This window comes from Pelophylax lessonae (assembly GCF_965119305.1).
Source record: "Pelophylax lessonae genome assembly, chromosome: 2".
Taxonomy (NCBI): domain Eukaryota; kingdom Metazoa; phylum Chordata; class Amphibia; order Anura; family Ranidae; genus Pelophylax; species Pelophylax lessonae.
Genome location: NC_138769.1, coordinates 333015575 through 333087663, shown reverse-complemented (window position 1 = coordinate 333087663; position 72089 = coordinate 333015575). Strand labels below are relative to the sequence as shown.

The following is a 72089-nucleotide window of genomic DNA, read 5'->3' as shown; positions in this document are numbered from 1 at the left end:
CCAATCAAAATACGCTTATTGTGATTTTTTTTTTTTTTTTTACCAAACATATGTAGCAGAAAACAAATTGGCCAAAAATTAAAAAAAATTAGATTTTTACATTTTTTTGGGGGGGAATTTCATATAAAAAAAATGTTAAAAATATTTTTATTTTTTCAAAATAAACGCTATTTTTTTGTTTATAGCGCAAAAAGTAAAAATCGCACAGGTGATCAAATGCCACCAAAAGAAAGCTCTGTTTGTGGGGGGAAAAAGGACATAAATTTCGTTTGGGTACAGCGTCGCACGACCGCGCAATTGTCAGTTAAAGTCGCACAGCACCGAATCGCAAAATGTGGCCTGGACGTAAGACAGCAAAATCCTCCGGTGGTAAAGTGGTTAATGTGAAGCGCCTTATGCTTACCTGCACCCCATCTCAGGCCAGTGAGGTGCACAAGAGCCGAGCCTCTCTGCTCTCTCCCTCCTCCTTGGCTCAGAGACAGCAGCGGGGGCTATTAGAGCCCCCTGCTGTCAAAGGAAGCTGCTTGCTATGGGGGTACTGGGGGGGGGGTTGGCAGGAATGCTGGTGGGAATCCCAAGAAGAGGATCAGGGTTGCTCATTGAAAAACCCTTGAACAGAGCAGGTTATTATAACATGTTAATATATAAAAAAAAAAATGATTGGTTCAGATGGAATTATTGTGAATTTTTTATTTTTTTTTCCTTTTTTAAATAAGCAGGACTGTGGCTGAAATCTAGTATAGGTGGACCCTGTTCTGGTTCTAGACTGCTGCCTCTCTGACAAAGGAAATGATCGCCAGGTGCTGAGTTCTTGCATGTGTGCTGAGAAGCTCCTGGTACTGAAGTTCATTCAGGACAGAATGCACTAGGGAATTTGTATTCAAGTGATTGTAAAGCCTCATGTTTAAAAAATGGGGGTATTGCTGCGCTAAAAAATGTCAACATAAGATATGATCACAATCGTATAAAAAGTCACAAGAACTGTATTAATACACAATATGTATAAAATACTAAAAGGTCACAGTAACCACATAATATCGTATACAGCTGCCAACACCTGATCCTATATTAGAGTATAAGGTCATAGATAACATGTAACAAAATATGGTGTAGCGCTCGTATTAGTAATACATTGAACTCCACAGTCCAAATAAAATCAATTGGTTGTAAAAGGACAAGTCCATCAAAGAGGAAGAAATATGTGCTCCCTGTAATGCATGTCACACTTTCACCATCCTGAAGTCCAGTGCATAAAGACCACCACCAATTAGAGAGAAATGGCCCCTTACCGCAATACAATGATCCCCACCACAGAGATCATTAACCGCTTGTATTGGAAATCGGATGAACCATGTAGATGACAGCCCAATTCACTAGGATGACCACATCAACTCCACTCGATATGAGTGCATGAATAAAGAGAAGGGACAACTCCCATAGTGAAGTACAGTCACATATTTATTAAAGCACGGACTAAAAAATGGCAACTCACATTTAGAAGGAGATATTAGAGCATATATCTCAAGGGAGCGATCCCAGGACCTGGTTCTTAACCAAGAAAATGGCCGCCGCGTCCCCTCGTGTATCTCAGCGTGGCGTGCCGCAGGCTCCTCCTACGTGTTTTGTCAGCCAATGACGTCGTCAGGGGGTGTGGCTTGCGGTAAACCATCAGTACTTATATGCTGAGCGAGGCGGAAGGGGCGGGTTATCTCATTAACGACCCGGATCACGGAAGCCGTGCAATTGCGCTCCAACTACCAGAAATGACAGGCCGGAATTAGCATAATCCGGGACAGGAAGCCAGTATCTTGCATACCAGCACCCCTGATACCGGAATCAACACGGTCCGGAACCGGAAACCAGCAATTTGCGTGCCAGCATCCCGGAAGTCAAACCATTGTTGTCAATATGTCAATTGAAACTTAATCAATTACACATATAGGAACTCCAAGATCGCTGATTACCAGCATATCTCGATGATCCCATACAAGTGAGATTCAAATCCATATTGCAGGACCGTTGATTTTATAAATCATAGTATTATCTCACCGGAAGGACGCTAATGGTCCTATAGTGCATAAATACACTCAGGTGGCACCACCACTCGGGACACACAACAGGACACAGCGCCATCCCCCGGTCAGGAACAGGTCCCAATGGAAAACTCCTCCCACAAATGCGAAATTACAACTCCATTCATAAAACATAACACATGTACATTTAAAACGAAAAAAAGTTTGAACATATCCTATATTGCAAGAGATATAATAAAACCCCATAATAGATATATAAAACCTAGGGCGAAAATACAAAGCATAATGGCAAACCTTCTAAATATTGGGACATCAAAACACTCCATTTAAGCATTGTTAATGAAGGAATTGATGTCCCAATCTATGTTTAACCCATAGGGGGCATATGTTTTTAACCGATATATCCAGCTGGTCTCCAACTGGGAGACCCCCTGGTACGGTTACTACCCCTCCAGCTCCCTGAAAATTTCCCGGGTGGGTAAATACATTGATTTCTTCCTACAGCCCTTGGTGACAAAAACACCCTCATTTTTGAGGGACTCTATGCAGGTAATTAATCTCCTTAAGGACATAGAGTGGAAGGACAGCTATATTCTAGCCACTGCTGATGTTTCGTCACTTTATAAGGTGATTTCACATCAGCATGGAAGGGAGGCTGTCGAGTACTTTTTGGGACAAAGTACCATGCTTAGTTTTCAGAGTCGTTTCATCTTGACTTTGTTGGATTTTGCCATGGCCCATAACTTCTTTTGGTTTGGGGGCACGTATTACAGACAAAACAAGGGCGTGGCCATGGGCGCCAAATTTGCGCCAAGTATGGCCAATTTATTCATGGCAAAGTGGGAGGAGGATGTCATCGGTGACGTTCCGAGACCAGAGGTTGTCCTCTGGCGGAGGTACATCGATGACATCATCCTCCTGTGGGATGGAGATGTGGAGTCTCTTGACTCATTCATCTCGGTACTTAACAACAACGACAGGGGCATCAGGCTCACCCACGAAAGCAGTAGGTCTGAGATACACTTTTTGGATCTTAAGATCAAAGTAGTTGGTAGTGCCCTGGAAACCTCCACGTTTTTCAAAGACTGACAGGAACGGATTTATTGACACATCCAGCTGCCACCATGTGGCGTGGCTTAAATCCGTTCCTGTCAGTCAGTTCCTCAGACTGAAAAGGAATTGTTCTAACAGATCTGATTTCCTGCTGGAGGCTAGTGCCCTAAAAACCAAATTTTTGGAAAAAGGCTATAATGAAAAGGAGCTGGAAAATAGAGATTTTGAACATGCCTTTTTTTCCTCGTACTCTATCCAGCACTTTTCGGTCAAGAAAATTATTCGCAAACACTGGCACATCCTGAAAAGTGATAGTCTATTGGGGCCGGTGTTGCCGGCGGCCCCTAAGATCATTTTTAGGGGAGTGCCTCCATTGAGGCTACAAGTAGCCCCTAACATTCTAGACGCGCCTAATACCGTCTCGTTTTTCCAGCAAAGAGGGGGTTTTTACCGATGCAGACGCTGTGCTGTTTGTAAAATCAATGCTTGCAAAGAGAGGCGAGTTGAGTCGTTCACCTCCAATGCCACTCAACAAAATTTCAAGATTAAGCCGTTTATTACTTGCACCACCAGACCTGTTGTCTATTTGTTACGTTGCCCTTGTGGCCGTGAATATGTGGGCCGTACAATCCGTATGCTACATGTGCGCCTACAAGAGCATGTGGCAAACATTATCAAACTGTTCCCGAAACATAGTGTCTCACGGCATTATGATCTTTGCCATGGGGGAGACCCTAAGGGCACGGTCTTCCTCGGCATAGACAAATTTTCAGGGAGCTGGAGGGGTAGTAACCGTACCAGGGGGGTCTCCCAGTTGGAGACCAGCTGGATATATCGGTTAAAAACATATGCCCCCTATGGGTTAAACATAGATTGGGACATCAATTCCTTCATTAACAATGCTTAAATGGAGTGGTCATTTGATGTCCCAATATTTAGAAGGTTTGCCATTATGCTTTGTATTTTCGCCCTAGGTTTTATATATCTCTTGCAATATAGGATATGTTCAATCAAACTTTTTTCGTTTTAAATGTACATGTGTTATGTTTTATGAATTGAGTTGTAATTTCGCATTTGTGGGAGGAGTTTTCCATTGGGACCTGTTCCTGACCGGGGGATGGCGCTATGTCCTGTTGTGTGTCCCGAGTGGTGGTGCCACCTGAGTGTATTTATGCACTATAGGATCATTAGCGTCCTTCCGGTGAGATAATACTATGATTTATAAAATCAACGGTCCTGCAATATGGATTTGAATCTCACTTGTATGGGATCATCGAGATATGCTGGTAATCAGCGATCTAGGAGTTCTATATGTGTAATTGATTAAGTTTCAATTGACATATTGACAACAATGGTTTGACTTCCGGGGTGCTGGCACGCAAATTGCTGGTTTCCTGTTCCGCACCGTGTTGATTCCGGTATCAGGGGTGCTGGTATGCAAGATACTGGCTTCCTGTTCCGGATTATGCTAATTCCGGCCTGTCCTTTCTGGTAGTTGGAGCGCAATTGCACAGCTTCCGTGATCCGGGTCGTTAATGAGATATCCCGCCCCTTCCGCCTCGCTCAGCATATAAGTACTGATGGTTTACCGCAGGCCACACCCCCTGACGACGTCATTGGCTGACGAAACACGTAGGAGGAGCCTGCGGCACGTCACGCTGAGATACACGAGGGGACGCGGCGGCCATTTTCTTGGTTAGGAACCAGGTCCTGGGATCGCTTCCTTGAGATATATGCTCTAATATCTCCTTCTAAATGTGAGTTGCCATTTTTTAGTCCGTGCTTTAATAAATATGTGACTGTACTTCACTATGGGAGTTGTCCCTTCTCTTTATTCATGCACTCATATCGAGCGGAGTTGATGTGGTCATCCTAGTGAATTGGGCTGTCATCTACATGGTTCATCCGATTTCCAATACAAGCGGTTAATGATCTCTGTGGTGGGGATCATTGTATTGCGGTAAGGGGCCATTTCTCTCTAATTGGTGGTGGTCTTTATGCACTGGACTTCAGGATGGTGAAAGTGTGACATGCATTACGGGGAGCACATATTTCTTCCTCTTTGATGGACTTGTCCTTTCCAACCAATTGATTTTATTTGGACTGTTGAGTTCAATGTATTACTAATACGAGCGCTACACCATATTTTGTTTACAAAGCCTCATGTTTGTTTAAAAAAAAAAAAAAAAAAAAAAAACGCGTTTTACTTGCTACCTCTTGTGCAGTTGGTTTTGCACAGAGCAACCCGGGTCCCTCTTTGGAGCTCCTAGCCCCTCCCTCCTATTAAGCTCCCCCACAGCAAGCAGCTTGCTATGGGGGCACCCAAGCCGAGCTGCAGCTCTGTGTGCATTCAGACACTGAGCTGCCATTCCATCCCCCCCTCTCTCCTGATTGGCTGACTGATTGACAGCAGCGGGAGCTATTGGTGCTGCTGCTGTGTTTCAGTCAATCAGGAGGGAGAGTTCCAGGCGGCTGAGGGACTCGTGGACATTGCTTGAGAGAGATGGGGCTCAGGTATCCATTAGGGGGTGCTGGGGAGGCTGCTACACACAGAAGGCTTTTTATCTTCATGCATTAGCATAAAAAAAAACTTCTGCCTTTACAACTCCTTTAAGGCTTGATGAAGACTAACATTAGTCAGCTGGTGGAAACCTAGGTTGTAACTTTTTTTTTTTTAATGACCAGTTACCTTTTGCGTATACACCTGGCCTTTTAACCACGTCAGCCCCTCACAGGCAAACTAACGTAGGGCTACGTTGCTTGCTTGTGAGGGTCTAGGGAGCGAGCGCGCGCCCCTGCGTGGTCACGGACCCCCCCCCCCCCCCCGCGCGTGTGACCAGCGGACCCGATGTCCGCCGGTCACTCGGCGATCGGCGGGGGAGAGGGAGAATGTCAGGCAGCGTGTGTAAACAAGCTGCCTGTCATTCTCCTCGCTGCAAAGACACTGATCACATGGATCTGCTATGTAGATCCGTTGATCAGTGTCCCTACAGCTGAAGCCACAGCCAATCACAGTAGAAAGCACGCCCCTAGGGACACACACAGCCCCTCCCTCCCAAATAAAGTTAACCCCTTCACTACCAGTGTATTTTTACAGTAACAGTGCATATATATAGCACTGATTACTGTAGTAATGTCACTGGTAACCCCAAAAGTGTCAAAAATGTCAGTCAAGGGTCCGATCTGTCCGCCGCAATGTCGCAGTACCGCAAAAAAAATCGCAGATCGCCGCCATTACGCGTTAAAAAAAAACAACAAAAATGACAAAAATCTTTCCCTTTGTTAGTAAACGCGATAACTTTTGCGCAAACCAATCAAAATACGCTTTTTGCGATTTTTTTTTTTTTTTTTTTTTTTTTCCCAAACATAGGTAGCATAAAACAAATTGGCTGAAAATGTTGAAAAATTTTGATTTTTACATTTTTTTGGGGGGGAATTTCATATAAAAAAAATGTGAAAAATATTGTTATTTTTGCAAAATTGACGCTCTTTTTTTTTTTTTTTTTTTTTTTTTGTTTATAGCGCGTGATCAAAAAATCGCACAGGTGATCAAATACCACCAAAAGAAAGCTCTGTTTGTGGGAAAAAAAGGACGCCAAATTCGTTTAGGTACAGCGTCGCACGACCGCGCAATTGTCCGTTAAAGTCACGCAGTGCCGAATCGCAAAATACCCCCTGGTCGGAATGGGGGTAAAATCTTCCGGGGCTTAAGTGGTTAAAGTGGTTCTAAAGACTGAAGGTGTTTTACCTTCCATGCATTCTATGCATGAAGGTTAAAAAAAAAAACCTGTGTACAGCAGTCCCATCACAGCTAGTGAGCCAATGAGCGGGGCTCAGCCACAGCTCTGTGTCCTATGGACGTATAAGCAGCGACTAGGGAGTGAGCGCACAGCGATTGTCCCCAGGGCAAGCAGAGTTCTTTGGGTGCACTGCTTGAGGGGGAGGAGCCAGGAGCGCCAGCGAGGTCCCAAAAAGAGGATCAGAGCTGATCTGTGCAAAACCACTGCACAGAGCTGGTAAGTATAACATGGTGTATTTTGCTTTTTTTTAAGTTCAACTGCATCTTAGCACAACAAACAAAAAAATGTTATTTTAATTAATTTTTAATATTCAAAACAAACTCCCCCCCCCCCCCCCCCCCCCATCCGTCCATGTCTCCATGCTTTATTTTGCTGAGAAATCATTTTGAAAAACACCCCCTGGCATTTCTGGCATTCCTGGAACCCATTTGCCCTTAGCTCAGGGATATGCTGAGCTTTGGAACCCTCCTGAAGACTGCTGGGATGTATGACATAATTTGCCTAGGCATGGAAACCAGGAAGTAACTAAAGAAATGAAATGAAATGTAAAAAAACGTAGGCTAAGGATTAAAAAATAGTCCATGTTGACTGAGAGTAGTATTGTATTTTGTCTATTTTCTGTTATTTGATCGTGAGCATGGACATGGGATAGATACTGTTAGCCGCAGGACCTCTAGTTGAAGTTTAGCTTTTGTTGTGCATCATGTTTCATTCATGAACTATGCCAAGGGTAGGCCAACTTTTTGAGAGTTAGAGATCTACCAGAATAACATGGAAAAGATTTTGGGGTGTGTGTGTGTTAGAAAAAGAAATGACCTCGCAAGCCCCCAATAAATAGTAGGGGTGGCATTAAGAAAACTTCTAAAATATAAGACAAACCTCACTGTAAAAGTGTGTAATAATAAATATATATATGACACACGCTTTTACAGTGAGGTTTGTCTGGATCATGTTTTTAGAAGTTTTCTTCATGCCACCCCTACTATTTATTGAGGGCTTGCTAGTTCATTTCTTTTTCTAACACACACACACACACACACCCCGAAATCCCAAGATCTTTGCTCTTTTCCATGTTATTCTGGTAGATCACTACCTCTCAAAAATTTGCCTACCCTTGGTATAGTTCATATATGAAACATGATGCACAACAAAACTAAACTCTAACTAGAGGTCCTGCGGCTAACAGTATTCCATGTGCATGCTCATGATCAAATACAAGAGGAGTGAGAAAATCAGCATTCACATTTATTTTATTTTTTCCCATGTTTGGAGTTTTTAGTTGGGTCACTCCCCACGAGGCTGATACAGGAGTCCATAATGAAGGCAGAAAAAGTGCTACTGCAAGCTGACTTGCTCAACTAGTTTCTGGCCTGGCTCCAGGATGTAGGGCAGAGTACAGAGGTCAATAGTATGTAAGGCAGTGTACAGAGGTCCACAGTTTGTAGGCCATACTATAGGGGTCAGTATGGCAATGGGCAGTGGATGGGCTCAGGAGAGTAGAGATTTGCATGTACAGCGGTCACAGCAAGGCAGAAACTTCCCCCACACATATAGAACAGGGAATGCTGGCTTCACACGATTACTCACACTTGTGGTGCACTGATCCACCACCTCACTTGTCCATCCCCCTGTGATATCTCACACCAAGTGCCTGGGATGGACTTGAGAGGAGGGGCAGGTATTATCGATGCACGTTAGGTATGGTCTCTGCATATGTGGGAGTAGCAGTAAAGACTAGATGTCGGCAAGACGGGGACGTGATCTACCCATCTGGGCACAATTGTCAGGTTGCTGACCCCCAACCTACACTATTTGACTCTATATATGTGATATTTCTAAGGGTCTGCTTTTTAACATAAGCCTCATTGGCATTCATGGAGGTTTTGCCTATATGAATACATACACCTTTAACCGGTTGCCGACCGCCGCAAGTACATATACTGCGGCAGTCAGCCCCGGCCAGGCAAAGTGACGTATGGGTACGTCACTTACCTGTCACTTGCTTGTGAGCCAATAGCGGGCCAGCGCCCGCCCCGGCTCGTTCACTAGGAAGTCCGTGCATGTGACCGGCGGACCCGATGTCCGCCGGTCACTCGGCGATCGTCGGTGGAGAGGGAGAAAGGCAGGTGGCTAATGTAAACAAGCCGCCTGTCATTCTCCCCTGTGTAGGAATAGTGATCATACGGTTCTACTATGTAGGACAGTTGATCACTGTTCCTACACCAGTAGCCATGTCCAATCACAGTTAGAAGCACGCCCCTAGGGACACACTTAACCCCTCCTTCCCCTATAAAGTTAACCCCTTCCCTGACAGTGTAATTTTGCAGTAACAGTGCATATATATAGCACTGATTACTGCAGTAATGTCACTGGTAACCCCAAAAATGTCAGTCAAGGGTCCGATCTGTCCGCCGCAATGTCGCAGTACCGCAAAAAAAATCGCAGATCGCCGCCATTACGCGTAAAAAAAAAAAACGCCAAAAATGACAAATCTTTCCCTTAGTTAACGCAATAACTTTTGCGCAAACCAATCAAAATACGTTTTTTTTTTAATCCAAACATATGTAGCATAAAACAAATTGGCCTAAAATGTTAAATTTAGCTTTTTACATTTTTTTTTTTTTTTTTTTTTGGGAATTTCATAAAAAAATGTGAAATTGTTTTTTGCTAAATTTATGCTCCTTTTTTTTTTTTTTTTTGTTTATAGCGCAAAAAGTAAAAATCGCACAGGTGATCAAATACCACCAAAAGAAAGCTCTGTTTGTGGGGAAAAAAGGACGTTAAATTCGTTTAGGTACAGCGTCGCACAACCACACAATTGTCCGTTAAAGTCATGCAGTGCCGAATCACAAAAAAAACCCTGGTCGGAATGGGGGTAAAATCTTCTGGGGCTTAAGTGGTTAAAGTCGAACTAAACTCTCCTCAACTCCAGTGATTTGATGTCCTGGAACTCCTTGCTTGCCACTGTCATCTTCGAGCGTCAAGTATCGAATGCCAGTCACCTTCATTGGCTGGGTAGGGATGACATCACTCCTGCGCATGAATGGGTGTTCTGTCAGCTTTGGGATTGTCGAATTTGTACAGTGAGCTGCACACGCTGAGGCTTCATCCAGCAGAAAACCAAATTCCCCTTCTTTTGTAGTAATTTAGTAGTTCTTCCTACAGTGGAGGTCTGCTTCATGTTATAGCACAATGCATGAAACCATATAGACTACAACACTAGGCCCTCTACGTAGGGTTGTGTGGTCACTATAGTCTTTCGTATGGTCTATACAATAATCTAAACCAGGCCAGGTTGCTGCAGGAGCAGACTGGTCATTCAGGAGATACTTACCCCTGCATTAAATGTTACAGGAAGTATTGCTGACCTGTAGAAGTAGTACCATTACTTGCTATCACGCTGAACCTTATATCTGACTTGGTATACCAAGATACAACATTTTTAAACTCTACGTATCTTTTTATATGGTCTTTGTAACCAAACATGAGGTAGCATGTCAGTATAAATATTTATTCTGTTACTGCTGCAGGCTCAGTCGCTCGAAGTAGTGATCGGCATCACAATACATCCCATAGTCCTGGAGTGGAGTCAGACATCAAACATTGGGCAGGGCACCTGACATTTGTAAAACAGTCAATTTATTTAACCAGCTCCTTTCTGCCTAAGGCCCCTTTCACACAGGGAGTCCGTCAGGCGGACTCAGTTTTTCTCTGCGGGGGATCGATCCGCCGATCTCCCACTGAGCAGGCGGATGGCAGCTCTGTCTCCACGCCGTGTGCAGAGCCAGAGCTGTCCGGTCCCCATTCTTCTCTATGGGGGAATCTGATAAGAACGGACCGCCTGTCCGTTCTTATCCGATCCCATCCGCCAGACGGATGGAAAATGGGGGATTTGATGGATCGGATGTCAGCGGACATGTCTCCGCTGACATCCGATGCCCCATAGAGATGCATGGGGCATCCGTTAAGATCCGCCTGAAAAACAGATGGGCGGATCTGAACAGACTACCTGTGTGAAAGGGACCTTTTTGGGAGCTTGAAGGAGTTGTAAAGGCATCAGGGTATTTTATCAATTTTTTTTTTTTAAATCTTAATGCATTCTATGCATTAAAGTGATTGTGAAGTCTCTGATGGTTTATTTTATTTTTAAGTTATACTTGCGTCCTGTGCAGTGGTTTTGCACAGGGTAGCCCAGAGCCTCCTCTCTTCGGTACCCTGGAGCTCGTGCCCCCAGACTTTGACAGCTGCAGGAGTCAATGGCGATGTCCCAGGACTGCCTCCTGATTGGCTGAGACACAACAGCAGCGCCATTGGCTCCCACAGCTGTCAATTAGCCTATCAGGAGAGAGGGGGTGGGGCCCAATGGCAGCTAGGCTTGAGTGTCCCATAGCAAACTGCTTGCTGTAGGGCAGGGATCCTCAAACTACGGCCCTCCAGCTATTGCAGAACTACACATCCCATGAGACATTGTAAAACTCTGACATTCAGACATGACTAGGCATGATGGGAATTGTAGTTCCTGAACAACTGGGCGGCCATAGTTTGAAGACCCCTGCTGTAGGGGAACTTGACAGGAGGGAGTGGCTAGGAGCAGGGAAGAGGATCCAGGCTGCTCTGTGCAAAACCACTGCACAGAGGAGGTCAGTTTAACATGTGTGTTTGGTTTTGTTGTGTTTTTTTTTTTTAAGTATACAGGCCAATTGTATAGCTACCATACCGACATTAAGATGTTGGGAAAATCATGGGTATGTGTGGCATTAGGGGCAAAGGTGTGTCCTAGGTGAATACTAGAGCCTATTGTCCAGGTGTCCATAAGTATTGCTCCTACGTAGATTTAGTATGTGAGTTATCGCTGTATCTGGCTGGGCAATGAGATTGTGTGCATATGCAAGAGTATACCATCTGCTTGTCCTTTCTAATATTGCTCCAAGGCAGTTTATTTCATTTTAACTATGCATTGATATTACAGAGCTGTAATTTTAACTCTCCATATTTTCAGTATTTACTGTCTAATACTAACCTGGGTGCTTAAAAAAAACTAGACTCCTTTCCCCAAAGAAAAAGATGGAGACTGTATCTTTAGTGATCTACTTGCCCTTTTAATTTCCTTTACTCACCCTTTTGTACACTGACAAAGATGTTTGTTTTTAAAGCGCTAGTGGTTGTAAAGGCAGAAGTGTGTGTGTGTGTTTTTATTTATTTATTTTTTTTCCCTTTTGCGTAAGGATAAGAAGCCCACTTAATACTTGCCTGAGTCCCCCACCGCCCCCCCCCCCTGTCGACCCAGCAATGTCCACAAATGCCTGTCGTTGGGGGCTCTCCCTCCTGATTGGCTGAGAAGCAGCAGTGCTTTTGGCTCCTGCTGCTGTTAAACTGTTAGCCAATGAGGAGAGAGAAGGGGGGGGGCAGGCCTGAAGTGCGGCTCCATGTCTGAATGGGTACACAGAGCCTTGGCTTGGTTACCCCCGTAGCTTGCTGTTGGGACACTCCACAGGAGTGTGGGGCCAGGGACGCGAGGAGAGGAGGATCAGGGCTTCCCTGTACAAAAGCATTACATAGAGCAGGTAATTTTAACATGTTTGTTATTTTAATAGAAAAAAGACATTACAATAACTTTAACCACTTGCCTACTGGACACTTGGGCTCTGCTCACTTATTGCAATCTCAGATCTGTGATTCTGCCCACGATCCTGAATCATTACAAATTGCGGAATGCACGTGCGGTTCCCGTGACTTGCAATGGCACCCCAAATGCAGCGCAATTTTCCAGCGATGGTCACGTGCCAAATCGCGCAAACAGAATTGCTTGGAAGTTTTCATACTTTTTTTTGGGCGACAGGCGCCCCACGATTGCTATGAATCGTGGCAAAATTGAGCTGCGTTTGGGAGTGCCATTGCAAGTCATGGAAAGTGAATGGGCGTCCCGCAATTTTTCAATGATTCGGGATCGCAAGCAGAATCTCAGCGATTCTGCCCACGATCTGAGATGCCAATATATGAACGTAGCCTTATACGCCCTTCCTGACAGGCCAATTTTTCAACTTTAAGAGTGCTCACACTTAAGACAATTACAACGTGCAAGTGTCACACAAAACTGTACCCATATGACCTTTTTGTGTGCTGCTCCCCCTCCCCTCGCCCCCACACACACACAAATCAAGCTTTCTTTTGGGGGTATTTAATCACCACTGGGATTTTTTATTTTTTGCGCTATTAAAAAAAAAAAAAAAGCATTTTTATTCTTTTGTTATTTTTGCAAATTTAGTAATTTCTCCTCATAAATTTTGGCCACAATTTATACTACTGCATATCTTTTAATTAAAATGACCCTAATCAGTTTATAGACTCTGTAACCTTCACAAAGGCCAAATATTGTACACTATGGTGCCAATCGCTAAAAGTTGACCATACCTAATATACTGACAAGCCTATCAGATGTCTATTGAAATTGCCCCTGAAGTCACCAAAAATAGTGCAGGAACTACTTTTGGAAATTGCTGGCGTTGCACCAAATTGGATGGTGCCATTGCTGGCAACAGGCTGCGATTTGATATGTCAAAATGCCCCGAAATGTTTTTTTTGGCTTCTTGAGACTAACAAGCCAAGACAGTAAAAATTCCACCCCCCCCCCCCCCCCAAAAAAAAGAACATGTAGGGAGAACTGTCAGGTGTTCTAGGAGCCTAAATTACACCTAATTTCCTGACTACCTATTACATTTTTAAAGGCCCTGGGACACCAGGACAATGGAAATACCCACCAAATGACCCCATTTTGGAAAGCGCAAACGCCCTAATGTATATGCTATAAGGCATAATGAGTCTTTTGAACGCTCCCCCCCCCCCCCCCCCCCAACAACAATGTGGTGGCACTGTTGGGCACACAGGATCAAGCCAACACGCTGCTGTGATGTTTCTCTTTCCTCTCCTCACACGCTGTACTAGTGTGAAGAGAGAGAAACACTGCAGCAGCATAAGCTGAACTGGGCATGATCCCAGTTTGTTGACAGTGATTGCTCCATCATTGGACAGAGGAATCGCATGGTAAAAGGCCCCTGTTATTGGCCCTTTACCCCGATCCGTGATGTGCTTGGTCCTGCGGACCCACCGATCGCTAGCAGTTTCAGGTGCGTGGGAGGCTGTCATATGACGTCCTCCCAAGAACTAGCCAGTCACGCTCTAGTCGTCGTCCAGCTATAGCTCCGGTCAGCAAGTGTTTAAACCCAAAATCAAAAATGTATTTCATTGCAGCTAACTAACTCTTGAATGCGGTAGCTACATTTTAATTTTGAATCCCTTTTTTCATTTTGTACCTATTGGTCCTGCCAGTAAGTCTGTTATTCTTCAACGTCCTTAAAAAAAAAAAAAAAAAAAGTAGCAATGTTGTACATGTACATAACAAGGAATACATTGTGTATTGTTCCGGCACATGGTATACAGTTGATCTAACATGAGCACCTAATGGGAGTATCAGCAATAAAATGAGTCAATTGTGAACCACTGAAGTTCTCCTCCTAAAACTTACAATAGTAGCATGTACTATAAGATATTTTAATATACGAACATCCAACACCCATAAGAAGGGGGGGTGGTGAAAGGGGTTTTGGTAGGGGTGGGAGAGAAGCATATCCCAACTCATAAAAGGAGTCAAGGCAGCAACTACATTCAGCATGGGTTAAGGTTCCGAGCCTTAACCCATGCTGACCAGATCAAACTTTTGGGGCAATTGCGACCCATATACGTAACCCGATGGAGAGCAAGCACCGCATTTACTATAGCTCTCCAGGCAGCCACCGTTGGGGCATCCGCAATCTTCTATTTGGAAAGTACAGTTTTCCTAGCACTGTAGGCAGTGTAAAGGCCCGTACACGTGATCCGAGAATTGGATGGAAAATTCCGCTTTCTAAGCGATCCTACGATAATCGGATCATTAGTACAGAGCTTTCAAAAGCCGATCATGTTTTGCCATCGGACAAGCATGAAAATTTTTCTGGTAGGATTTTTGTTTAATCCGTGCAGTTGTTCAAAAATACAATACACTCCTCCATATTTCACCACTTCCAAATTTTTATTCTGCTGTGCAAGAATTTTCGTAACTTTAGTAATCTCTTCATTTCTGGTATGCGACTAGCATGCAAGAAAAAAAAAATGCTTATCTGTCGTCCAATTTTTGGATCGTGTGTACGGGGGCTTTAAATTACAAAGCGTTTCTGATGCTTAGAGGCAGTAATGTTTTACCCAGCAAAATAACCAGAGGGTCAAGGGTTATATGTACTGTACATATTGCATTTGTCAGCAACCACTGCCAGCCAGAAGTTTTGAATGAACGAGCAGGCCCAGACCATGTGAATTAAGTTCCCTACCTCAGTGTGACACATTGGGGCAGTTACCTGAGCAGTGGGATAGATACTTGACAGGCTGAGGAGTATAATAAATCCTGTGAAGGAATTTGAGTTGGACTAGGTGATCCCTAGCGGATATCATCAAGGGGAGATATTGTTAAACTCCTTTATCCCAATATGATCTAGTTAAAATGGATACGTCCCGGTGCCAAACTTGAATTAACTAGGTACTCTTGGCTTCACCACTCAATAACTTAAATAGACCAGGGAGAATAAATGTAGTGTTTTATAGTCGTTCCTCATAATTGAGGTCCTTCAGTCCCCATATTCATTTTGTTGCCCTTCTCTGGACTCTATCCAGCTCCAGCACATCCTTTCTGAGGACTGGTGACCAGCACTGGACAGAATACTCCCGATGTGGCCAAAACAGGGTTTTATAAAGTGTCCGAATTATAGTTTTATCTCTGGAGTATATTCCCTCCTGCAAGCTAATAGTCTGCTGGCTTTGCTTGCTGCAGCTTGACATTGCATTCTATTGCTCTGTCTGTCTTCTACTAGGACCCCCAGATCTTTTTCCATCCTAGATTTCCCCAGAGGTCACCCCCCCCCCCCCCCAAGTAAGTCACCAGCTCAGGAAGCTCGGAGAACAGAGCGATCAGCGGATTTTATCACGCGGTTCTCCGTGTTGGAGCCGGTGGGGGACAGATGCAGCATCGGACCAATGTTGCATCCACCTTAAGTATGAATCTGCAAAAGAGGTGTAAAAAAAAAAAGTCCATACTAATTTTAAATGCTATGCTATATGGCTGCTTGTCTATTCTCTCTCTCCCCTCTTTCTCCAGGCATACAGACTGGAAAACTTTGGTTTTTCCTGTAAGATTACTAATTACTTCCTTCCAAAGAACATAAAAAAAAAAAAAAAGGCAGTAGCCGTTTACCCTCTACTTCTGGTGTAATCTCAAAAAGGTATTGTGCTAGTCCCTGACTTGAGCAAAGGTCCGGGATTATAATCCCATATATCCTATACAGGGAGGCAGAAAGATCTTATAAGAGTTTAAGCTTTGCCTTTTTGGTTCTTTTTATTCATTACTGAGGCGGTTCAATAGATGCCACTTTATTTGGATGTGATTCTTGTGTTTCCTGTTTTAGAGCCACTTGTGCACTACTGGACGATATTTGCAAATTATGTCTTTTACTTTTTTTTCGCCACTCAAGTGGATAAGCCTTCATGGGTGTCAAGCAATTTTTAAAGGTTTTTTTTTTCCATACTTTAGGTTGTTTGCATAATGACGGCAAGATCGGGACCCTCTGCAGATGAAAACCCTGTGCGTTTTGCCTTGGAAAAATGTTTGGAAGTTCTTCAATCTGCAAATGGTGACAGTGAGCAGTTTGCTGCACTTCTAATGGTAAGACCTATTAGTATTTGTTATATACAGGTGCATCTCAGAAAATTAGAATATCATCTAAAAGTTAATTTATTTCAAGAATTCATTTCAAAGTGAAAGTCCATGTTTTCTATAGATGCGTTACACACAGAGTGATATAGTTCAAGCATTTCTTTTAATTTTGATAATTATGGCTTACAGCTAGTGAAAACCCAAAATTTAGTATCTCAGAAAATGTGAATATTTCAGAAGATCAATAAAAAGGATCTTTAATATGAAAAAGTTGGCTTACTGAAAAGTATGTACAGTATAGAATGCACTCAATACTTGGTCGGGCTTCTTTTGCATGTATTTCTTCATCAATACGGTGTGGCATGGAGGCGATCAGCCTGTGTTATGGAAGCCCAGGTTTCTTTGATTGCGGCCTTCAGCTTGTCTGCGTTGTTGGATCTGGTGTCTCTTAGGTCAGGCGAGTTTGCTGGCCAATCAAGCGCAGCGATGCCATGATCATTAAATCAGGTATTGGTACTTTTTGACATTCTAACTTTGAGATGCACCTGTATGTATAGGAATGTCATGCACTGTGGGGGACTTGTCCGATGTTAGGATGGCCTTATGATTGCTTGTCTTTAATTTTGTATAATAGAAATGTTCACTCCCTATGAAAAGCACTCTAAAAGATTCTTTAAAGTGTTACCCTAAAAAAAGAAAAGGGATCCTGTTTCCTTATCGCAGGTTAACCCAGCTGCCTTAGTTATACAGCAGCAAGTCGGCAGGTTCCCGCGAATTGCCGTACCTGTATGGCGGTTCGCGGGAGCGATCGTGTGGGCACGCGAGGCCGGCGCCCATTTGCCAGCAGGGAAGCCAAGGTGCAGGGCTGGCGGGCGTGATTGCTGCCAGGCGCCCACGATCGCTCCCCATGAAGAGAGAATAGCGGTCTGCTGTTGTAAACACAGAAAACACCCCCTAGGCTCACACCTTACCCACGACAATCCTGGCTAATGAGTTTTGTGCAGGATGGGAGCTTAACCACTTGCCAACCAGCTGTAGTAGTCTTACTGTGGCAGGTCAGTTCTGTCCCACGTAACAATGTACCTCGCTTAGGGGGGTCGTGTGTGCCAATTGGCCACAGGGGGGAGCCGATCAGCAGGTCTGGCACCCACGATCGCTCCCTGTGGAGCCAAAACAGCGATCTGCCATTGTAAACACAGCAGACCGCTGTTCTGTCAGATATGAACACAGGGATCCTGGGTTCCCTTTTTTTTTTTTTTTTGGATCACAGGTCTCCGTGTTTAATGCAGCAAGCCCATCCCCCTACAGTTAGAAAGCACCCCCTAGGGACATATTTAACCCTTTGATCGCCTCTGGTGTTAACCCCTTACCTGCCAGTGTCAGTACAGTAACAGTGCATATTTTTATCACTGATTATTGTAGTAATGTCACTGGTCCCACCCCAAAAGTGTCAAAAAATGTCAGGTGTCTAATCTGTCCGGCAATGTCGCAGTCCTGCTAAAAATCGCTTATTGCTGCCATTACTAGTTAAAAATAAATGAAAATGACATAAATCTTTCACCTGGTTTGTAGACTTGAAAACTTTTGTGCAAACCAATCAATATACGTTTATTGGGATTTTTTTTTTTTTTTTTTTTGCCAAATAAAAAATACAAATTGGCCTAAAATAATGAAAACCTTTTTTTATTCATTTTTTTTTTTTTTTTTTGGAGTGTTATATAGCAGAAGGTAAAAAATATTCCTTTCTCTTTCTTTCATTGACGGCACAGCGCCATAGCTTCTTGACTCTTGGGTTTATGCTGCCTCCTACAGGAGTAGGACACTAGGAAGAAACAAGTTAGACTAAGCCCATAGGGCAGTCCCAGGGGGTATATTCCCACTCTTGCTATAGGTCTTCAGTTTGTTTTTTCTACTTTTAAATGGAATTTCTTTTGCTGCTTTTATTTTCGGTTCCTGTAAGAACTACAATCCACTGCTGGAGTGGGTGACGGACTGGATATCCTAAATCCTTTACGGTCTCCCCATTCCAGGCCAGCAAGTGCGACCCAACCTCAGCTCCGCGTCTGCTCGGTCGCCACATAGCCCCACTGGACGGGGGCTGGCCGGCAAGGACGCATAGCCCTGGTCACCACCCGAGTCGCAGCATACCTCTGGCCCGCAGCACCCCCATTTCCAAGGTGGTGCCCAGTTCCAAGGTGTGGTGAGTAGTGTCGTTGCCCCCCCGGTTGTTTTTCGGGCTGGTCGTGGACCACCCGAGTACCTTTCCCTCCCACATAGTGCTCCCCCCTCACCATTGGGGACCCTCTGTGGACCCCCCCCCTCCCGTGGTGGCAACGCCTCGGGAGTCCCTGTGGGTGCAAAACGGCTTCCTCTTTTGGCTATAGCGTTATCTTGGTGCGCTGGGACCTGTGGTGCCACTGGTGCAGTGGTGGGGGGAACTTTAACAGCATTTTTCCTATTTCTTGTTGGCGGTCCCCAGGTTAACCCATAGAGTCCCTGGAACACGTCACCAACTGATCCTCTCAGAGGCTGCAGGGCCCTCTGGGTCCCAGTCTGCTTTGTTTGCAATGACGGCGGTCCTGCAGTCGCTAGTGTCCAAGGTAGATATGGCCCTCCAAAATAGGACGACCAAAAAGCGTCCCCTGCCTTCACCTGCATCCTGTCTCCTCAGATTCTAAGGTTGATTTGGCCGCCGTGGACGTGAGTCAACAATGTTGCAAGTCAGTGGGGTTCCCTAGTTCTCTAGAAGGTATCCTTTTTGAAGAGTCCCTCTTAAAGAAACTTGACAGTACAACCTGTGGTGGACTCTCAGATTTCTAGGTTAAATGAAGCCACCCTTCTCCTGGTAGAGGGCTCTCTGACCTTTTAAGGACCCTTTGACAAGAGCTGAATCTCTGGTCCGATACCTTTTTTACCATGGCTGGTGTTTGCCATAACCTTGGTTTCCTAGACCTTAACGGAATGGGCAAAGCTTCTGCAACATGATTTGGAAGGGGGGCAGCCTCCTCCTGACCTGGCAGAGTTGGCGGACCAGTTGGTCCAGGTGTTGCAGTATATTTGTGATGCCTCTCTGGATGCGGCCCCCTTAGCCTGCTGTGACCCTTCGCTGCATGATTTGGCTGAAATGATGGTCTGCGGACCAGGCTTCCAAGAAGGTTGACTGACCTCCCCTTTGTAGGGGATCACCTGTTCAGAGTTTCTGAAGGAGGAGATAGTTAAGGGTCTTACAGGAGGTAAGAGTACTCTGCTTATGCAGCCTACCAAGAGCAAAAGTATCATCCCAAATGTGCCCCTTTCTTCTCGGCCCAGAAGCAGCCTTTTCACCCCTCGGGATCTCAGGACAAGGGATCGAAACCACGCAAGAGGTTTCAAGCCCTACCCTGGTAAGCCGAGAGTGGGTTCCTCCGAACCCGCACACAAGCCCACTTCTTGCCTGAAGGGACGCCCTCACCTGTATGTGGAGTGGGGGGACGTCCATCGCTTCTTTCTAGATCCGTGGACCTTCTTGATTCAAGACAAATGGGTTGACGAGTTGATTCGGTCCAGTTACAAAATCAAGTTTCGGACCTTGCCTCCAGCAAGGTTCTTCCCTTCCATCGTGTGTTTGTCCCCAGATCACCTGCAATGATCTTCTCGGGCGGTACAAGATCTGCTTTTCACAAGGGGTCATTGTACCGGTTCTAGAATGGGATTGCTTTCAGGGGTTTTATTCAAACCTATTTACTGTTTCCAGGAAGGAAGGCAATGTCTGTCCAAACCTGGAACTCAAGGCCTTGAACCACTTTGTGCGGGTTCCGAAATTTTGGATTGAGTCCATCGCATGGCAGTGGCGTCCCTTCATAAAGGGTATTTTCTAGCCTCCATCAATATCAAGGACGCTTGCCTTCATATACCAATATGTCGGGCATCAGCGTTTCCTTCACTTTGCCAACGGCGAGGAGAACTATCCATTCATGGCGTTACCTTTGGTCTCATATCAGCTCCTGGGGTTTACAAACGTTTTGGCCCGGTGTTAGCATTGCTACGGCAGAAGGGGATTGCAGTACTGGGGTACCTGGACACCTTCTGCGAGCAGATTCTCTGCATGCCTTAAAAGTCAATCTGGACATTTCTGTGCGAACTTGCAAGCGTTTGTATGGAAACTGAATTTCCAAAAATCTGTTCTGGTCCAGTCCACCAAACTGGACTACCTAAGCGTGACCCTGGACTCTGCCTTAGCCCGGGTGTTTCTTCTGGAGGTGAAACTCCAGAAGTTGCAGAATGCGATTTGGCTCCTGTTGTTCAACAGGAGGTCATCTCTCAGGACTTGCTGGGCTTGATGGTCTCCACCTCCGAGGCGGTTCCGTTTGCTCAGTTCCATACCAAACCTCTGCGGTTCCGTTTGCTCAGTTCCATACCAAACCTCTGCGGTTCCGTTTGCTCAGTTCCATACCAAACCTCTGCAAAGATTCTTGCCAAATGGCACAAGAATCCATTCTCTAGACAATCTTATCCTGTTGAGCCAGGGTACAGGGTGGTCCCTGATCTGGTGGCTCAGTTCTCTGGTGCTTTGCAAGGGAAAATCCTTCTCCCCGCCCCCCCGTATTGGATGGTGGTCACCACTGATGCCAGCCTGTCCAGGTGGGGAGGTGTGGTGGGCACGGAATGTGCTCCGGGCGGTTAGACTTTGGAGGAGTCCAGTCTGCCGATAAATATCCTGGAAATTCGGGCGATCGGGCTTTGCTTGTCTCAATGGATAGATCGTCTGCAGGGACGCCCGGTAAGGATTCAATCGGACAATGTCATGGCCATGGCATGTGTCAATCATCAAGGGGGCACCAAAAGTGTCACAGTAGCTGGCATTCTAAAGGTGAGAATAACTTTGTTCCAGCCCTCCCTGCTGTGCATTTTCTAGGGGTTGAAAATTGGCAGGCGCACTACCTCAGTCGGCAGTCGTTGGATAAGGGAGAATAGTCTCTTCACCCGAACATGTTTCAGCAACTGTCTCTCCGGTGGGGGGACTCCTGATGTGGACCTGTTGGCCTGTCATCTGAACAGGAAGGTTTGTACCAAGGTCTTGGGATCCTCTGGCCGACACCCTTGGGGGCAGTCGTCTGATATATGCTTTTCCTCCGATAACACTTCAGGCGAGACTCCCCTAAAGAATCAAGGCAGAAGGCATTCTGGTCATTCTAGAGGCCCCAGACTAGCCTCGCTGGTCTTGGTATGCAGATCTAGTACGGCTGGTCACCGATGTCCCTTGGAGACTCCCTCTCAGAGAAGATCTTTTAGCTCAAGGGCCGATCTTCCATCCTGCTTTAGTCGTTTGGCTTTAATGGTTCGGCTATTAACCGGTTGCCGACTGCGCACAGTATATTTACTGCGGCAGTCGGCCCCGGCCAGGCAGAGTGACGTAGGTCTACGTCGCTCGCCTGTCACTCCTTCTAGAGCCAATAGCGGGCGGGCGCGCGCCCGCTGAGGCGCGCGCCCGCCTCGGCTCGTTCACGGAGGAGTGCGGGAGTGTGACTGGCGGACCCGATGTCCGCCAGTCACACTACGATCGCCGGTACAGCGGGAGAAAGACAGAGCGGCTTATGTAAACAAGCCGCCTGTCAGTTCTCCCTGTGTAAAAGTGAAGATCAGACAGTTCTACTATGTAGAACTGTTGATCTTTGTTTTTACACTAGTAGACCTGTCCCTGCACAGTTAGAATCACGCCCCTAGGACACACTTAACCCCTCCCTGTCCAATACTGTTAACCCCTTCCCTGACAGTGTCATTTTTGCAGTAACAGTGCATATATATAGCACTGATTACTGCAGTAATGTCACTGGTACCCCCAAAAGTGTCAAAAATGTCAGTCAAGGGTCCGATCTGTCCGCCGCAATGTCGCAGTACCGCAAAAAAAATCGCAGATCGCCGCCATTACTCGTTAAAAAAAAAAAACACCAAAAATGACAAATCTTTCCCTTTGTTAGTAAACGCGATAACTTTTGCGCAAACCAATCAAAATACGCTTTTTGCGTTTTTTTTTTTTTTTTTTTTTTTTTTTTTTTTCACCAAACATAGGTAGCGTAAAACAAATTGGCCGAAAATTTTAAAAAATTTTGATTTTTACATTTTTTTTTTTTTGGGGGGGAATTTTATATAAAAAAAAAAGTGAAAAATATTGTTGTTTTTGCAAAAATTACGCTCTTTTTTTGTTTATAGCGCGTGATCAAAAAATCGCACAGGTGATCAAATACCACCAAAAGAAAGCTCTGTTTGTGGGGAAAAAAAGGACGTGAAATTCGTTTAGGTACAGCGTCGCACGACCGCGCAATTGTCCGTTAAAGTTACGCAGTAAAAAATCGCAAAAAAACCCCTGGTCTTTTAGCAGGAAAATCCTCCGGTGGTAAAGTGGTTAAAAGCCAGGTGCTGAAGGATAGAGGGGTGTCTGAATCAGTGATTCCTATGCTGCTAAAAGCGAGAAAAATCTACTTCTAGGAAGATTTATCGAGTATGGAGGGCGTACATTGCTTCGGTTGAGCCCCCCCCTTTCGGTGACTCGTGTCTTGGAGGTGTAGATTAGCGTTTGGCCTTGGGAACCATCAAAAGGCCAGATTTTGGCCCTGGTGGTGGTGTTTTTTTTTTTTTTTTTTTTTTTTTTTTTTGCCTGTTGGCCACAAATTCCTTGGTTCACACCTTTGTTCAGGGGGTCCGCCACCTGGCTCTCAGGTGAGGTTTCCATTGCCTCCGTGGGACCTCAATTTGGTGCTATCGGTTCTTCAGGAATCGCGTTTTGAAATTTTTTATTGTGAGCTTCCTCTGCTTACTTTGTCACAGAAGGTAGCCTTCTTGGTGGCTATTAATTCTGCATGCAGGGTGATGGGAGTTTGCTTCGTTGTGTTGTCATTCACCTTACCTGGTGGTTCACGGAGACGGTGGTGCTTCATCCCTGCCGGTCGTTATTTTCTAAGGCCGTCTCTGGTTTCCATTGAAATTAAGATATGTTGTTGCCTTCCTTGTGCCCTAAGCACCCTAAAGAGATTGCCCAAACCACATCCAAAGAATGTAAGGCAATCGGGGTACCTGGCGGCGACTGAGCCGTTCCGAAAATCAGTTTCCCTGTTTGCACGGATGGATACTCGTAAGGGGCTGGCCGGGTCTGCTGCGACCATTTTCCAGATGGATCAGGCAGATGGTGGGTCAGGCGCTTAGTGCCTCTTGGGCCTTTTGCCATCAGGTGTCAGTGGTGCAGGTTTGCAAGGCGGCCACCTGGTCATCCGTGCACACTTTCGCAACATTTTATAAGGTGGATGTGTTGGCATCTGCAGATGCAGCCTTTTGGCCTCAAGGTTTTGCAAGCCACTGTTGGAAAGGATTAGTCCTCTTTGAGGGTATATTTTTGTCAGGTGAGCTCCAGTTGGTTCCTGGTTGAGCTCTTGTTGTTTTCCCTGGTTGGCTAGGTTTATTGCTGTGTTCTTCCCACTCCTCATGTTAACACTGCTTTTGAGACGTCCCAAGGGTCAAGAGGACATGGAGCTGTGTCCATGTCCATCAATGAACGAGAGGGAACTGGATTTTTGTCTTACCGTAAAAATCCTTTTCTCTGATATTCATTGACGGACACAGCACCCACCCCTCCTATTGAGTTGGGTTATGTTCTGACACTGCTTGTTACAAAACTGAAGACCTTAAAGTGGGAGTATAACCCCCCCTGTGACTGCCCTATGGGCGTAGTCTAACTTTTTTCCGCCTAGTGTCCTACTCCTGTAGGGGGCAGCATAAACCCAAAGGTCAAGATATGGAGCGGTTTCTGTCAACCAACATCAGAGAAAAGTATTTTACGGTAAGGCAAAAATCCCTTGTGGGGTGTTTTTTAGTATTGCCAAAACTGGCCTGGTCATTAAGGGGGGTAAAACCTTCCGGTCCAGAAGTGGTTAAAGGTGTTGTAAAGGCAGGTTTTTTTATTTTTTTTAATGTTTCTATGCGTTGTGATAAAAAGCCTTCTGTGTGAAGCAGCCTCCCCAGCAACCCCTAATACTTGTGCCTCATTACTATCCAGCGATGTCTACGAGTCCCTCGGCTGTCCGAGACAATCAAAGCCAATCATGAGAGAGGGGGCAGGGCCGAACAGCAGCTCAATGTCTGAATGGACACATGGAACTGCAGCTCAGCTCGGCTGCCCTTGTAGCACGCTGCTTGCTGTGGGGGCACTCGATAGGAGGGAGGGGCTAGGAGCAGCAATGAGGGACCCGAGATGAGCAGGATCCAGGCTTCCCTGTGAAAAATCAACTCTACAGAGGCGGCAAGTATAACATGTTTGATTTTTATTTTTTAAGTAACTACAATCACTTTGACCGGATGATTTTCCTGCTTAATGACCAGGCCACTTTTTTCAACTTGGCACTGCGAGACTTTAACTGACAATTGCATAGTCATGCAATGCTGTACCCAAACGAAATTGATGTCCTTTTTTCCCACAAACAGAGCTTTCTTTTGGTGGTATTTGATCACCTCTGCGCTTTTTATTTTTTACAATATTAATAAAAGAACGAAAATTTTGCGACAAAATTGACATTTTCTACTTTGACGGTTAAATATCTAATATATACAATTTTTGTCATATATTTAGGCCAAAATGTATTAAGCTACATGTCTTTGACAAAGAAATTCTCAATGAGCGTATTTTTAACCACTTTAAGACCAGAAGATTTTACCCCCTTCCTGACCAGGCCATATTTTGTGATTCGGCACTGCGTTACTTTAACAGACAATTGCGTGGTCATGCGATGCTGTACCCAAATTAAATTTTGTATTCCCCCCCCCCCCACAAATAGAGCTTTCTTTTGGTGGTATTGATCACCTGTGCGATAATTTTTGAAAAAAAAATAACTATTTTTCACATTCTTGATGTATAGCATTACCCCAAAAAAATGTACAAATCAAAATTAACATTTTAGGCCAATTTGTTTTCTGCTACATATTTTTGGTAAAAAAAATTTTGCTTGGTTTGTGCAAAAGTTACTAACTATGGGAAAGATTTGTAATTTTTTTTTTTTTTTTTTTTTTTTTTTTTTTTGTGGGACTGTGACATTGCAGTGGACAGATCGGACCCCTAACTGACATTTTTGACACTTTTGGGGGGACCAGTGACCTTACTATCGTAATCGGTGCTAAAAATATGCACTGTTACTGTAATGACACTGGCAGGGAAGGGGTTAACACTGTTGGTGATCAAGGGGTTAAATGTGTGCCTCATGCTTACTGATGTGTGTGGGGGGAGGGGGTTGTGTGACAGACACAGATCGCAGGTTCAGCTATGCTGAATCCTGTGATCTGTCCCTGCCTGTCAGAGAAGGTCCGCCCGCTTTGTTTACACATGCGGGCAGATTTTCTCACTCTTTCCCCGACAATCGGGGACGAGAGACGGTAATCGCCGTGTCTCTCCTCCACTGGCCCGACTCCGCTGTGTCTAAACACAGCGGGAGCGAGACAGCAAGAAATCCAGCGACATAGGTCTACGTCGCCAGACCCAGGGCTGCCACCTTGCTGCAGTAGCAGCAACGTGAGCGGTCTTAAAGTGGTAAAAAGTGAGGGGCTGGCAGCGAGGCAATGGTTTAGGCTTGCAAACCCTTGAATTATCATTCAATATTCTTTACAGAATATTTTACTTTTGGAAGATTGTATTTACTGTTCTATATCTCCTTTTTAGTAATGGGAATAGCTTTTCATTAATTTTTTTTTTTTTTAGGTGACAAAGTGTGCCAAAGCTGCAGAATTGGATAATGAAACTAGGCGCAGAATCTTTGATGCAGTTGGTTTCTCTTTCCCAAACCGGCTTCTTTACTCAAAATCTGCACCCGATGGGTGTCCTATGTACTTGTTTCGAAGTCTTGGCTTGACCTTGTTTGCCTGTTTCTGCAGTGAGCCCTCTCTAGCCAGTCATCCTCAGGTTCTTAATAAAATTCCAATTCTCAATGAAACTGTAAGTGCAGTAAGCCAGCAAGAAAACAAGGTTGAGCCTTCCATGGTAGAGGATGCCTATCAGTGCTTGATGGGTATATTGGCTGCTCCTGGAGGGATCAAACATTTGGTATCTGGTGGCACTGTATCTTCTTTATGTCAAGCTTATTTGAATCACAATCATGGTTGGAAAAAGGCTCTTAGCATTCTAACCACTTTACTCACCTCTATGCCGGACAAATCCTGGAAGAAAAGTGGAAAAGAACTTCAACTCCTGTTAATTAAGCTAAGTGAAGAATTTAATAAAGAGGAAGACAGTCGTAAGTTCCACCTAGCGGAGATTCTTCCTATGTTCCTACCTCCTTCACCCGTTTTGACTGAGACTTCTTGGGGTAAAGACTGCTTAAAATATATTTGTATGGGTTTATTTAAAGTCCTTAGAAATAAGCTTATTGCTTCCCAGAGAGACCCGGCATTAAAGCTCGGAGCTTTCCTTTCTCATGTTTATGGTTCATCTTGGATTTTGACTGAAGGAAACGAGAAGGGAAAATTTTTCTGTTTACTGGTAAACTTGGCTTGTGTTGAGGTTAGGATGGCACTGGAGGATCCTAATCCACTCAGTTCTGGGCAAGCTGTTGTTTCAGCTTGTTTTTCCTTGGTTGAGATGGGCATTCAGGAGTGTGCTAAAGAAGAAACGGTACATTCCATGCTAAAAAAGGACCAGAAGTTGCAGCTCCTTCAAGTTATACAAGAGGCTTGTGGAGCAGTGATGTACTTCTTACAGCAGGTATTTTTGTAGTAATAATTTTGCATAACCTTTAAAGAACTGCAGATTTCCTGTCATTCCTAATACTTTGGGCAAGTTTGGCTAAAACATTCTTATTATGCCAGCAGTGTGACATTGGGTTCGATGTAAAATGATTTAGTAACATTTGCTACACAAGTTTGGTTTTCTTCATGGAAGAGTACATGAATGTTCCCCCTCTGCTGCTGGAAATGGGAGTGTCATTTGCATGGAACCTTTGCCCATGTACTGCCTTGTATTTTTATTTCAGGGAATACAAGCTTCTCTGGTTGGCTGAGGTGAAGATCATGTCACCTGCCTGGCTCTCCACCTCAGACAATCGTGTGTTCATGCACCAATACCATCTATATACTTGTGGTGTGTGTAGTCTCTCAAACAGAGTGCCAGGGCATACTGGAAGAACTAAGTATTGCCAAGTGTGTGCTGTGCGCTCTGCCTCCCCCCCTACTGTGTAGTACCTGCAATGTCACTGAAGGTAAAGTACTGCGATTTAAAAAAAAAAAAAAAAAAAAAGCTTTGTGCGTCTGTGAATGCATCTTATTTTTGATCATTTCCTCTTTACCTGTACAATCACAACTGCTTATTTAGGGCTTGTTCATAACATCAAGGACTGTTGTAGCCATACACATTGAATATTCATACGAAAAATATGTTGTACGTTCACTGAATGTCGTTTTAAAATGTATCTGGCTTTTCACATTCTGTTTTTAAAATTAATGTAATTTTCTGAACAAAAACCACATACTGTCTGAAAATTCCTTTGACCAATAAGATTTTTTTTTTATATTCTGCCCCATCAAATTTTTCCCGTCACTGTGGTTGAAAAACTAACGTCGATTTGACCCCACTAAATATTAGAAAAGCGAACAAATGTTCTTAAAATAAAAATGTATTTAGTTCATTGACAAACACAGCTCCTGTTCTTAACCATAGAGTTATACTGTCCCCTACTGGAGTAGGACACTAGGCCGAGTCTGGCTATGCCTATGGGTAGTGCCAGGGGATATACTCCCTCTCTCTGCTATAGGTGGTACTTTTTTTTTTTTTTTTTTTTTTTCTCATGCCTAGTCAGGAATAAGGACCTAGTTTCTTTGCTGGGATCTCTGGTCCTGGCAATTTTTGTTTGTTTGTTTGTTTGTTTGTTTGTTTCCCCCTGTGAACTACTGCCGGACTGGGCGAGGGGGTGGATAATCTAGATCCAGTGGTCACCCCAGTCTGGCCAGCACGTGCAGACCTCAGCTCCACACTAGGTTGGCCGCGACAGAGCCCCACCGGAACAGGGGCCGGCCTGCGAGTTAAACGCCTCATGAGGTCGCATACGACCGGGTCTCAGGGCTCCTCTTGGCCGACAGCCCCCCCACCCATTTAAATGGCGAGGAGTTCTGTCCGGAGCGGTGCCCGCCTGGTTCCTGGTATGGTGAGTAGCTGTGTTCCACCCCCCCTCTTGAGGGTTTTGGGATGGTCATGGGCCCCTCCTTGGGATGTTCGGATTTCTGGACAGGCATCCCCCTTCATCTGTTCCCCCACCCCCCTTACTTATGCTGGGGCTGTGTGGGTGTTCTGGACCACCTCCTGGGGTGGGGTGTTGCGCGACCAAACAATCTATGATGGTGGGGTTGTACCTTGTGGGGGCTCCTGCCAGGGCCCCCTGTCCTGCCTGGGCATGTCCTTGAGGCCTAGGGATCCCTCCTGAGAGCCTGGTGGTGCCGCCATTTGTTGTAGCCTGTCCGCCATTTGTTGTAGCCTGTCTGCTCAATGCATAACAGCCATGTTTTATGTAGTCCGGTGGCCATTTTGCAGTAGTTTGCCATTGAATATAGTGGCAGGCCATGACTGAGGAGCCCGGTGGGTGGTGATTTTGGCTATGGGAACCCCTCCTCATCCCCTGGTGCAGAGTCCTGGATCTCTGGCTGCGGGTGCCTGTTTCAGCAGGGTGGGAAGTCTGATGGGATCCTCTCCCTCTGTGCTGGGAATTGCTTGGTGCTTTGTGCCTGGCTACCAGGTGGAGCTGCCAGCACGGTGGGGGTTGCCTCTTTTTGCAGTGTGTTACACTTTTTGTGGGGTCCCCCTGGTGACTAATGGAGTCTTTGGAGCACCCCCCCCCCCTCTCTGAGGCTGCGGGGCCCCTGAACTCTGAGGGAGTTCGGCTGGATTCTGAACCTTAAGAAGTCTGCTCTGGTTCCGTCCACAAAGCTGGACTATATGGGTCAGACTCTGGCCTTAGCCAGAGTGCTCCTTCCTCCTGGACAAGCTCCAGAAATTGCAATTGGTGTCCTGCTGTCCAGCAGATGGTATACCCTCCAGACCTGCATGTGGATGATGGGCCTGATGGTGTCTACCTTCGAGGCCGTTCCATTTGCACAGTTCCATACGAGGTCCCTGCAAAGGGAGATTCTGGCTAAATGGAACAAGACTCTGCAGTCTCTGGACAATCAGACCCAGCTAAGCCAGGGATCAAAGGAGTCCCTGATATGGTGGCTTCGTTCTCCAGCGCTTCAGCTGGGCAAATCCTTCCTCCCCTTGTATTGGACAGTGGTCACCACGGATGCCAGCCTGTCCGGCTGGGGAGGCGTCCTCAGCAAAAATTCTGCTAAGGGACTCTTGACACTGGCAGAGTCAAGACTACAGATCCATGTCTTGGAACTCCGAGCAATCACTGTACCATTGGACGGATCGTCTTCCGGGATGTCCAGTGCACATTCAATCGGACAATGCCATGGCCGTAGCTTATGTCAATTCACGGGGGGGGGCGCACAAGAAGAGTCCTGGCAGCTCTGGAGGTAGCCGGCATTCTAAGGTGGGCAGAACAGTTAGTTCCAGTCCTCTCCACCATACACATTCCTGAGGTGTTAAACTGGCAGGTGAATTACCTGTCGGTGGGCGTTGGATCAAGGGGAGTGGTACCTTCACCTGGAGGTGTTTAATCAGTTTTCTCTTGGGTGGGGCGCTCCCGAGGTGGATCTTTTGGTGTCTTAGCTAAACAGAAAGGTTCAGAGGTTTGTGGCTGGCTCTGTCACGGGATCCCCTGGTGGACGCCACAGACACGCTGTTAAAAGCTAGGCAATCTACTTCTATGAGCTACCATTGTACGTGGAAGTCGTACATTGCATGGTGTGATTCTTTTGGGGTTCATCCTCGCTCTCTTGGTGGCTCGGATCTTGACCTTCCTTCAACCGGGGTTGAGCAAAAACTGGCCTTGAGTACAATCAAGAGTCAGGGGTCGGCCTTAGCGGCCTTCTTTCAAAGGCCTTGGCCACACACTCCCTGGTGCCTATTTTTTTCTTCAGGGAGTTAGGCACTTGGGCCCTCCAGTGCAGTCTCCAGTCTCAGATCTCAAGGGGGCAATTTGGTGCACTCAATCCTTCAGAAGCCTCCTTTTGTGAATCTGTGGGAGATTCACTGCTTGCGCTGTCCCAGAAGGTGGCCTTGGTGGCTATCACTTCTGCATGCAGGGTGTTGGAATTGGCGGCGTTATCCTGTCATTCACCTATACTTGATGGTTTTGTCCCTGTCAGTCGTTGCTTCCAAAGGTTGTCTCTGATTTTCATTTTAATGAAGACAGTGTGTTGCCTTCCCTGTGCCCCAGGCCAAAACATCCTGAAGGAAATTGCTTTGCTGCCTTGGATGTGGTCCCGGCAATTGGGGTGAATCTGGCAGCTAAGGAGTCTTGTAGGAAGTCTGACTCGCTATTTGTGCTCACAAATGGGCCTCGGAAAGGTTTGTCCGCTTCTATTTTCAGATGGATCAGACAGACGGATATTCAGGTCTTTTTCCATCAAGGATCAGGTTCCTCCTTTCCCTGTCAAAGCGCACTCTACTTGGGCACGCAGTGCCTCCTGGGCCTTCCGTTATCGGGTGTCGGTGATGTAGGTTTGTAAGTTGGCCACCTGGTCATCGGTGCACACTTAAAAGTTCTATAAAGTGGATGTGTTGGCATCTGCGAATGCTTCCTTTTGGCTGTATAAGGTTTTACAGGCTGCTGTTTAGAGGACCTGTTCCTCTTTGAGGGTGTATTTTTCAGATGAGCTCCAGTTGTTTTGGTTGAGCTCCTGTTTACCTGGTTGGCTATAGTTATCCTGCTTTGGGACATCCCAATGGTTAAGAATATCAGCTGTGTTGTCAATGAACATCAGAAAAATGCCTTTTACGGTAAGTCAAAAATCCCCTTTTTTTTTTGTTTGTTATTGAAGAGAGAATTTTTTTTATTGAAGAGAATTTATTTTTTATATCTAAATCTGATATATTTTCCAAATTCAACTTTGAATGGTGTATATACTGTATTAGAGATTTTGCTCGCTAAACATATTTGTTTACATATTAATCTACATGCTGTGGTAAATCTAAAGTTTTTAAAAGGCAATTTATTCTAACTAAATACACCACACTTTATTTTTTTTATTTTTTTTTTTTTTTTTTTTTAGGTTATAATCTGATTAATCGGTTAGCCGAATAATGAAAATAATCATTCGTTGCAGCCCTACTGACTTCTATCAGATTAAAAAAGTAATACAGTTGACACTTCATTTTTAAGCCTCATGTTTTTTTTTTTTGGCTCTTTAGGTTGGATGGGAGAAACATGAGGATCCATTCGTGCTGGCTTCTGTAAGACTACTTGGAGCATGGCTGGCAGAGGAAACATACTGTCTTAAGGAAGAGGTCATTCAGCTTCTTCCTTTCCTCATACGTTATATGAGGACTTTGTTTCATCGGGGTCTTACTTGTAGAGCTCAACCTAAGGAAGTGTCTCAGGTGGCATTACTGCCCAGCAACTGGGGAGCGGTATGGCCAGGAGATGCCATAAGGTATAGTGTGTGTGTGTGTGTGTGTGTGTATGCACACTGCAGGGGTCTTCAAACTATGGCCCTCCAGTTGTTCACGAACTACAATTCCCATCATGCCTAGTAATGTCTGTGAATGTGAGTTTTACAATGCCTCATGGGACGTGTAGTTCTGTAACAGCTGGAGGGCAATAGTTTGAAAACCCCTAGTGTACAGTCTCATTTACTTTTTTAATTAGAAATTTGTATCCAGTATGTGTCGAATAATTGCAACCAGAGGTTACAAATTCTAAAACCTAATTTTATTTTTGTAAAGCCCCCATACATACGATCTAAAAATCTGACGGATCGTTTGTGGTGTGTGTTGTGTTTTTTCATGCCAGTCTCCTATCGAAGATTGCGAGTTTACCAAAGTTACGCAATTTCTTGTACGACAGAATAAAACATCTGAAGTGATGTTGTGTGTGTGTGTGTGTGTGTGTGTGTGTGTGTGTATGTATTATATTTTCTCAAGTCGTCTTCCAGGACAGCCCATGAGACCTAGGGCTCCTCCTACCAGGACAGGAAATGCATTCCAATCAAATAAAAGGCGTTGCCCTAGTCCTCACCTTCAGTATTAGTGTTTCCTCCGGACAGGGGGTAACATGTTCCTGGAACTGAAGCTCCTGGTCTCATGGAACTGTCTAAAAAGACTGGGATTGAAAGAATGCATATTCTCCTTGCCCAAGTGCAGTACCCTTACTTGTTGCAATAGGGGCTGACCGCTTTGTCTCCTGTATCTCCTGGTCCACAGGGCCATGACCGTGGATGTCATCAGTGGATCGCAGGGGGGAGTCTTCTTCGGTTCGTGGCGGTGTCCTTGGAGCAGCACAGGCTGTGTACCCGTGACGCTGCCGATTCAGCAGGGAAACCTGTAAGTTTGAATTTGGTGCCACGAGCGGAGAGGGCGGAACTCCTGCATTGCACTCTGGCCCTGGGAAGCGGCACAGGTCACTTTTGGCCCAGTGACGCACATCCGCAGGCGCCTGAAACAGTAGTTCTGATTTCCTAAGGCGCGAACAGGAGATATCTGGGCCGCTGGTGTAAGATGAAAACCCAGCACAGGCTGCGGACCACCAGACGGAGCAGGATGGATTGCGGCATCCACTCAGGCGGTAGGGGCAGGCTCTGGCACCGGCACCTCCCATGTAAGCGAAGGGAATTCTCCCTTCCAGCATATACCTGTGGTGGTCTTTTCCCCCTTCCCTTCTCTTGTAAGTTAAATCGGGTCGGTAGAAGGGGGCAATATTTCCTTACCCTGTACACACTGTGTGGGAGGGTGAATTTGGGAGTCATAACTAATTATGTGTTTATTGGTATAGACCAAGGCTCAGGACAAGGTCCAAAGATGCAGCCCCCCAAAAAGCCTAGTCCCGCAAACTGCACATTTCGAAGTTCCACATGGAGCAAAAGCGTGCCGCACATGTACCTGATAATCTTGTTAAAGACTCTATTGTATCCACCCAAAAGAATGTTGACCTTTTAGTTGGGTCCCTACATCTGTGTCTAAACCAACACAGAGAGTGTATGGTGACGACACAAGGGAAGAATCGGAGTCCCCTCATTTCTTAGTTAGTGTCTGGGCAGGGGAGGAACCCAGGGAAAGGAGTCCCTTGAAGGTTCCAGATTCAATATTATCCCTTAAAGATGTGGATTAATTGCTTAAAGCAGTATACAATCCATAAGAAAAATGCTAGAGTTTTTTTCCCTGTACACAACTCCTTGCTAGAACAACTCAGGGTGTGTGTGTGTGATTACCAATCACTGGCAATCAATCAGCTCCTTGCTAAAATACAACCAAGCTGCCATTGGAAAAATCCTGACAGATGGAGGAGGATGAGTGCTGATTACACTAAATCTCCCCCACCACCCTGAACAGACGATTCGGGGTGTGTGTGTGATTTGCCAATCACTTAGCAGTAGATTTTTTTTTGGCGGGATCTTATGTATACACCGCTCCTTGCTAAAATACAATCAAGCTAGAATGGGAAAATCCTGAAAGGAAACCATTTTTCTCTAAATTTTAAAAGGGTTTTCCTTTGACAGCAAAGAACTATGGAATAAAATTCCAACATAGATTGTCAGTGAAGTTTATCCTTGCCTGTTCCTCCTTATGGAAAAACAGAAATGATGAATGGAGGAGGATGAGTGCGGATTACACCGATCTCCCCCCACCACCCTGAACAGACGTGTGTGTGTGTGTGTTCCTGTTACCAATCACTGGCAATCAATCTCTTAGCAGTGAGTTTTTTTGGCTGATTCATCCGCTGACAGCCAGAACCTCAGCTTCGGCAGGAGAAGTTTCTGGCTCAGGTCATGGTCTGGTGACTGTATTTCCAAACTATGCCTCTGGTCTTCCCCTTTACAGGTGACCATCTCTTCAGGCCCCGGGCTGACGGAAGCTCTGGAAAGTACTACTGACAAAGGAAATTCCATAAAAGAAAAAAATCCCCATATACAAGTTCTTTCAGGGCAGGGGCAAACGGCAAGGACCATGTGAGGTTCAGGCTGTGTCCAAGAAACACTGGACTGACAAAGGTAGGGGGAGCATCCTGTTTAACCCTCCTCAGCACCCTGCCAAACCTCAATGACTCCTTTCACAAAGTGGGCGGAAGATTAAGGGCCTTCCTCCCACAGTGGAAGAAAATTAAATCAAGAGAGGATATTAATTACCAGTCTGCCAAAGGATCCAGCCAAAGCAGCTGCTCTAAGTCTCCAGATTGGAGACTTGGTAGATCAGAAGGTTTTGATACCTGTTCCAAAGGAGGAACAGGGAAAAGGGTTTTATTCCCACATTTTTGTGATAAGAAAACCCTCAGGGCGTTATCGACTGATTTTAAACCTACGAAAATTAAATCTCTCGATTAAGATACAAGCATTTTCGCAAGGAAACAATTCCATAAGAAGCTTGCTGTATCCAAAATGTTTCATGGCAACACTGGACTTAAAGAATGCCTACTTTCACATCCCCATTCACCTGGCTTATCAGACATTCCTAAGACTGGCAGTGAAGTTGGGACCAGAGGTCAGACACTATCCATTTCGGGCACTGCCCTTCGGATTATCCTCAGCCCCCCTGTATCTTCACCAAGGTCCTGGGGGAAGCTTTAACTCCATTGAGACTGAAGTCCATCATGATCGTCCCCTACCTGGACGATCTCCTGGTAGTGGCGGATTCAGATCACAAACTAAAGGAGGACCTCCATATAGTTCAGGAGTTGCTTGGATCACTGGGATGGATGATCAACAAACAGAAATCTTGCCTGACCTCTCTGAGTGCCTTATCTCGGATACGAGATCTCCTCTCTGGATCAAAGGATTTTTCTCCCAGAACTTAGTTTTAAAAATGTTTCACATGGTAGCTTCTTTACAGACCAGCCAGTGGGTCTCACTCAGGGACATAACAAGAGTCATAGGCCTCGTGACTTACTGTTTCCCAGCTGTCCCTTGGGCAAGGTACCAGCAGCGTCCCCCCTCCAATGGTTCCTGTTAAAGAACTGGGACAGACTTCCAGATTCCTTGGAACTGAAGGTGAGAATTCCCACCAGGGTAAAAAGAACCCTATGGTGGTGGAGATCACCTTCACCTTACAAAGGGACAAAACTGGGTTGTTCAAATATCTCAGAGAATAACCACAGACACAAGCTCTTCCGGATGGGGGGCCCACCTCCAGAACCAGTTGGCTCAGGGAGAATGGTCCCAACAGGAAGCTCAAACCTCGTCAAATCAGAAAAAGCTCATGGCAGTACAAAAAGCTTTAGAGGTTTTTCAGATGAACATAAAGGGGAGTCATCTGCAGATTCAATCCGACAATATAGCTACAGTGGCGTACTTCAACAAGCAGGGAGGTACACGGGAGTCAAGGGTTACAGAGCATAGCCCAGAAAATTTTCCCCTGGGCCAAGCTGAACCTTGCATCTATTTCAGCTATTCATCTGAAGGGGGGGGGGGGGGGCTCAGACTGTCTTAGCAGACCACCTCAGCCGCCACCTGGTGTTGGGACAATTTGTCCCTCAATCCCAAGGACTTTGCAGATATTGCAGCCAAATGGGGCCTTCCGGAAGTGGACCTTTTTGCAGCCCAGGCAAACAAACAGCAAAACAAAGGTGTTTTTTTTTTTTTTTTTTTCCCCTGAGTCAATGGGATCAGTCCCTGGGGGTCGACGCCTTTGCGAACCCCTGGTCTTTCAATCTCTGCTATACCTTCCCTCCAGTCAGGCTAATATCGGAGGTCCTCTGGAAATTCTTCCAAGATCTGATTCTGATAGCTCCCTTTTGGCCCAAAAGGCCATGGTTTTCATGTCTACAGGCCCTAACCTCCAATAATCTTGCCCTGGAGACAAGACCTGTTGATTCAGGGTTCGGTGACCCATCCACACATCAAATCCTTGAACCTAACAGCTTGGTAGCTGAAGAGCAGATACAAAGTTCCCAGGGATTCTCAGACCAAGTGATTAAGACCTTGATCAATTGTGGAAAATCTGTCACGAGAGCTATAAACTCCGAAGTATGGAGAAAGTTTCACTCTTGGATGGCTGAAAATCACAGGCCATCTCCACATGTACCATCTATTTTGGAATTTTTCCAAGAGGGCATCAATAAGGGCCTCTCCCTTAGTACCTTGAAAGTGCAGGCTGCTGCCATTAGCATTTTTCTTCGGTTCGGGAAAATACCATTATAACTAGATTCTTCAAGGCAATTGCCCGGGCTAAGCCTCCAGTGGTCAGAACATGCCCAACTTGGAACCTATCTCTGGTCCTTCAAGCTTTAGTAACGGTCCCTTTTCGAACCCTTGAAGAACTTAACAGAAAGACTACTCACTTTATTTTTAGTGGCAGTGACGTCCGCTCGAAGAGTTAGTGAACTGCAGGCCCTCTCAATTAGGGAGCCCTTTCTTATGATTTTGGAAGACAGAATAGTGTTAAAAACCGATCCAGGGTTTTTACCTAAGGTATCTACTTCCTTCCATAGAGCACAGGATATTGTACTACCTATCTTTTTTGTAGCTCTCCAAATAATGAAAAAGAGAAGAATTTTAGTTTTTTGGATGTCAGAAGAACTCTTCTGACCTACCTGGAGGTGACCAAAACCTTTAGGCAGTGTGATACCCTATTTGTGCTTTTCTCTGGTACACATAGGGGTGAAAGCTTCAAAAGCCACCATAGCTAGGTGGATAAAACAGACTATTACAGAAGCCTATATAGCAAAGAATGTGGTTCCACCATGTATCAACGCACATTCAACAAGGGCCTTGTCCACGTCTTGGGCCGAAAGGGCTGGTGCCTCACCAGAGCAGATCTGTAAGGCAGCTACCTGGTCTAACTTTTTGACCTTTGTTAGACCTTATCGCCTGGACCTCCTCTCTTCTCAGGAACAGGCATTTGGTCGAAAGGTGCTCCAGGCAGTAGTCCCTCCCTAGACTGGTAAGTTTCTGGCTCATCGTCTCATGGAAAAAGCAAGAGTATATCAGCGCAAGCATAAAGAGAAAAACCAAGCAGCTGAACACCAAGGTAAAAATACAACACCTCAATAATTAGAAAAACACACAGTGCAGCGCTACTACGATCAAGGGTATAATAAAAAAAGATGTATAAAAACATATTAAATGTTTTTATACATCCTTCTTTTTTTTTTTTTTTTTTATCATTGTCTCATCGGCTGTCCTGGAAGACGACTTGAGAAAAGCTGAGTTAGACTTACCGGTAACTCTTCTTCGAATAGTCTTCCAGGACAGCTGGTGTTGTCTTGTATTATGTATAATGTAATGTTCTATATATGTGTGTTTTTACAGGATGCCCTACGGTTCTCAAGAATACTGACGGTGAGGACTAGGGCGACGCCTTTTATTTGATTGGAATGTGTTTCCTGTCCTGGTAGTCCTAGGTCTCATGGGCTGTCCTGGAAGACTATTAGAAAAGGAGTTACCGGTAAGTCTAACAGCTTTTCGAAACGACAACTGTACTGATTAAACAAAAAACCTGACCTGGTATCGTATGAAAGCTATTTGTGCTTGTCATATCGGTTCAACTGTTATCAGCTCTGTACTAAGGATCTGATTATTATACGATCGCTTCAAAAGCGGTGAATTTTAGACTGTGTGTACAGGCCTTAAGGGTAGCTAAATTGACATGTCACCTTAGACCCATTTTTGTATTGCTTCATTCTGGTCATTTAACTATGCTAGCATTGCAACCTTTTTAAGTATTGCGGGTGTAGCACGGGGGTGTTTGTGTGTTGTTGTTGTGTGTTTTTATTCCCCCACAATCCGGCCTGTTGGGGAGATTCACTCCCTATACCATAGCCACACAGGAAGTGAGGCAACCCCTGCAAACTAACCACTTGCTGCCAAATCACGTACCTGTAGGTCATTTTAGCTTCAAATGGTTGGACCGGAGTGATGCCTGAAGCTTTGATCTGTCTCGGATATAGTAACCTGGAAGCGACAGCATGACAGTTTCCGCTTTACTGGAATCTTAAAGGCGGCAGTTTTTGAAAATCGAGAGTATTCAAAAACACAGATCTTGGCCTCCTAATTTTTTTTTTTTTTTTATTATTTTCTTTTTTTTTTTTTTTTTTATGTGCAAAGGAGGGATTTGGGTTCTTAGAGTAAAGTGTGGTGTGAAAAGATTTTTACATGCAAACAGTGCGAGAAAATGCTTGGTCTTTAACTGGTTAAGGGAATTCCTTGAGACCCCCCCCCCCCCCTCCCCAAGTTACCAGTCTGTCCCCAATGGAAGATTTCCCCTCTATTCCTTTTCTGGGGTCAACCCAAAATTTTGTATTTTCTTGTACTTTAACTTTTAATAATGATAAACAACTTTTAATAATGATAAACAGGACAAATCAAGGATGAATCTTTAATGGGGGTGCAGACAGCAAAAAAGACAGGCATTCCACTCCAATATAATCTAATATACAGTAGAAGTATATACAAGCCACTTTGGATTTTTTTTTTTTTTTTTTTAAGACTCTAGCGTGCTTGCTTGTTTGTTTCTTTTTTTTTTTCTTATTACATGACCGAGAATGCTCAAGTAGGGACAATGAAGGCAGTTCTATCTATTTAATGGCCTTTTTGAGAGAGGTCAAAGTAAAGGTTAAGCTAAGAATTTTTTTTTTTTTTTTTTTTTTTATTATAGCAGACGTGTATGATTGATTGATTGTTTTGGCTGTTTTGTACCACTGTAATTGGCAAAATATTTTTTTTCTGATCTTCCTAAATATCCTATTTGCTTTTTTGATTTAATTGCCAGGTTTCTGCTTCCTGCTATGTGCCATCTAAGTGCAGAAGAAGCACCACGAAGGATACTGATCTCCGAAGGGGTCCCTGCATTGCTCTGTGACTATTACGAACAGCAATGGGAGGTGTTCTCCAAGGATGATCTGTCAGCTGAAGTAAAAAGAGAGGCAGAACTAAGTATGCAAAGCTGCTGTGGTGTCTTCCTTAACCTAGTGGTGACTGAGCCAACACTTGTTGGGTACGTTTTTTGGCATGCTTTATTTTTATTATTTATTACATACGGTGTGTGGGGTTTTTTTTTTTTTTTTAATTTATGGCGTGCCGTTCTGCAATGTCGCCTTGTTTTACTGATATCGGTTTATGAAGGTCAATAATCCTGTAGCAGAGTTAATTGCGGTATTTCCAGTGATAAAAGCTAAATGAAAATGACCCCAAACTTTCGTCAATTGACCAACTATGACAAAAATCAATTCCCATTTTCGTCGAGTGAAAATGTGAAAAGAGTGACATTTACTCATGTGAACTTCAGGTTTCCTCACTCGCAGGCTCTACAGGCAGGGCTCCATTTTTCCCTCCCAGCAAGTAAGGTTGCAACTATAGCATGCTTAGTGGGGCTTTGCACTGTGCAGCATTACAGGCCTCATGGCGACCGTCAAACTGCTGTGTGCATTTGCCTCCTCAGAGCACTGTGTGCATTACAGGCTGCCTCCAGACCACTGTGTGCATTGTTTACAGGCCTCCTCAGACCACCATCCAGAGCAGGGGAAGGGAACCTATGGCTCGCGAGCCAGACGTGGCTCTTTTAATGGCTGTATCTGGCTCGCAGACAAATCTTTAATAAAGGGCGGCGTGTTTGGACGTGAGCCGTGCTGGACGTGTAGTCCCAGAGCTCCGCCAAACCAAAATGGCAGTTTAGTCCAAAGACTGACTAAAACTAAATGGACATTTTATGCCAAGATTTAACACTGTCTTGTAGTTTAAACTGAAATAATTCTAAAAGGAGGCATGCGAGAAAAGGTTCTGGTGCTACTGGTTGCCTTTATCCAATGTTTACATTTTGCACTTTGTCTTCAAATTTTCCACTTTTCTTTTCAGTTGCACTCATTTTTAAGCATTCTTTCTGTAGCAAGTGTCCAAAACTATATAAGGCAATGATAAATACTGTAGCCTAACTCAAGGTTAAAAAAAAAAAAAAAAAAAACTGGAGGGTGACTGATCCCCAAAAGTTGTGTAGTTTTACCCTATTGTGTACAGTATCTCTGTATTATGGTATAAAACCACCTGGATGAAACCATGTTCTTCCAGTGAAGCTAGATGTTTTTTAACATAGTTGCACTTGATGTGGCAAGGATAAATGCTCTATTGGGAATAAGCAAGTCTTTGCTAATGTGAGAAATTTACCTAAAATGCAGCATGTTGGCAAAATGTTTTCTGGAATTATTTATAAGCAGTTTTGATTATGTTTAAAGTGATACAAAATGCACACTGTTTAACTTTGCATTATCCTTTTTTTTTTTTTTTTCATCCCCCCTCCCCATCACGGCCAAACCGCTTAAAGTGGTAAAGGCAGAAGGTGTTTTTTAATCTGAGTGCATTCAGATAAACCTGTGCAGCACTCCACCTAATACATACCTGAGGTCCATCTAGATCCAGCAATGTTGCATGTTGCACAAGAGACTTGGCTGTCCAGGACCCCCCTCATTGGCGGAGGCAGCAGCACCATTGGCTGCTGTCAGTGACCCAATGAGGAGAGAGGGGTGGGGCTGGGCTGCAGCTGTGTCTGAATGGACACCGCTTCGGTACTGAACAGGGGGAAGGGGCCAGGAGCACCGAAGAGGGACCCAAGAAGAGGATCTGGGCTGCTTTGTACAAAACCACTGCACAGAGCAGGTAAGTATAACATGTTTTTTGTAATGGGGGGGGCGGGGTGAGACTTAAGTATAACTTTTTTTAAAGCGAAAATAAATTTTTTATTTATTTTTTTTCATTTACAAACCAGTTTTACTTACCTGCTCTGTGCAGTGGTTTTGCACAGAACAGCTCAGATCCTTCTCTTCTCTTAGGTCCCTCGCTGACTCTCCAGGCCCCTCCCTCCTGCCCAGTGCCCCCACAGCAAGCTGCTTGCAATGGGGGCAGCCGGGCCGCTGCTCTGTCCATCAGACATGGAGCTGCGACGCAGCCCCGCCCCCGCTTTACTCATTGGTTCACTAACTTTGACAGTGGCGGGAGCCATTGGTGCCCCGCTGCTGTCTTAGCCAATGAGAAGGGGAGATAGCTGGACAGCCGAGACTCTCGTGCAGCATCGCTGGATCGGGAGGGGGCTAAGGTAAGTATGAGAGGGGCTGCTGCACACCGCTTTATCATAATGCATGAAGATAAAAAAAACTTTTTTGACTTTAGAACCAATTTAAGAGATCTAGTGACCTCATTTAGTGATGTAAATGCTTAAAGCAGTAGTAAAATCTCTTAATAAAATTAATGTTCCCCCCCCCCCTGCAGATTTGTCATAATGTACTATTATGCATCGCATACTAGTTACATTATGAGAGACTTGCCTACGAACAGAGCCCTCCAGGGCTGGGCTGTCGCTGCTCTCCCTGGTCCCCGTTCTTCCATGTTAACCCAGTCTTTCTTCTGGGTTCCAAATCTTCGGTAGCTTGAATGGCTGGGGTGATGTCGCGCATGCGTGGCTCTGATCGCATTACTATTAACAAGGAGGGGGGGGGGGGGCAAATTATGACAGACCTATAGGGCCTTTATAGTCAGTATAGTAATTTTATAGTTGGAACCGTCAGATCCTCCATTCCAGCTTTAAGCACAATAGCAGTGGCTCTGACAGTTTTGTATCCGGACATTGTAAACACTATCTTCCTGTCGTACTGACTGGGCTGATAAGGGCCCATGTTTCGGCTGTCCTGAGTGCAAGTGTTCTGTGAACTTTTGCATGTTGTTGGCAGGCTCTCAACCCAGGGGAAAGCATTTAAACCATGCTGTTTGGAAAAAAAAAAAAAAAAACATGTTTGTCTTGGAATCTCTGCTGGTTGTTGAGTCCTGTAACTGTAATCAGTCCAAACTATATTACTGGAAAGCAGGAGATTTTAGGTTGAGGTTTGCATGTTTTATACTGATAAGAAAATTTACAATGCTTTCCCCCAGGGAGGAGGTGGAGCAGAGTGGACAGGGTAGTTTTTGGGTCCCTAATTTCACTGGGAATCAGATGAAATTTTAATCCATGGGTGGCTCTGGAAGCGCCAAAAATCGATTTTAAAAGTAGACTGAGCCAGGAGGAAAATTACTGACCATACAGTGAGTGCATCCTATCAGATGTAATCACTAGTTTGGGAATTTAGGCAGCTGTGAATGGGCATTCCTCTATCCATACTACAAGTACATAATAGACAAACCAAAAATGCCCAACTCTGAACACTTTTAAAGCAGTTAACACAGCAACTGGTTCAATTTTTTTCATTTGAGGAAAATATGGCAGTAGCCTTTTTTTTATTTTTGGTGTGTCCTATATTTGTATTGTATTTTTGTTTTTTACTTTTCCTTCTCTTGCACTAGCCAGGAAAACTGCTTTGTGATATTGTTGAAACTTCTGGTGCAGTCTCTTCCTGCCCTATTAGTAAATGGAGGACACATGACTTTGGCAGCAAATTTTTCTACTTTGGGACTGATGATGAGCAGGTTATTGGCTGAAACTCCAGGTATGTTCATTTTACTAATGCATGCTTCACTTGTTCTCTAATGCAGTTTTGTCATGCCCAATAAAAGTACTGTATTTTGGCATGTTTTGTGGGCTTGCAGACAAGTGCATGCCATGAAATTAAATGGGGAAACGTATCAAGAATGTGGACCAACTTTGTTTTTAACCACTTGGCGACTGCCTGTCCAACGTACTGCAGGCGAGCGGTCGCTGTATGCAAAGCTACATACCCGTAGGTAGCTGCCCACGTTTGGGTTTAGGGTCTATAAAGACATGGAGCGAGTGAGCCCTGACTTCAACCCGATGGAACCCCTTTGGGATGGATTAGAGCAGAGACACTGAGCCAGGCCTTCTTGTCCACATCAGCGCCTGGCCTCATAAATGTGCTTCTGGAAGAATGGTCAAACCTTCCCATAGACACTCCTAAACCTTGTGGACAGCCTTCCCAGAAGAGTTGAAGTGGTTATAGCTCAAGATTGAACAGAACAGGCTAAGACTGGGATACGCACATGCGTGTAAAGGAAGGCGTCCCAATACTTTTGGTGTGTGTGTATATATATATATATATATATATATATATATATATATATATATATATATATATATGTATGTGTGTGTGTGTGTGTGTGTGTGTGTGTATGTGTATATATATATATATATATATATATATATATATATATATATATATATATATATATATATATATATATATATATATATATATATATATTCTCTTTTAAAGATCTAGATTGTGAGCATAATTCTATCCGGAAACATGCTTGTAATCCAAAGCACTCTTATATGAAAGCAAATTTTCCCATAAGAAATAATGGAAACTCAGATGATTCATTCCACAACTCCTTTAGTTTTGAAGTCCATATAAAAAGGAATATAGCAATGTGATAGGTTGTGTAGCCATAAAATGTCCATCCACAAATGGCAGCTTCTACAAGGGGAATAGAATTAAAATCCAGCAGGCGCTACAGAGTATAAAAAAGAGGAGAGGCACCTCTAAGTGTAGCAATATGGTTACATTTAATGAAGGTACAATGTTTAGCAACTAACATGGTTGATTAGAAGAGGCACATCTAAGTATGCAGGCATCAGGGGTAAATGTCGACATCAACCATTGTCCCTGCGAAGAGTCTGCAGTGGTGACTGGGAAGACTACCCTGCAGTAGAGCGTTTTGAAAGCGAGTCTTAAAGCGCTCGTGGAGCGCAGTGTGGAAGGGATGATGTTGATGGTGGTGCATAGTATGGTCTTGTATGGCCAGCTTTACCCCAGTTGCCTAATGTTGTACTTTTTTTTTTTTTTTTTTTTTTTTTTTATTCAATGTAACCATATTGCTACACTTAGTCACCTCTTCTGTTTTTTTTTACTCAGCTGTGACATGATGCTGCTTGTTTATCAAGTCAAAATTGTATAAAAAGTTTGCTTGTCTTGCAATAGACTCTCAAACCAAGTTACTCTAAATCCAAGGTTTTACTGTGTATGTGTACATACCATGCAATTTGGGGGGAAAAAACAATGTATTGACTGCCTAACTTCTTTTGAACAGTGACAGCCACCTACTGATCAAAGTTAGGCTGGTCCCTGCTGAACTGGCTGAATTTTGGTTAGCCTTTGGCCTGCTTTAATCTAAGCCCATGACAGACAGTCTCCTTCAGGCTGAGTGATTCCTGTGCAGGTTCCTGGATTGCATCTGACTTGCAGGCAGTTCACACTGCTCTCTACATTGACACCCACAGCTGTGTTTCACAGAACGCAGTGCAAACTGTGCAATCAGACGGGAATCAGATTGCATGGGTCTGAACATCCAGTGCGAACCAAAAATGGGTCATGCACCATTTTGGTCCGAATGCAGTTTCAGCCATACAAATTGGCTGAATTTGCCTCGCAGGGCAGTGCGGTGCGAACTGTATGCAATGTCTGGCATCACAGTAGTGTCAACCCAACCTCAGGCTTTTAGCAAAGAATAGGTTGCATTTAGCAAGCAATGGCAAATACAATACATTACAATAGTTGATCACATTCAATTGCACTTGTTTTTTTAATGGTAAAAACATTTTATTGGCTTTACGAAGCCAATTCCTCAGTTCTAATGTGTCAGGAAGCTACCCCAGCATTTATAGGTAGCAGACACTTTAATCCAATCATGTTGGAATGTGTAGATATTGATTGTCTAAAAAACCAGTATGGTGGATTTTTTCCACCACTATCACAGCTACTGTTCTTGGAGTTTGCATCTACACATTCCATGGTAAGCTGATTTTTGAACTCTTTTTTTGGCTGTTTTACAGGAAAATGTTTTGGTTAGTGTTTTGTCATCTATAGCTCAGTAGACCTTTTGAGAGGAAATGGGATCATGACACAACACAGTAAATAGGCAAAGGAATCACTTGAAGCGCTTGTTACCCCCAACACTTATGTTTCTGATGATGACACATTTACCACAGCGCTGTCCCTTTTTAAGGGCATGAATGTTAATCTTGGACTACTAGCTTTTGTTTTGTTTTGTGGTTTGTTTTTTTTTTTTTTCTTTCTAATAAATGCATGTGATAAGGATGTGTATGGCAGTAATACGGTTATTGATAGCATAAGGACAGCGCTGTGAGTAGTGATTTACACTTTGTATTCCTGGTATGTCTGCTATTCCATGTACTTGTATGAGAAAGTATCCTGTTCTTTGTATTGCTTTGTGTGAAATCCCTGGCATTGCTGCTAGTCCCCCCTACTTTTCCTATTAAAAACTGACCACACCAACCAGGAGAACACATTGTGGTCAGGTCTCTAGCTATACTGGGAACGCAGTGTACTCTCCAATGATCAGACTTGTCCTGACACCCCCCCCCCCCCCCACTGCACAGCCATTCGCTGGCAAGATTTTCTTAGTTCTAAGGTTTCCTTAGTCTGGTTTTATATTTTAGTTTAGTGTTTAGTGAGTTTACATTTGTTAAAAAAAAAAAAAAAAATCTAATAAAAGAAAATAAGCTTAACATGTATTTTTCCTCTTAGCTTTACAGGAGGACACTTCTAGAAGTTTCTTCAAGACAGCCATTAAGTTCTTAAGCCATTCTCACGTTGCATCCAAAGACTCTGACACAGGAAAACATCACTTCATGCTTCGTGAGGAGTATTCCGATTCTTGGGCAGATATATCTGAATTGTGGTTCCTTGGAGTACAAGCATTCTCTGCCTGCCTCCCTTTGTTGCCTTGGTTGTCTCCATTAGTACTGGAGTCTGGCTGGTTGGACAGTGTACTCTCTCTCTTGGGCCAGGTTTCACCAGAGTCTGTTGATTTAGAAATAGTGTCTGTGCTGCAGGCCCTTTTCACGGCGCTGGCTCAGAGCAATGTGTCTTGCAGAGAACTCATCCTACAGAAGGGAGGGGTGGAGTTGGCCAATTTATATGGCATGGCTGCTCTGGAACAATGCTTGTCTGAGATACAGTGAAAAGAAAAATCCTTATGCTGCTGTAGTATCTTTTTTCTTGTAATTCATGATCTCTAGCTATTGGAATTATAAAATTTCAGGCTCATGTTTACCGTGTCCGGGTCAAAGCAGTTTCCTGAGACAAGAAGTAATGGTAAATTTGCATAAGGGGCACAGACAGAAATTAAAAGCCTACCGGATTCTAGCCTCCCCCCTACATCACTGGAGAAAAGCATTTTCTTGAAGTCCACGTGTAAATGTCCCTTTATTTAAAAAAAAAAAAAAAAAAAAAAAAAAGTTTAGGTAAAGCTGGCCCACAAAAATGTTTTACTGCACTAACAGGTGTCTACTGGCTGCTCTGTTGTAACTTTATGTAATGTCGGTTACATACAGTTTACAGTGCTGTGTTCCTGCAATGGGACAGGAGACATCCCACTCCTGGAACAAAATATGCTGAGCACTGCTCAGCCATCACGGAAAGTTTTTTGTATTAAGGGTATGAATACGAAGATTTTTCTGATTGGCAGAGGTGGAGATCATGGTGTCTGTCTGCCATTCCTTCTCAGCCAATCAGGGGAAGTTTTGTATTTCTTAATGGAATACAAAGATTCCCATAAATGGCTGAGCTGCAGGAGTGGTATGGGAAGTCCCTTGTCACTCTTCTAGCACACAGCACTGTATATTGTATGTAGCTGAGGTTACATACTGTTTAATATAGTGCACCTGTTAGTGTAGTAAATAGCTGACTTAGGCTAGCTTTGGGTCTCCTGTAAGGGGTAGTATAACCCAAGAGCTACAGACTTGCTCTGTCCCTCAATGGACTCCAAGAAAAGCGTTTTCCGATGAGTACAAAAATCGTATTTTTACCTGTTGCTGCTAAAATGTTGCCAGCAGAACAAAGTGAGTGTAATCTCTTCACAGAGCCCTGGATAGCATTAATCACTGATGGTGATTCTAACCTATACCCACTCAATTGAGAACTAAGAAAAATCGCTTTAGCTAGACACTTTTAAGAATAATTTTATAGCGTGTTCATTTAGACAACCTTTTCACAGTAGTATAGGAATCAGAATTGCAGAGAAGGTAACTGCAGTTCAGCCTGTAAGCCCAGCAGGGACAGTGATATAGGTGAACAGACTTAAGAGATTTGGCACTCCCTATTCTCTTAATATGACCCAGTGCAAAGTGATTTGCCTGTGTCTGTGTTGACCTTTTTGGCTCAAAACATTTGATATTCACTAACTTCTAGGGAGCTGACATCTAAATGTGTAATTGTGCAATGTTTTTTGATTAAAAAAAAAAAAAAACTGCATAAAGGCTTCTAGAAGGAGGGTTAGGACTTGGTAAGTAATGTTAGCTGGTTACTGTTATATTATGGTCCCCTTAAGCCTCTTTATGCATCTAACTCTTAAATATTCACTCCACTTTCATAGCAAAAAAAAATATATAGCATATTCAATTGCAACAGTCCTATTGTAAATGGTTTTTAAAAATAACCTTTCCTTTTCAATCTGCAGTACTGTAATCTGAAAATGCAATGTGGCTACCTGGAGGTGTTCTGTACACAGATGATGTACAGAATACCCTGCTTGTTTGATATGCTTACTGATTTTTCCAGAGGTCTGCACGAAGTCAGATTTTAGTCATCCCCTGCTACGTCATTTTTGGTGAGATTTGGCAAAAGGGAAATCTCATCTTAAAGGATGCAGACCCTGCTTTTTTTCTCATTAGAACCTTGCAGGTGCAGTAACTGATTTAGGATTTCACCCACATTCACTTTGTACATACAATCCGCTATTTCTTCAGAATAACAAGGTATGAATCTACTACACAATTTGTTAAAAATCCTTTCAATGTACATAACTCAGAGGGGACTTTTTTTTTTTTTTTTTTTTTTTTTTTTTTTTTTTTTTTTTTTTTTGGGGGGGGGGGGGGGGGGTTTCCTTCAACAAATGTAGTTACTCTTATTTACTGTAATTGAAGTGTATTTTTGTATATATAAAGAATAAACCTGAGAAATGTATAATACCCCTTGAACAGCCATTACTGCCTGGACTAATGTTTGGCCATATTGGTACATCACTTTTGTAATATTTTTCTTTGTTTTGTTTTTTTCTTATTGTTTATTTCAATAAACTGCTCTGAATTCTCTATTGCATTAATTTTTGTGTTTCTGACTGTTAGTATTTGATGTATCCCAAACAGGATGGCATGTCCACCTAAACGTTTTACATATCTCAAAGAATGGTATGTTTACCTGGAAACAATTGTTTGAAATGGCACATGTATGGCATTTGCTTAATCATGTTAACATTTTATCAACTGTCCTAGATGGGGCACAGTGGAAAGGGCATGTATCGTACAATCAAATGTTTTTTTTTTTTTTTTTTTTTAGTTTAAAATCCAAGCACTTAACTGCGTGTATTTGCAGATTTTTTTAGAAGCTACACAGCTTTATTAACTTGTACAGTCATGTTGGAACAGAAAGCTGCCATCCCCAAACTGTTCCCACGAAGTTGAAAGCATGAAATTGTCCAAAATGTCTTGATATGCTGACATCTTAAGAGTTCCCTTCATTGGAAGTAAGGGGCCAAGCCCAACTCTTGAAAAACACCCATACACCATAATCCCCCTTCCACCAAATGATTTGGACCAGTGCACACAGCAAGGCCCATAAAGACATGAATGAGTGAATTTGGGGTGGAGGAACTTGACTGACCTGCACAGTCCTGACCTCAACCCGATAGAACCCCTTTTTGGGATGAATTTGAGCAGAGACTACAGACTAATGCCTCGTACACACGCAATGATTATCGGCCGACTGATCGGCCATCTTTTGTCCAGTGTTGTTGTGTTGGTTGAAATGTGCTCTAGACTGAAAACAAATTTTCTCGGCCAACACCAACCAACTTCAGAAGTGATGTCATGTTCTGGTTTACTTTCCGTGTGTTTTTTCTTCTCTGAGCATGCCCAGTCTTGCTCATTACATTTGTCTGCCGAAATCTGTACTGACTGACGGAAAATCGGCCGTTGTGTTGATGGCCAACAAAAATTTTATAGTCTGCACATCAGATTTTGTTCGGCTGAAAAGTCTGAGTCGGTTGTCGAAAGCATCATACTAACAAGCCGAAAATCGGCCGATCGGACGTTGGCCGAAAATTCACGGCCAACAATCGTTGCGTGTGTACGAAGCATTCGACTGGGATGCCATTAAATTTCATGTGCGTGTAAAGGCAGGCATCCCAATACTTTTGGTAATAAAGTGTATAAGTGAGCCATTCACACACCAGCGCTTTCTGACATGTTCCTATTTGTACTCGCATAGGTCGCAGAGCAGTTGACTGTCTTAGTAGTAAAAGAGATAAAAACGTGTGCGTTGCACTGGTCGCAGAAAATATGTGACTGGAATCCGGAGCAGCGGATTAACAACAAATGAAAAATTGGCAAAAGTGGGAGTGAAACTTTAGCACTGTTACAAAAGGCTTATGGTGAACATTCCATAAAGAAATCCAAGTGTTTTTGAATCGTATATGCAGTTTAAGGGGCAGGAAGTTGTCTGCGAAGTGGGCAGCCAAAAACTCGAAAGACAGATGCAAATGTGGACAGAGAGCGAACCCTGGTACTCCTCACGCTGGGTTTCTTCTATCACAAGGGGATAGTTCACTACGAGTTCATGGAGCAACGGTCAACCAACATTGTTACTTGGAAATTCTGAAAAGGTTATAGAAACTGGTTTGAGACAGTTTAGAGCTCTGGCCTAGGAAGTGGATTCTCCACCACAACAATGCTCCTGCATAACTGTTTTATTTCCACTTCATTCCAGGAGGTAAATTGTCACACCTCCGTATTATAGATGGATATGTCACGTCATGTTTGGTTGACATGTTGATGTCCTTTCCGGTTGGTGTTCTGTCATTACGTCTTCTGAGGGTGTGACAAAATGTGTCAGCAGGACTATACGCCGACTAGAAGTGCAGAGGACCACGAGTGCGGTGAGATGCAGGAACTAGTTCCCACACAATAGAACGGCATGCTGGCAAAACGGATTATGCCATTTGATGGGCATTCACCCCCCCCCCTTTTTTTTTTTTTTTTATAGAATTGGAGTTAATAAAGTGGTTTTAATGTAAATACACTGAGCTTTTTTTCCCCTTAGAGCTCAGTAAGCATTTAAACCTTTGGTGGCATCCACATCCTCATGAGGAGTTATTGATCTTTTCTAGATGGATTATCCTGAGCCTGTTTTGCCAATCAGTAAAATGAGAGGCAAAAGGAGTTGGTGATTGTTGAGCTATAAGGGGAATGGATGTCCCTTTTCACACTCTCTGGTGAAGGGAACTTGGAGAATACGAAGTACTAAGGAATTTGAATGTATCAAGATGTTTTGTGATTGAAAAAGAGACCTTTTATTTGAATTTGTTGGCCTTTCACTTTAAAGGTGGACTGTTATTTTCACATATCACTGGGTGATTTTATAGAAATTGATTTTTCTTGCTGGAAATTGCTGCCCAGAGGAAAAGGTTTTCTTTTTTTTTTTTTTTTTTTTTTTTTCCCCCTTCTTTCTAGTTGGTGTGATGCTATAAAACCGTTAAGTACAGTGATTATATGAAGCCATTATCACATAGTTGTGGTTTGGTGATTTTGGTTAACATGATTTAAAAAGGAGCCAGAGTGGCCCTGATCAAACGTTTACATTGCCTGGAATGTTTGGTGTTATTACAGGCATACAAAGTGACACACAGGTTAAAATGGGAATTAAAGGGTAATTTCCCCCATCTGTGGCTTTTTAGGTTGTGTTGGCATCTGTGTATAACAATGGCGGCCGGTCAATAGGGGGCGCAGGGGCGCCGCCCCCCCCCCCCCCCAAAAATAATAAAAAAAAAAATCTTCAAAGAAAAAAAAAAATTACCATTTAGTCCACTATGGGGCGCTGGACTTATTGCTGGCTATGGGGGTGGGGGGGGGGGGTGGGGTTTTGCATCCCACGTGGGCCCAGGCAGAGGCGCCAATTGGCGGCCGTTCTGGGTGTCACCGGGGCGCAAGCAATGCGCCACGACACTCCCAACTAGTCCTGTCCTGGCTATGATTAGTCAAGACTCCAGCCTGGACCAATCATGATTCAGGACATCCCTGCTGATGTCGTTGGGGGCGGTGCCAGTGTGTGCATCAGTCACTCACCGTCACCGCCTGTTCCCGCCGCCGTCAGAACGAAGAGGACTCAGAGGAGCAGCGCTCACCTTCCTGCCGGTTCCTGCAGCCGTCAGAAGAACGAAGAGGACTCGAGGAGAGGAGCAGCGCTCACCTTCCCGCCGCCGTTGGCCATCAGAACGAAGAGGACTCGAGGAGAGGAGCAGCGCTCACCTTCCCGCTGCCGTCGGCTGTCAGAATGAGGAGGACTCGAGAAGAGGAGCGGAGCAGCGCGCCGTGGACGTCTCACAGGCAGTGTGAGTGTGGAGTGTCACGGTCGAGTCAGCGAGCCAGCCCAGGAGAGCAGGTAAGTGATTGAAGCCGCTGCAGCGCAAAGCCATGACCTGTGCCATGCCCGTACCATGACCTCAAAGTAAATTTTTTTTACCGCGTTTTTTTGCCGCGAAGCAGTACCTATCACATTTTTTCTTTTTGCGCGCGCCTCCCCCAAAAAAAAATTTGGGCAATAGCCGCCACTGTGTATAAACAGTCAATGAGTTTGTTAGCTCTTCTGTGAATGCACTGAGCAGGCTAGCTCCTGAGTGATGGGGAGCAGAAAAGAACTGTCAAAAGGCCTGCGTAACAAGGTCATTGACTTTTTAAAAGGATATAAAAAAGATATTCAAATCCTTAAATATGCCAGTCAGTACTGTTCTTACACTTAATAAAAAGTGGAAAATTCAGGGATCTGTTGATCTTGAGCCAGGGTTTGATAGACCAAAAAAGTTTGCAGACCCACCTGCCATAAGAATTGTTTGGAATGCAAAGGAAAACCCACAGGTAACCTCAGGAGAAATACAAGCTACTCTGGCAATAGAGGGTGTGGCTGTTTTTAAGGAGCACAGTACGACCATAGTGGAACAAAAATGAGCTGCCAGGAAGAGGTTTTTACTGCACGAATGCCACAAAAAAAGCCCGGTTACAATATGTCCGACAATACCTTGATGTATTACCCGAAAATACAAGCAGACCATTTGCATACTTTTGAAAAAAAATGGGATGCTCTTGGACCTTCCAGTGTAACAATGACCCAAAGCATAAGGCCAAGTTGACCCTCCAGTGGTTACAGCAGAAAAAGGTGAAGGTTCTGGATTGGCCAGTCTCCTGACCCTTATATCATTGAGCCACTGGGGGGAAATCTTAAACTTGTTCATGCAAGATGATCAAAGATTTTGCATGACCTGGAAGTATTTTTCCAAGATGAATGGGCAGCTATTTGACCTGCAATAATTCATGGCCTCATAGACAACTGTTACAAAAGACTACACGCTGTAATTTATGCTAAAGGGGGCAATACGCAGTATTAAGAACTAAGGGTATGCAGACTTTTGAACAGGGGGTCATTTTATTTGTTGCCATGTTTTGTTTTATGATTTACCATTCTGTTATGTACAGTTCATAAATCATGTTTTGCCTGCTCACTCATGTCTTCTTTAAAAAAAAAAAGTAACAGTACATACTGTATTTTACCATTTCTCCTAGGGTATGCAAACTTTTGAGCACAATACACTTGCACACAGTTTTTGAAGGTACTGTGCAGGTAGGTTTTTCCAAACATCTTGGAGAACAAACCACAGATCTATGGATGTAGGCTGCCTCAGATTTGTCTGTCACTTTATAATACCAGACAGACTCTATGTTGAGATCAGGGCTCTGTGGGTGCCAAACCATCATTTCCAGGACACCTTGTTCTTTACACTGAAGATAGTTCTTAACCACTTTACCACCAGAGGATTTTCCTGCTTAACGTCCAGGCCACTTTTTGCAACTTGGCACTGCACGACTTTAACTGGGAATTGCGCGGTCATGCAACCCTGTACCCAAACGAAATTTACAGAGCTTTCTTTTGGTGGTGTTTGATCACCTCTGCGCTTTTCATTTTTTGTGATATTAATAAAAAAATGTGAAAAAAATTGAAATTTTCTACTTTTACAGTTAAATATACAATATATTAAATTTTTGTCATATTTAGGCCAAAATGTATTTAGCTACATGTCTTTTGACATAAAAATTCTCAATGAGCGTATTTTAACCGCTTTAAGACCGGAAGACTTTACCCATTCCTAACCAGGCTATATTTTGCGATTCGGCACTGCGTTACTTTAACGGACAATTGCCCGGTTGTGCGACTCTGTACCCAAATTAAATATGTTCTTTTTTCCCCACAAATAAAGCTTTCTTTTGGTGGTATTTTATCACCTCTGCGATTTTTAATTTTTTTAAAAAAGCGACAATTTTTGAACAGAAAAACAATATTTTTTTAAATTCTGATATATAACATTCCCAAAATGTATTTTGATTGGTTTGCGCAAAAGTTATTGTGTTTACTAACTATGGGAAAGATTTGTCATTTTTATTGTTTTTTTTTTACTAGTAATGGTGATCTGTGTTTTTTTTTTTTTTTTTTTTGGCCGGACTGCGACATTGCGGCGGATAGATCGGACCCCTGACTGACATTTTTGACACTTTTGGGGGGGGGGGGGTACCAGTGACATTACTACAGTAATCACTGTAATAATGACACTGGCAGGGAAGGGGTTAACACTGTTGGTGATCAAGGGGTTAAATGTATGCCTCATACTTACTGATGTGTGTGGGGAGAGGGGATTGTGTGACACAGATCGCAGGTTCAGCGAAGCTGAATCCTGTAATCTGTCACATAGGAGATATGACCGCTTTGTTTATACAAGCGGGCGGATTTCCTCACTCGATCCCTGACGATCGGGGAAGAGCGATGGTGATCACTGCCTCTCTTCCCCTGGCTCGACTCCCGCTGTGTCTGAATACAGTGGGAGCGAGCCTTCCGAGAGAGAGTAGAGTCTGGTGACGTAGGTCTATGTCGCCAGATGGTAACGAGCCACTTTGCCGCAGTAGCAGCCCAGTGAGATGGTTGTCCTGCTGCAGAATAAATTTACAGGCCTTCCTAAGGTATGGAATGATGGATAAGTATTTCTTACCATTGAGGACATCATTAATCCTGACCGATCTCCAAATCCATTTGCATAAAGCCAGCCCCAGACTTGCAAGGAACCTCAACAATGCTTCATTGTTGCCTGGAGCCACTCGTTATAGTAGCGCTCTCCAGCCCTTTGCGAACAAACTGCCTCCTGCTACAGCCAGATATTACACATTTTGACTCATCACTCTAGAGCACCTGCTGCCATTTTTCTGCACACCAGTGCCTATGTTTTCATGCATAGAACATGGAAACAAGGCTAAGCGACTCAACAATGGACAAAAACATAGGAACTGAGCTGAGGTGCAGAAAAATGGCAGCAGGTGTTCATACATCTTGCTTACCTAAGGAATGTGCTATCAGAAATTCAGTATTTCTTCTAAATGTTATAAAATGTTTGACACTAAACATTGCCGTCTAGTGAAACAGTAGGAATGACTAGAATGCCTTAGGCACCTTTTCAATTTTACCATGCCTAGAGCGAGACTCTAAAGGCCCGTACACACGTACCGATCGTCGGCATACAAACGTCGGTGGACGAAGGATCTGCCGATTGTACGCGTGTTAGTATGGTGCCTCCGACAGATGTCTGCGCACAATCCGCGGACAAAAGTCTTTCGTGCAAACATGAAAATATTTGTATGCCGACACCAGAACGGACGATTGTTCGCCTGTCAGTACACAATTCGGCCGACAGACCGCAGATTTGCAAGACTGGGCATGCTCAGAAAATAGAAAACACAGGGAAAGTTAACCATTACATGACATCACTTCTGCAGTCGGCGGACAAAATTCTTGTGCTGTCCTTGTGCTGTCTTTGCACTTTTCAGCAGACACCGACATCCCGGGGAGAAAAGAGGAACATTTGTAAGCCGACCATCGGTACGTGTGTACGGGGCTTAACAGAGGAACTGTTGTCCTCTCTTTTTGCAAACTCAATAGGCCTCTTGCACATGGAAGTAAAAAACGCCACGTACTTCGTTGTCTATGGCAGTGGTTCTCAATTCCGGTCCTCGGGACCCACTAACAGGCCAGATTTTAAGTATTACCTTGGGGGATGCAGACTAGAATACTGCAATCACTGAGCAGCAAATGAGATCACCTGTGATGTAATTTAGTTATCTTGCAAACCTGGCCTGTTAGTGGGTCCCGAGGACCGGAGTTGAGAACCACTGGTCTATGGAACAATGCACACAGCTCCGTAAGGATCTGCAATACAGCGATGAGTACAGAGCATACAATAGAAAACTTCACATTTGGGTGCAGTAGTTTACAATCATAGCAGTGCTTACACGTGTACTGTTTATTGCAACAGTAAAAAATAAAAGATTAATAAAAGACGAAGGATTTTTATAGATGTATGCGCTTATTCGAGTTTAAGCAAATCTTTATGGAACATTTTACTCAAGATTTTTCTGTCACTCTGATCCTCAGAATAAATGGCAGTAATTTTTTCACATTCATGTACTAGAGACCATAATCTGCAAACAATGTTTTAGGCATGTACTTTTTTATATTTTTATTTTTTAATCAAAGATTTTATATAAATAAAAATGATGAAGTGATTCTTTAACACCTTCATGACCAAAAAGCCATGAAGCCTGGATGTCAAGACCAAATTTTGCAACTGTCATGTGGTCAATTACCTTGACAGGAACCTGATGACTAATTTAACTAAATAATTTGCTGTTTTTTGTTACACTGGTTTAATCATTTGACCTCCGTAAGATCTATCCTCCTTCATGACCAGGCCATTTTTTGCGATGCAGCACTGTTACTTTAACTGACAATTACGCAGTCATGCAATGATGTTTTCAAATAAAAATATTGTAATTTGTTTCCCACAAATAGTACTTTCTTTTGGTGGTATTTGAACACCTGCCTTTTTTATTTTTTGCGCTATAAACAAAAAAAAATACCAAATTTTGGAAAAAAAACATATTTTACTTTCTGCCATAAAACCTATCCAATAAAAAAAAAATCAATGCAATATTGTGCCTGACTATCTGACACTGACATTAAAGTGGAGTTCCGCCCTCAAATACCTTTTTTTAACTAAAAATACCCCTATAATACTATTCCATCGCCCTTTACAGAACCGCTATTCTCATACTTACAAGGTGTACATTATTGGATTTTAGTCAAAATCCTACTTTTAAAAATGCTGTCTGGGTGTGGCCATCTTGGATGTGGGCATCTGAAGCCGCAGTGTAATCTGCTGTGTCCTTCCTGATTCCAGGGATTGTTCTGGGAGTTCTTCCTGATTCCAGGGAGTGTTCTGGGAGTTCTTCCTGATTCCAGCCTCCTGGGAGTGATGACAAACAACTCCCAGGATGCAATGCAAAGGTGGAAGTGATGTCGGTGGCTGTGGCCACAGAGGGGGGAGAAGGAGGAAGTACAATCAAAAATACCCTTAAAATAAGGTAAGGGACCCCTGAAAAAAATTGAAAATGCCCAATTGTTGATCAGCATAGCGAGCACTCCAGGAATCTCTAAAGTTGCAAAATAGGCTGGAACTCCGCTTTAACTGACACTTTGTGGGAACCAGTGACACTCAGGGCCGCCATCAGGGGGGTACAGCCAATACTCATGTATGGGGCCCCGGCACATAAGGGGGCCCGGACAGCAGGAAGATCGGTAGGATGACAGCATACCTCCCAACCTGGGCAGGACTGTCCCGCTGTACAGAGGCTTTGTCCGGCATAATTCTGGTGATAAATGTTACCTCCTAGCTCAGAAGGACCTGCAGCAGTGGGAACATTTAGAACAGCAAGGGATTGGCTAACAAACCAGCTGGGTGTGCACTATGCAGCCACAATGAGAGACTGCACCTGTCAAATTCATGCTGTGATGTCGGTAATGGGCAGGATTGCTACTCAGACCCGCCCCCTGTGTCAAGCAACATGTGCATAAGGAAGAAGGAGAAGGAAGATATGGCAGCCAGCAACAGAAAGGTATTTTAGAATGGTAATCATGTGGAAGATGGGAGACCTTTGGGGAAGATAAGGGCAGAGTTGTGTGTGTGTTGCAGAGGTTGTAGCAGCTAGGAAGAGGTGCAATACAGAGGCATTTACGCACATTTGCTACTATGTACAGCTTGGTATGGCACTACTCCCGATTTTTAACATTGGCCTCAATGGAGAATCTTGGTCAACTTGGTATGGCACTGCTCCCTGTTTAACATTTGCATCTATTGGCACTTTTCCACTGCAAGTACCGGCTCGTACCAGGTCGGCTCTACTCGGCCCTGCTTGGCCTGGTTTGCTTTTCCACTGCTGGTACTGCATGGTATAGTGTCGGAACGGTTCGGTACGGTATGGTATAGGTTTGCTTTTCCACTAAAGTAGTACTAAAGTTAAGTGGGTGGGATAACAACGGGGTGGGTGGGATTCTCTGACCAATCAGTGGCTAGTAGTGACTGCATGCAAAGGATTGTGGGATATGGTACCAGTTTGGTACCTGTTGGAACCACAATCGAGTAGGTACTGTTTTTCAGGGCCGTACCGTTCGGTTCCATGCAGTGGAAAAGCAAACCTATACCGTACCGTACCGAACCGTTCCGACCCTATACCATGCGGTACCAGCAGTGGAAAAGCACAAAAGCAGGCCGAACTGGTACGGTTCCATGCAGTGGAAAAGCGCCATATGTGAAATCTTGGTCAGCGTAGTAAGGCACTACTCCCTATCTAGCACTCTCCTGAACCCTGTGCATAATGCACTCCAGAACCCTGCATTCTGTATCTAGCATTCTCCTGAACGCATTCCTGACCCCTGCACTCTGTAATGCATTCCTGACCCCTGCACTCTGTACGGGGATGGGGTTGTGAATTTGTGGAGGGATTTGGGGGGTTGCGCTGTGAGGGGTGATTGGGAGGGAGTTCTGCTAGGAAGAGGGATTAGGGGAGGGGGTGATATCATTTTGATATTTTTGGTGGAAGGGGGCCCTGTCAGGTAGAATGTATGGGGCCCCAGGATTTCTAGCGGCAGCCCTGGTGACACTAATACAGTGGTCAGTGCTAAAAATACAGCTGCAAGAAAAAGTATGTAAACCCTTTGGAATGCTATGGATTTCTGCACAAATCGGTCATAAAATGTGATCTGATTATCCTCTAAGTCACAACAATAGACAATCACAGTCTGCTTAAATTAATAACACACAAATCATGAAATGTTGTCATGTTTTATTGAACATACCATGTAAACATTCACAGTGCAGGTGGAAAAAGTATGTGAACCCCTAGATTTAAATTACATCTCCAAGAGCTAATTGGAGTGAGATGTCAGCCAACTGGAGTCCAATCAATGAGATGAGATTGGAGGTGTTGGTTACAGCTGCCCTGCCCTATAAAAAACACACACCAGTTCTTGGTTTGCTTTTCACAAGAAGCATTGCCTGATGTGAATGATGCCTCACACAAAAGAGCTCTCAGAAGACCTACGATTAAGAATTGTTGACTTGCATAAAGCTGGAAAGGATTATAAAAGTATCTCCAAAAGCCTTGCTGTTCATCGGTCCACGGTAAGCCAAATTTTCTATACATGGAGAAAGTTCAGCACTGCTGCTACTCTCCCTAGGAGTGGCCGTCCTGTAAAGATGATTGCAAGAGCACAGCGCAGACTGCTCAATGAGGTGAAGAAGAATCCTAGAGTGTCCGCTAAAGATTTACAAAAGTCACTGGCAAATGCTAACATTAGGGATGCACCGAAATTAAAATTCTGGACCGAAACCGAAAATACAGGATGCCCTTGGCCGAAAACTGAAACCGAAAATGACTTTTTCCCCCCCAAATGATTTTAAAATAGATAGAACAGGGGCATACACCAGAAACAGGCAGCGATGTACACCTGTAGCTGCCACCCTGTCACAGCATATGTACTGTGACTGGTTGACAAGTGGTTAATTTAATTACCAATGGTATTTGACTCACTGACTGACACTCACTGACTGACTGACTGACTGACACTCACTGACTGACTGATACTCGCTGACTGACACTCACTGACTGGCTAACACTGACTAACTCACGCTCTGCAATTAGAAGGGGGTGAGCACTAGGCTGTGAATCCATTCTACTACCGACACTTATGCAGGACAAAAGGGGAGAAACAGTTGTTTTTTTTTTTTTTACAGCACACATCGACATTACCTTCCTCGCAGCGAACAACACGTGAAGGGAGGAGGTGGGTGGATCGATGCAACAATCGGCGCGGAGGAGAATGAGATCCTCCTACACTGTGCATTCTGGGTCCCTCTCCCCCGGGACGTCACTGGTCTAGCAACCGCTGTAAATCGCAGTAAAGCGGCAGACAGGGAAGTTAATGGCTCACGTTTTGCACAGATCAGCGGCCATACATTTTCGGCATATTTAACCCCCTATTGGCCGAAAATATCGGTGGCTGAAATTTCGGTGCATCCCTAGCTAACATCCCTGTTAGCGAATCTACAATACGTAAAACACTAAACAAGAATGGATTTCATGGGAGGATACCACAGAGGAAGCCACTGCTGTCCAAACAAAACATTGCTGCACGTTTACAGTTTGCACAAGACCTGGATGTTCCACAGCAGTACTGGCAAAATATTCTGTGGACAGATAAAACCAAAGTTGAGTTGTTTGGAAGAAACACAAAACACTATGTGTGGCGAAAAAGAGGCACAGCACACCCAACATCAAAACCTCATCCCAACTGTGAAGTATGGTGGTGGGGGCATCATGGTTTGGGGCTGCTTTGCTGCGTCAGGGCCTGGACGGTTTGCTATCATCAAAAGAAAAATGAATTCCCAGGTTTATCAAGACATTTTGCAGGAGAACCTAAGGCCATCTGTCTACCAGATGAAGCTCAACAGAAGATGGGTGTTGCAACAGGACAATGACCCAAAGCATAGAAGTAAATCAACAACAGAATGGCTTAAACAGAAGAAAATACGCCCTCTGAAGTGGCCCAGTCGGAGTCCTGACCTCAACCCGATTGAGATGCTGTGGCATGACCTCAAGAAAGCGATTCACACCAGACATCCCAATATTGCTGAACTGAAACAGTTCTGTGAAGAGGAATGGTCAAGAATTACTCCTGACCATTGTGCACGTCTGATCTGCAACTACAGGAAACGTTTGGTTGAAGTTATTGCTGCCAAAGGAGTTTCAACCAGTTATTAAATCCAAGGGTTCACATACTTTTTCCACCTGCACTGTGAATGTTTACATGGTGTGTTCAATAAAAACATGGCAACATTCCATTCTTTGTGTGTTATTAGTTTAAGCAGACTGTGATTGTCTATTGTTGTGACTTTGATGATGATCAGATCACATTTTATGACCAATTTGTGCAGAAATCCATATCATTCCAAAGGGTTCACGTACTTTTTCTTGCAGCTGTATGTACTGTCACTATACTAAAGAGGAAAAAGAAAGGTTCGAGCTTTAAATGAGATGCAAACCGAACAGTGAATAGATGGTGATATATAAGGATAGAGTCATAGTTGGTAACATTGGGAGCTGATTTTATTAACCACATAACGACCGCCCACTGCAGATATACTGCGGCAGGCAGCCCCTGCTGGGCAAAGTGACGTAGGGGTACGTCACTCGCTCAGCCGCCTGCGGGGGGCGAGCGCGCGTGGCTGGAGGCACACTCCCGCCTCCGCTCGTTCACTGAGATCCCCGCGCGAGTGACCGGCGGCTCCGATGTCCGCCGGTCACACAGTTTGCTCCGGACATACACGAACCCAGCTTTAAAAAAAAAAGTTTTGTTGATGTAAATATTTTTTTACTCTCTATTGACCTCTACTTTTTATTACAAATACAATTTTCTTACTGTGTATGTTTGAGAGGTGTCAAATGGATATTTACATTTTTTTTATCCTGATACTTTTATATCCATGGTACCAATGCTTTCCTCTGCTCCCAGTTTTAAAATATAAAAGACCAGTCTGGAATAAAGCTGTATCTTCAAAGGAGTAAGAGAGTATGCATTCAGGAACAACATTTTTTTTAGGGCAGATTCTTTAGCTTTTATTAAAACAAAATTTCTTAATCTATTTGCCAAAAACGATAAGGAGCCACACATTGAATAATCAGCCTTGTTTTCATGGGTAAAGAAACAGCTTCAGCTGGTCTCCTCCCAAGCCATACCCACTGATGCGTTTCACCCTGCCGTGGGCTTAGTTATAGAGGGACGTGGTTTGGGAGGAGACAAGCTGAAGCTGATTCTTTACACATGACAACGGGGCTGATAGTCAGTGTGTGGCTCCTTGTGCTTTTTGACAGCTAATTTTCAGTAGGCTAGGTAAACCTTGTTGTATACCGGCACCTGATAGTGTTGGAGTTGGAGCCTTCGCGTGTTTGAACACTGGAAAACAAAGCTATAAGGAGAGTCCTAAAATTAACTCGCCCACTCCCATCAAGCCTTAAGGCCCGTACACACGCACTGATTGTCAGCCGAACGATCGGCCGTCTTTTGTCCGGTGCTGTCCTGTCGGTTGAAAAGTGCTAAAGACTGCACACGAATTTTGTCGGCCAACAACAGCCGACTGCAGAAGTGATGTCATGTGATGGTTAACTTTCCGTGTGTTTTTTCTTCTCTGAGCATGCCCAGTCTTGCTCATCTGCTGTCTGTCGGCCGAATTCTGTACTGACTGAGGAACAATCGGCCGTTCTGGTGTTGGCCAACAAAAATTTTATAGCCTGCACACCAGATTCTGTTCGGCCGAAAATTCGCAGTCGGTTGTCGGAAGCATCATACTAACAAGCCGACAATCGGCCGATCAGTCGGTGGCCGAATATTTACGGCCGACAATCGCTACGTGTGTACGGGCCTTTAGTTTTTATGCTACTTTCTTTAGATGAATGGACATCTTCTTTGAGAGAACAAACCTTTTCCTTTTATTGTTTAATTTATTACTTGAATATTTTATCATAAAGACTCTGTTATCAAGTTTACTAGCTGTCACACACCCACTTTAGCTTTCTGGATAGATTGACTCCTTTGCTGTGCCTAGGAGACCATACTCTGACCCTGCCTGAAAGAAGATGCAGGGCTGGCCTGTAAAGTTGCTTCAGGTACTGGATCCTGCATTAGGTGCTTCACCAAGACACGTAGTGCAAAGCTATGAGTTAACCTCATGGTGCTTTACAGGTCCGGGGTCATGGTCTATCTGCTGAGGCAAACCCTGTCCCTGAAGACCCCTTACGGCATACACCCACCTGGACGGCAATGATTTGGATGGAGCTTAGTCCCTAACATCCATTTCTGGTTGGTGAGAGGACAGCAGGACTTTGAGGTAGGTTGAGGCTGTAGCACTATTTAGGAGCACAGGGTAGTGTCTGTTCTGGCCCATAGTGGTCTACTATGGGTTGCCAGATTGAGATCTTTTTTCTGTTGTAGCCTGGGGCAGGCCCATTTTGGCCTATTTACATTTACATGCACTCCTGAGTGGTTTGGGGCCACAATGGTGCCTGCACAACTTCCTCTGGAGACTCACTGTGCGTGTGCATGCAATTTTGTCTACATGTGCAGTCGGGTGTTCTGCTTCTTCCTACTTCTCCTTTGCCATACAGCACAACAATCCTTGGAATTTTCTGGGCTCCCACTGCCTACAGTGACTAGTGACAGAGGGTTTAACCCTTTCTGCTCTGCAGTACAGGTTGTGAGAATCCTTTGTGAAGCATCCCTTACATAGCCTTGCCTGCTCATGCTCCGCTAACAGCTCACAGGTAGGTCTGTAGCATCTCTGCAAAGGTCCTGATTCTGTTAGCAGAGCTTCTTCAGAGCAAAGAGGGGTTCAGCTTAGGTGCCTTAAAGGATAAGTCCAGGCAAATATTAAACCTATACTAATACTATACAAATACTAAATCTGCTCTGTGCCACATTCTAATACTAATCTAGCTAAACCCTGTAAAGCAAAAATCACTGTACTTACCTATTCTGCAGCCGATTTGGTCTGATCCCATGCTGAGCTGTTAGTGGCAGCTTCAGTGTGGAGGCGGGTGCAGGAGAGGCACTGGACAACAGAAGCTCCATAGTAAGTCTATGGGTGACATCACTTCCCATTCATTTCTCAGCTATTGTCGGTCCACTCCTGCACACAGCTTCCGTTGCTGCAGACCGGACCAGATCGGCTGCAGAATAAGTAAGTACAGCTATTTTTGCTCCACAGAGTTAGATAGATTAGTCTTAGAATGTGGCACAGAGCAGGTTTAGCGTTAGTTAGGTTTTGCCTGGGCTTATCCTTTAACCACTTAACGTCTAGCCACGTAGACCTACGTCGGCTGACTTTGCGTGGTTATACCGGGTTGATGCCTCTAGCTAGAGGCATCATCCCGGTACCGTTGTTTGAAGCCGACGGTCGGCTTTCCGTCGGTAATGACCGATGCGGCTTGGGAGCCGCTCGATCGTTACCCGGGGGGCGGGAGGGGACGTCCCCCCCCCTCCCGGCGCCTTCCGTGGCTTTGCTCGGGGCTCCCGTCCCACGTCCGCCGGCTGGATGGAGTCCTGATGAATGCCGGAAACGGCATTGATCGGGTCTCCGATGACGTAACCCGGAGGTGGCGTCCATGACGTCACTTCCGGGTTACTGTGCTGCAAAAGGCGGCAAATTTGAAAAACGGCTGTATGCAAAAATGCCGTTTTCGGCGTTTTGCATACAGGGAAGTGTAGTGGAGGGGTCTAGGGTCTTTTAGACCCTCGATCCCTCCATAAAGTGTACCTGTCACTACATATTGGTGTCACAAGGGATGTTTACATTGCTTGTGACAGCAATAAAAGTGATCAGATTTAAAAAAAAAAAAAAAAAAACCTGTAATAAAGTTAAAAAAAAAGGGAAAAATAAATAGGGAAAAAAAAAAATTTAGCCGCCCCCGTCACCGTTAGCTCGCGCACAAAAAAAACGTATACGCAAGTCGAGCCGTGAATGAAATCGCTGTTCAAACCCCACATGTGAGGTATCGCCGCAATCGCCAGAGCGTGGGCAATAATTAAAAAAAAAGAGCTACACTCTAACTCTAAACTGGTAACTGTTAAATAAATTTAAAGAGTCGCAGATTGAGATCTCTATTGACCGTAGTTTGTCGCCATCCTACGGGGGGGCGCAATTTTAAACCGTAACATGTTGGGTATCTATTTACTCAGCATGACATCATCTTTCACAATATACAAAAAATGGGCTAACTTTACTGTTTAGTATTTTTTAAATGCAGTGAAATGTGATTTTTCAAATTTTTTCCAAAAAAATGGCGTTTTAAAGACCGCTGCGCAAATACCGCGTGACAAAAAATTTTGCAATGACCGACATTTTATTCTCCAGAGTCTTTGCTAAAAAAATATATATAATGTTTGGGGGTTTTAAGTAGTTTTCTAGCAAAAAATACTGATTTAAACCTGTAAACAAAAAGTGTCAAAAATAGGCTTAGTGGTAAAGTGGTTAAATAGGATACTTAGTAGTTGCACTGTTAGGTTTTCAGCAGTAGGGGTCCTCAGCGTGCACATAACTAGGATACTTAGTAGTTGCACTGTTAGGTTTTCAGCAGTAGGGGTCCTGAGCGTGCACATAAATAGGATACTTAGTAGTTGCACTGTTAGGTTTTCAGCAGTAGGGGTCCTCAGTGTGCACTTAAATAGGATAATTAGGAGTTGCACTGTTAGGTTTTAAACAGTAGAGGTCCTCAGCATGCACTCATCCATCCAACATTCATTACAACAAATAGGTAAAGAGGAACCCTGAGTGCAACATTAAACAGCATATTTTTTAAAAAAACATAACAAACTTCTTTCAAGGAGGGGATAGATCAATATAAGAGAGACAGGGAACCCTAAATGTAAAGTGGACCTGCATATTTTTAAGAAAAATAGGAGAAATAGGAAGGCCTTTTTTGGGAGGGAATAGCTAATTATACGAGAGAAACAATAAATAGGGGGACAATTAAAATACATGTAGTATCTGATATTACTAGGGACAAGTCATAGTAAACAACTGCCTTTTAATTGGGATAACTTAACAGAGGAAGACATCTAATTCTAGCTATTGCTGAACCTGCAGCAAAATTAAAATTTATAAAGAAAACAAAAAATTACATTTAAACAGTTGCAGGAAAGATGGTCGTTGGGCGTTGGTGGTGCCTTCACCCTGGCTTTAACCTTCTAGAGATACTCTTGTTGAAAGCAAGAGATGGCCTTGCTGTAAAAAAATATAAATTTGATCCCCTGGCCTAACAGTTGCGGAAAACTTGGTCTTTGGGTGTTGGTGGTGCCTTTACCCCATAACCTTCTTGTACTCTTGATGAAAGCCAGAATTGGCCTTGCTGTAAAAAAATAAATTTTGACGCCCCTGTCACACAGTTGTGGAAAAATTGGTCTTTGGGTGTTGGTGGTGCCTTCACCCCATAACCTTCTAGAGGTACTCTTGATAAAAGAATTGGGCTTACTGTAAAAAAAATAGAAAGCTAGACAGCCTAGAAGTCTTGCAGAGATTTAAAAAATCACAATAACACCTAATCAGTGACATCGGCATTAGGGACTTGATAGCCGCTGTTAATCCAGGACTGATTCATTTTGACAAATGTCAGCCAATCAACGCAGTCTGTGAACAGACGTGCTCTTTTATCTGTCACAAGACCTCCAGCAGCTCTGAATGCCCATTTGGAAAGCATGCTGGATGCAGGGCAGCCCAGCAGCTCAATTGCATACTGGGCAAGTTCTGGCCAGTGGTCTATTCCCATGACCCAGAAACCCATTGGATCGTCTACTGGAAAGCTCTCCATGTCTGTTTTGGCCCCTAGATAATCTTCCACCATATGATGCAGATGCTGCCAATGGGATCTTGAAGCTGGCAGCCCTGGGTGCCGAAGACAAAAAATATTTTGAAATGCATCACTGAGGCGGCCCCCTTCTCCACCACTCCTCCTTTGTCCAACAGAAGCCTCAAAACTAGATTTTCCATGAGACTGTAACCTACCAGAGTCTGGAAGCGTTACATAAACTCCTCTTTAAAGTGTCCTAAAATAAGACTGCAACTAATGCCCCATACACACGTGCAGATTATCTGCAGACTTTTGTCTGCAGACTTACCAAAACCATATAATATGAGGTCAAACCTAAACACTTTCAATTTGTATGCACTCCGGCAGGCAGGGCCGGATTAAGAGCATCATGGGCTTGGTGCTGAGGATTTTGAAGGGCCTTAAGGGCCGTGCCTTGGCATGCACCCAGAGGAGGAAGGGTGCAGCCATGCATGCCTAATTCCACATGGGATGCTGTCTCTGAAGCCCATAAACACATCCATGCATCGGCAACTGTCCCTCCTTGTCTGGCCTTTGTGCTGTGTGGGGAGGTTCTGAGGGAGCTGCCTGGGGAAGCGAGCATAGAAGCAAGACTTCTGTGTTTACAAGTGACAGAAGAGCGGTAACAGTGAATATGGCCAACCTGGGGCCTATATAAAGGTAGGGGCCTGGAGCTGCAGCTCCAATAGCCCCTACGTTAATCTGGCCCTGCCGGCAGGCCCTTGCACTACATAGAAAAGGTAAGTCTGCAGATAATCTGCACGTGTGTATGGGGCATAACAATTATTTTCATAATGGATTAGTTGGGCGATTATTGTTTCGATCAATTGATTAATCGGATAGAATTAAAAAAAAAAAAAAAACTCAAAAAAGTGTGGCTATAATTTAGTTATTATGTAACGTTTAAAAAAAAGACAATCTATTCTTGAAAATTTCGATGCAGTGGTAAATACAAATAACCAGCTCTATGATAAGAAAAGGTACACCTGTGCTCAAATCCCAATAGCTTGTACATGTATTTAAACTATCAGGTGCTAAAGGGGTGTGAGCACTTGTTAACACTACAAATTCTGGATAACCCTCTGTACACTGCTACACCCTTTCCAGCAAACTTTGCAATGTAAAACTGGGATATTTAGTTCACATATATTGCAATACATGTTTAAGCTGACCAAATGCCTCAAAGTAATCCATTTTATGACCAGTCCTACACTGCTCTGCCAATGCAAATGCTACAGTGGACACCATGCCAACCTGGGGCATAGAGACACAAGATAAGGGAGAGCGACTAGGTTCAGGTCTGGGCACTGCCCTATGTTACAACAGAGAAAAGATATACCTGAGCTCAAATCCCAATAGTTTGTACATGTATATAATCTATCAGGTGCTAAAAGGGTGTGACCACATATTAACACTACAAATTCTGGATGGACTATATGCAGACTAAATATCCCTGTTTTCATTGCATAGTTTGCTGGAAAGGGTGTAGCAGTGTGCAGAGGGTCCATCCAGAATTTGTAGCTATATGGTGAAATATTGAATGTACTCTAATAACAGACAGAAGAGATATATACTGTATACTAGTGTTGCACAGATACCGGTATTGGTGCCGATACTAAGTATTTACACTCGTGCAAATGCTCCGATACTAAAACCGATACCTTTTTTTGCGATTCCATGGACTTGCATTGAGTTCTGTTAAATGAAGTCACAAGCTGCAAAGAAATCAGAGGTCCAAATCGCACTGACCTGCGGCTTTAAAATCACACTGAAGTAGCGCAATTTCAAAGCCACAAAAGAAGTGTTCTTATAAAGAAATGGTAATCATTTTTCATTAGTCTAAAAAAAAAAAAAAAAAAAAAAAAAAAAACTGTCACGACATTAAAAATAGGTATTAGTACTCGTACTTCCTCTTCTGAGGTGCCCTGTCAGCGCTTTTTGCTCCTCCTACCTTAAGAGTGCCCCTATAGCAGGCCATGAAGTATAATATTGAGTTCCCCTAAAGCAAGGTAAAAAAAAAAAAATCTGCCTTTATTATCTCTTTAAATCACTTCCTTCTCCTTGCCAGGACTAAATGTCCCATGAGGCATTGCTCCTCACACATTCACAAGCTTACTGACATGTATGGAGGGTGTACTGAGCTGTATGTGTGCTGCACTGTGTATACTGACATGTATGGGCAGTGTACTGAGCTGTATGTGTGCTGCACTGTATTTCCTAATAAATAATGCATTCTGTATGCAGGCCAACTAATCGGCTAACCAACTAATCGATTATGAAAATAGTTGATAACTATTTTCATAATCGATTAGTTGTCAAATAAACGATTTGTTGTTTCAGCCCTACCTCAATATATTTTAATCTGTGCTCCCTCGGCGAGGGCAGGATGAGTTCTGGGACTTTCCCCTTGTAACAGTGGTCAAGGAGGGTTGCCAACCAATAATGATCCTTCTCCTTGATGCCACAAATTCTCAGGTCCTTTCTCAGGTTTTGAAGAATAAGGGAGCCCATGCAACCCAAGTTTGCGAAGGCATAAGAAGCAGAGTCCTCTGGGTCACTGAGGATTACAGTATCTGGAACTGCCTTCTCCCAGCCATGTACTACTCCCAAGATTTCTGGGGACTAAAAACTATCTTTCAAGGTTTGACGTACTGTATGTCTTCCTCTGCTTTTCTGCCTCCAAAACTGACAGAATCCTCCTACTCCCTCTCATGTGTTCTGTGGCGCTGCAAGAATGGTGTCTGTATAAAGTGGGTCTTGAAAGGAAAGGAAGTCCTCCTCTTCCTTCCGCTGCTCTTCCTTGAGTTCTGTGTCCATAATGCCACACAGAGTATGCTCCAGCATTATCAGAAGAGGGATTGTGTCACTGATGCATGCATTGTTATGGCTCACCATCCTTGTTGCCTCCTTGAATAGTGACAGTACAGTGCATGCATCCTTTATCAGCGGTCATTGGCATGGGGAAAAAAAATTGAGCTGCCCTGAGCCTGACCTTGTGCCTTACTAACACAGGCACTCATTGACAGTCCTCTGCTGCATGTGTAGCCGCAGCAGCATTATCAAAGTTGAGTTCCACCTGGTGGGCATGTCACAAATCAGGCAGTTTACGGGCAGGTGGAATTCCCGCTGAATTTCAGCCAACCGAACACTGGCTGTGCATGAGTGCCTAAAATGGAGGAAGAGGGGTGAAGCTGACAGATCTTGCATCATCATCACCAGCTGTATGGAGACGTGGCGGCAAAACAAGGTCCAGCATTCAGCCCTGTCCTGCATCCTTCCTAGTTGCAAGCAGAGTTACCCAGTGTGCTGTGAACAAAATATATTGTCCCTGACCATGCGTGCTGGACCATGTGCCAGCAGTAACGTGGACCTTGCTGCTAACTGCCTTGCCCAATGATGCCAAAACATTGCCTTCCACGTGATGGTAAAGAGCTGGAATGGCCTTATGTGCAAAAAAATAGTGATTGGGAACCCGGCCATTGTGGTACAGCACATTCTGTAAATTCACGGAAGGGGGAATATTCCACCAGACGGAAAGGCAGGAGTTGTAAAGGCAGCAATTTGGACAAGCTGTAATTTAAACGCTAGGCATGTGGGTGGCAGGGAGTGTATTTTTTTTCTTCAACGCAGCAGCTGGGGCAGAGAAATTTGTCTGCTATACTTTTCTGGTGGTGTGCTGCTGGCAGACATAATGTAAGGACCTGTGACACCCTGTGCTATACCAGCTATGGCAGAACTAGCGCTGTGGACAAGGAGGCAGAATAAGCGGTGGACTGCTCACTAGTGTCAGCTTAGGTCATGGAGGATAAGGAAGGTGAGGATAGTGTAGTAAGCCAGTCTACCACCTTCTCTGCATTCTGTGACAGAGACAAATGTGCCCTGCCTAAGGATGGACCACCTTTGCCTGTGGACACAGACGTTGCTGTTCCCCCCATAGTGGCATGGGATCGTCTGCCTCTCCTTGTTTGCCTCCCAGACATGATGGGGGGGGGGGGGCTTATAATATAATAATATTATCCACATTTATTAGAAACTGGGAAATGTGTGATTGGATGCACTGTATTGAATGAAAAGTGGTGTTTGGTGTACTTTAAACTGAGGACTGATGCTGACAGAAATGTAAAAATGATTAAAAAAAAGGGAGAACACCAGCATTGCAGTCAGAAAAAAATGCAGCTGACAATTTAAAAGAAAAAATGGGGCAGGCAGGGGACAAAAAAAACAAACAAACTTCCAACCCCTCGAATAAACAAAAAACGCAGCAACCAACTACAACACTAAATGTTTTGTAATGCTGTGTTAAACACTGCCCTACACTAACACACTACACTGACACTACATTGTACTGACACACTATACTGACACACTATACTCACACTATACTAACACTCTAAACTCTACACTCAGAGTTACAATAAGTGAATACACTAGCTTGCTAGTAGCAAACTGAGCCCTGCTCTTTCTATCTCCACTCCAACACACTGCAAATGCTTCAGGTGGGAAGGAACCTTTTAAAGTGTGAGGTGGGACTACGAGCACTGAGCCGTGATTGGACAAAGTCATCATTATTTTGTCCAATCAGGGCTCTAACAGTGCTCCATTCCCTGATTGGCAAATCCTTGCACCTGATCAGCAGCCAGGTGCAAGGCTTCATCCAATTAGAGCCCTAGAGGGCACTGTGCAGCGCTCAGTGCATTGTGGGGCGCTCAGCAGACGAACATCCCACCGAGTGCCCCGCAAATTCGGGTATTCACCGAACAGGCGAACAGGTGTTGTTCAGGCTAAACCTTTGCTAGGGCCAAACCTTTCGCCCAACACTAGTCCAGGTGGTGCCCCATCATTCACTTGAAGGATGAGACTTCACATGAGGCTCAAGACCTTCACTTACATGAAGGTCTTGAGCCTCATGGTAGCCTTCTTCAACCCCTTGCCGACCGCCCCACGCACATTTACTGCGGCAGGGCGGCTCGGCTGCGCATAATCACTTATATCCACATGATTATGTGCACGCGCCCTCCGACTGTGATTAGACACTGTGCTCCTGTGTCTAATCACAGCGGGAGGAGAGGCGGCGATCGCCGCCGGCCTCCCGCAATCATCACAGAAACTGACAGAAGACCCGCCTGCTTATGTAAACAAAGCAGGAGGGTCTTCTGTCACACAGGCAGAGATAGATCATGAGTTTCAGCTAAGCTGAAACCCCAATCTCTCTGTGCCTGTCACAGAGCCCTTTACCCCCACAGTCAGTAAGCATTATTAGGCATACTGCAAAGTAATTGAATAACCAGGTTGGTAGGCGAATTGTAGGGGATGGGAAAGGGAGAGAGACAAGGGGAAGAAAATCTACCAAACTCTGGGTATGGGGATTTAAATGTGTCGATATATCAACAACCAAGACCGAAAATAAAAATAAAAAAGAATAATTTTGTTTTTTATTGTTGAAAATATCATAAAGTAAAATGTATATATTAGTCTAGAAGTCATAAAAACATCACAATCCATATCTAAAATACATCTTGTAGATCGACGCGTTTCGGTCAGCAGAGCTTCTTCAGGATTCAAGAGAATATTTGTTCAGACAGACTTTCATTAAATCACAATCTCTAGAATAAACAATAATCCATATC

At 44.1% G+C, this 72089-nt stretch overlaps 1 protein-coding gene across 1 annotated transcript; it reads left to right on the top strand.

The window, feature by feature from the left end:
• The first annotated feature begins 16503 nt into the window (after positions 1-16503).
• NCDN (neurochondrin) lies at positions 16504-46640 on the top strand. Its single transcript, XM_082244491.1, has 6 exons — positions 16504-16631; positions 26338-27336; positions 31915-32156; positions 39421-39645; positions 42972-43114; positions 46130-46640. Exons 1-6 carry the CDS (start codon positions 16512-16514, stop codon positions 46564-46566), a joined length of 2166 nt encoding a protein of 721 aa, XP_082100617.1. The 5' UTR covers positions 16504-16511; the 3' UTR covers positions 46567-46640.
• Positions 46641-72089: the final 25449 nt, after the last annotated feature.

Coding starts and splice junctions, on each gene's coding strand:
- NCDN (XM_082244491.1), top strand. CDS start 16,512: ATGACGGCAAGATCGGGACCCTCTGCAGATGAAAACCCTGTGCGTTTT. Junction 32,157..39,420: donor TGGCCAGGAGATGCCATAAG/GTATAGTGTGTG, acceptor TTTAATTGCCAG/GTTTCTGCTTCCTGCTATGT. Junction 43,115..46,129: donor GTTATTGGCTGAAACTCCAG/GTATGTTCATTT, acceptor TTTTCCTCTTAG/CTTTACAGGAGGACACTTCT.